General features: G+C 39.3%; 2 protein-coding genes across 2 annotated transcripts; both read right to left on the minus strand.

Moving 5' to 3' along the window:
* Window positions 1–2178: 2178 nt before the first annotated feature.
* On the minus strand, window positions 2179–23111 carry SPMIP4 (sperm microtubule inner protein 4). Its single transcript, XM_066548720.1, is given in 16 exon segments — window positions 2179–2397; window positions 2400–2497; window positions 2500–2560; window positions 2769–2928; window positions 3014–3017; window positions 5224–5292; window positions 7911–8095; window positions 11977–12146; window positions 14163–14189; window positions 14191–14241; window positions 15923–16043; window positions 17259–17320; window positions 17323–17437; window positions 20912–20937; window positions 20939–21065; window positions 23047–23111. Coding segments are annotated over 16 exon segments (1560 nt in total).
* A 9037-nt stretch (window positions 23112–32148) lies between these two features.
* NPVF (neuropeptide VF precursor) lies at window positions 32149–35749 on the minus strand. Its single transcript, XM_066567169.1, has 3 exons — window positions 35587–35749; window positions 33409–33781; window positions 32149–32534 (listed from the first exon to the last, which is right to left on the minus strand). Exons 1-3 carry the CDS (start codon window positions 35722–35724, stop codon window positions 32527–32529), a joined length of 519 nt encoding a protein of 172 aa, XP_066423266.1. The 5' UTR covers window positions 35725–35749; the 3' UTR covers window positions 32149–32526.
* Window positions 35750–72089: the final 36340 nt, after the last annotated feature.

The raw sequence follows: 72089 nt of genomic DNA on the forward strand, positions 1-72089 counted from the left end.
GCATTTATTTTAAAATAATTGCTCCAGGAGGTAATAACCATCTAAAAACCCATTTATGGCTGAGTTGTCTTTAGCAGATCTTTGCAGTAAGTTTCTTCATACCTCACTTTTAAATTTCAGCTGTTATTATGCTGCTTGGTTATTTTTGTACTAAGTCCCCTAGATGCTCTCCTGTACTCTCCTTGTGTCCTAATAAATGCATAAATCAGCTCTGGTTTAACAACTAAAAGTCTCGTTGTTTTTGAAATGTGTGAAGGTGGGATAGAAAATGAGTATCCTCTTCTAACAGACAATAAGGTCTCTGACTCCTGTCATGTCATTTTAGTTGTATCCTTTTGGTAGCCTTGGAGCCCTTTGCACTCTGAATACTTGCCCAGAAAATAGTGCACTGCTGGGGCACTGTGTCCTGGCTAACCTCCTGAGGACCTCACACATGAATAAAGTCATAGGTGATTTGTGCCATGGTTCTTTGCAAGTATCTCTTTTTTGTAAGGGAAAGTTCACTTGATAAGGATTAGCTGGAAGCAAGGTTCTGTTTGAGCCTTGCATTCAGGGTAAGATCCTGCCAGTCTCCTGAACTCTGGTGATTTGCTTGAAGGGAGAGGGGAATATATCTAATTCCTTGATGGGACAGCTTAGAAGAATGCAATGAAAAAATTCTCAATGAAAAGCACAATGGTATTTTGTTCCCTCCTCAGGTTCTCTTTAGGAAACAACTGAATAATTCCTCTTTTATTTGAGAGTTTAAAAAGCCCCTAATGAATGTCTGCATGCTGTTTCTGCTTCTCTAATCCCCACTTGGCAGCAGCTTCTGAAGATATGCATTGAACCAATATGAGCTGTTCCTGAAAAAGCTGCTCCAATATTATGTCCCTGAAATCTAAATAGCGGCATCATAAATCTGTCAGCACACAGAAAATAGCAATTTAAGTGTATTCTTTGCATTCTGAGATAGCTTTCCACAAAAGTTTCCTTTGCTGCTTCCTTATTCTCAAAAATCTTTACAAAATTACTCAAGATATTTAAATCTATTGTATCTGGGGACTGTTTTGTTTAGTTGATTTTTGTTCACACTTCTCAGGAGTCTAGAACAGCTCTGTGACCACAACATGGCAGCAGGACTGTTCTTTCCTTATCTCTTGATCTTAATTTTTTTTATAACCCCCAAGTTAATGCTCATTATTAATCTCTGGCTACTATATTTATCACTTTCAGCCATTTAGGCCTGACTCCTAATAACAGATTACATGTTTTTGGTAGCTTTCCTGCTTCATCCTAAAGGTTCTTCAAATCCCTGGAGGGACTATTAAATCTCATTCTCCCTCTACCAGACTTCCCTTCAGTTTGAATACAGTCTCTGTGGCCTTTCCAGTTCTCTGAAACATTCCTGTCTCAGACAATGAGTGAAAAAAGGAGAGAGAAGTGTGTGAAACACATGCCACAGTAGTCTGACATAGGAATGTGTTCGCGGAGGCCAGTCAGCCTTAGAGCATGGAGACTTTGGGAATGTTCTGTGCACAAAGAGACACCATGGCCCATAAGAATCATGTTTGTCCCCATGTGTGTGCAGCAGTGCTGTCTCTGTTGGCATTTGACCCCCTGCAGAGTAGCACAAGATCCTTTTGACATGGAAGTTTGGTGTTAGGGAGGACCTGCAAAGAGCCTTACTGGGCCTGTAACGCTGGTCCCCAGCTGTTGTTGGCAACTGTGTCATGGCTCCTTTCATAAATGGAAGTAGCCTCTATTCTGATCCTCTTCTTTCAGCCTCTTCTGATCCTCAGCTATTCCTGAAGCTCCCTGCTGTGAACATTAAAAATCATCTTGTCATACCCACCCTAAGTTTATTCCCAGTCAGACTGTAATGCTCATTTATTAATCCATTTGGCCTTTAATGAACCAACTCTTTCCAAACCAGTGTTTATCCCACTAATGTGTTTCTCTAGAGTAGTCATGTTTTCATGGCCTCTAGCTCAAGCTTTTCTAGTGTTCTAAAATGTCCTGGGCTACTCTAATTGCTCTTCTCTTTACTGTTTGAATTTATTATGGTTCCCCTGGGAAAGGCCAGACAATTTGTATTGAAGTTCTTTTTATTTGTTACTCCATTTTTTTAAAAAATGCATCAGTTAAAGAAATAAAAAAATCATTGAAACCATAGCTCTTGTGTCTCTTTCAGTACTGTTATCTGTGAGGATTTTTTCTCTCTCCTTTTACAGAATCATGTACCTGTTTTTGTGCTGCTGTCATAGAGAAGGAATGTTGCAGCTCCATCGGTCCTGTCTGGAGCTGAGGAACTTCACAGCTGGGGATCCATTCAGGCCGTGTTATCTCTCCTTGCCCATCCTCTGGTCTCCATGCAGGCAGACATGTTTCTTGATGGCAAATTCTGTGAAAAAAAAAAATCCACTTTCTTCATGCTTTACAGCCAGTGGTAAGCTTGGCTTACTTAGCCTAACTGGGTTTTTCATTATTGTATGTTGATCCAAATATCTGGGTTGAAGTCTTCGTAGGAAAGTGAACATGCAGATTTTGGAAGGTGTTCAAATTTGGGTCTTCCCGAAAGCTACCACTTCTACAATGCTTTTTTTTGCAACATGTCAGTGATTTTCAGAAGGTTGTGGGGCTTGAATCAAGATAAGGAACTTTCTGGTAGCATGTCTGAGACAGAGTGTCCTGCTTGTGGCTGACATCCCATTTGTGGTCTGTGCTTTCTGTCACTGTGCACTGCTGACCTAGGCTGGCTGCTCTTTTTATTTCACTCAGCATTGTGCCTTAGTAGCTGGTGACAACAGTGGGAATGCAGAGTACAGGTGAAGGCTTCTGAAGGAGTATTGCTTTTGCAGAATTGATTCATGGGGATATTCACCTTGAAGTAAGTATGCAGTGCACCCTTCTGGAGGTGTCACTTTTGACAGACCAGCAGAAGTGTTTCTGTATGAAGAACGTAGCAGGATTTATACTGCCATCTATGTCTCTTGGCAGGGACTGCTTATTTTAGCAGACCATTGACCCTGACTGCCCTGAAAAGGCGCAGTTAGAGGTCACTCAGTTAAGAGAAACAGCCCAGACCTTCACTACTGCCCTGTCATATAGGGAGCTCAGAGTCACTCTTTATGCTTTGGAGAACTAAATATTCTGTTCTACCCTGGTGCATAAGATATAAATGGGTATAGATGTCTTGTGCTTTTTTCTTTCTTCTATAAGCATCTTTCTTCTCATATGAGTGATAGTGTAAATGGTGACTTAAATTAGTGTGTTTTTAACTTCTTTTAGGAACAGTTGCAGGTGGTTTTAGGATGCTCACTTGCATGTGACTTTCTAGCTTTCTCAACCACAGTTTGATCCACTGCTCACATACTGTTAACCTTTATCAATCTGTTACATTGTTTAGGCTTTAGATGCTGGTGCAGAGCCAAAGGAACTGTTCAAACATAAAGTACATTTAAGCCCCATAGCCAAAGAATGAACTTCAGCAGTTACTGTGCTGAACAATCTCTGTGTTTGATATTCAACATATGTATGCTGTAAGTGGATGAGTGTTGTTCAGGTAAATCACCATGGCCCAGGATACGCCTCTGCCAATCACACTTTGGAAGCCAGAGGGCAATAAAACTGCTCAGTTTTGAATTATGTGAGGTGCTGGTCTGGATTTTCATTTCCAGAGACAAACTGTTGAAAATGTTCTTTGAAGTGTTCATTATCATAAAGCAAACCATTTTTTTTTCCTTCATCACATTGGAAAAAAAAAGTTAGACAGCTTTTCCATTTCAGATACAGAGATTCAATTATCAGAAATTTATAAATGCATCAGAAAATGTAAAATGTAAATCAGAAGGGATTTCCTTACCTGGATTTGTTTTAATCCAATAGAAGAAAAGCAGGACAATCTGGGGACTTCTTATCCAGGGCCACTTGGGACTATAACTAAAAAAATGACAGCATCTTACTTAGTTGCCCTGCTTTATTTAAGTCCATGCAGTTTGAATCTGGAAGTGTGTTCTGGGGTAGTCACCCTAGGACAAAGTGCTATAAAGCCAGCAGAGCAGGAATGTGCTCCTTCTGTTTTACCTGCAGAATTGCTTAGTCAGTTACAATTGCTTAGAGTTGCAATCAATCAGAACTGTGTATATAAAGCCATCACAAGTAATGAGGCATTAGCAAAACACAACTCTCCACTTGATTTGCTCTGCTTATATACCACATTATGCTCTGCTTGCATGAGTAGCATTTAATGCAGATAATATCTTTTCACTTTTAAACAGGTCACAGAGAATATAAAAAGTGTTGAAGACAACAAACAAAGAGCTTTTCAATATAGTTTTATAAATCCTTAAGAGTAAATCTTGGCATTAAAATAGAATTTGCCAGTGTTATTTATGCACCCTGGAGGAAGAAAGACAAGTCACTCATGCCAATGGAAGATTATAAATCATAGAAACTCTGCCAAACTTAAACTGCTGTGGTTAGTAAGGAAGCAGTATTCTGCAATGGTAATAAGTCACTTATCAAACACATAATGCAATAAGGACAGTAAATTGGTGAGTTCAGTCAGACTGTCCTGATTGTCCCCATTCACATGACAGCTGCCAACTCATTTTATAGACACTGTTACACATACTGCTCAAGGCTAAAGGTCTTTTGAATTTCTGTTGTGTGTTGGTGCTGACTTAAAAGAGTAAGATAAAAAGTAAGCAGATAATCACAGTAACTTCCCCTTCTGCAAACCCCAAAGAAGCCATTAATCCATTCTGTCAACCTGCTGTGTCAGGACTGATTTAGTATTCCGAACTTTTGCTTCTGCTTTAGAGTGAGCTTTGCCCTGTGCTTAAGTATTGTCAAAGAGAAGGCTTAATTCTGCCAGCTGATTCTGATAATACTCTTGCCAGTATTACTTATGGTGGAAGTGTGAGATTCTTAGTAAATCCAGTATTTATTAGTTCTGTGTCTCCACCTAGTTGTCCAGTCAATCTGCAAACTGCTTTTATATAAGGCAATATATTGGAACTCTTCCTAAACAGAGACTTGCTTTATTGTCACACATTTTTATGGGTTAGGAAAATCAGAAGTAATCCACAATCCCCCTGAAAAACCTCAGAAAATCTACAGCTTATGTGTCCTTTGTTACTAAATGACAAAAAAATCGGTGTCTTTGAGTAATTTAGGTGCTAACAATTTGTGGTCTCACATTGCTATCCCAACTAAATTAATTTAATAAAAGTTGCTTACCTGTGAAGACCTGACTGTATGTTGTGATCTCCAGAGCCCTTTCAGTGTTTTGTAGCATATTGATTATTACTGGAGAAAAGTTATATTTGAGCTCTTTAAAACGGGGTTGGGAACCATTGTCCTTGGTGGATTTGAAAAATATATTTGACCATTTTCTTCAACAAGCTTGGAAAGTTGAAGGACAAGAAGAACAGGTAAAGTATAAATCAAATATGTGTGCTGTATGGGAAGACTATTTTAAATACTTGAAATAACATGTGGTTACACTCCTCTCCCTGAGTTATCAATTTAGCAAATGCTAATAAAATTTAAATCTTGTGGAAAAATATATTTGCTGCACTATTAGTACTCAAGTGGAAGTTTCAACAGGTATGTACTTATGCTGAACTTGGGTCAAATAACTTGGAATCAAGTTCTCATGGTAATCACATATGGCAGGCAGGGAAAGCTTTGTAAGCTTTTTTTGGTAGTAGTCACGATTATAAACTGCCTTAAAATAAACTGCTTGTTATTGTTTCCATTGCCACATCTGTAAACAGTGTGTGCATGGATCAGAATGACAGATGGATCTGCATTTTTAGCTGTAGATGAATGCTCACTATAAAGACAGCTGTGACGGTGGGAGAGGTGCTTTCTGTGAGCTGTTGCTGATGTCTGTTTTGCCTTTGGAAACTGGTCTGATGGATGTGCAAACAGAACTCACTCTTTTGGTACAAAATCAGCAAGATTAGATGATTTTTTATCATCATAAATTAACCCAGTGATAAGTGATAAAGTTTTAGTGGAAGTACTCTACATGATCATCTGCGCCACTAAATCTGGAAATCTAATTGTCTCAGGCAAAGAGGTGGTGACAGGCAGCTGGGAGCTCGATCTTATACCAGAAGAAAGCTGCCTTTGCAGAAGGCCACCTTGCCATTGCCAACTGCAGGAGTTCTGGAATGATTCACACACCAGCAGGGAAGGTTCTTATTTTCTGTGCATGATTTTACAAACAGGAACAGCAGACTCTAAAACTTATTGAATTGTGAAGCTTGTTCTGAACCCCTAATGTCACCATCAGGAATAACTAAGTTTTTCTAGATGTCTTTTAAAAATAAAACTGCAGTGGAATTAGTTCCAACCCTGTTTCTGTCACCACTTTTTCTCTCTCCAGTCTTTCTGCCTCTTGTTTCCTTATTTACCTCACAATGATGCTGCCAGCATTAATTACATAAGAGATATTATGAGTTTTGTAAAGGAGAGATGTGGAAAAGACACAAAGCTTTTAAGTACAATTTTCTGTTGGTAAAAGTCAGTGGGCTGTAGTCTGGGTTATCTGTATTTAACCAGGGATTTCTCCTTCAGCCATGAGAACTGGAGTGTCCCAGTCTCTGAGAAAGTCAAAACATATGGAGGGAACAGCAAATGAAATTAAAGTATTTCCTAAGTGCCTATGGTAACTGTCCCCTTAGCTGATAATTCTGAACCTGTTAAATGTTGCTGGAAATAGATTTTGGTCTCTGGTGATCCTCCTGTTGTGCAAAAATAGGCTTTGTTAATCCACCTCCACACATGATTAGTGTTTCTTAAATTGACCACTGATCAGTGAAAACTGACTAAAAATTACTACTACTAGCATTACATATTCTGTGGAAGGATTTTGGTTTTGGATGGACAAATACTTCACTAAAAATCACTCATGTACCTAATTATATAAATAACAGTACAGCATTGTAGTGACTGAGAATGGCAGCTAATTAATGCAAATTGACCTCCCACTTAACATTATCAGCTTTTACTTTCCTGAAAAGCTTCTTATCCACACCAGTATGTGCTTTTTCTGTTCCAAACCGTTGCAGCCAAACCTTTCCTTACAAGCACTGCCATGGCACACAGACATGCTGGCTTTTTCCTGTCCCAAATTCCCCCTAACCCTGTGCAGTCAGTAGCTGCCAAGTGCTCCTCATCAGTTCACAAAGATGATCTTTGAAGTCTTCTGAAACATAGTTCCTGTCAGTTAAGAACAATAATTTCATGCCCTTTTCCTCTAATATTTGATGTAAAACACTCTCAGGGTAAGATGCTGCAGGGGTTAAAAACAAATACCTCATGATGGCTTACATAATGTTCTGCAAATGGTGAATGTCTAGGGTTTCATCTCAGGCTTCATAAAGGATATGAAGAATTGTTTTTTCTCTCTGGATCTTGTTCTACTACTTGTGTAGTGATAAAATGTTTTAAATCATTCAGCTCTTATTCCATGGGTATTTCTGTTGACCCCAGTGCAGGTGGCAGGCATGACTTTGGCTCAAAAAATGCTACTTTTGGGTCCCACTGATTTTATTTTTTTTTTTTATTTTTCTTTCCCTGTTTTGAACTGTTGAGAATTAGTTGTCTGGCAGAAGATATCAGACACACTAAGTGATCCATGAACTTATGTGGGGAATGGCAGCTGTGCTAATAGCTCTGTTGGCTTCTGAGGCTACAAGGGGGCCACAGATTGCTTTATTCTCAGTGCTGAGACATCCTCCATGAGACTGCAACTAACAGCACATACAGGTGCTGTTAGTTTAAGCCAAGGTGCTTCCCTTGATCACTGGTGTAGTCAGATTCTGTTAAACTTCAGCAGAAAAGAGTCACAGCTGCCATAGTGGTTTTAAGTAAGTTTCAAGAATAAAGGGTAAGCCAGCAGAGTTCTCTCTTACCTCTGGTCTTCCTCAGAACAACCATGTCAAAAGTCTTGCTAGAGATATTGGGATCGAAAGGTTGATGACTGCTTGAATTGATTCCAGTGTCTCAACCCTTAAGTGATGTGAAGTTTGGGAGCATGGTGTACCTAGAAATGTGTGTAGGGTAGGGATAAGAGGGGGAAAATGGCAGGCACAATGATCTTGGGTTCGTTTAAATTTTCAGGAAGAAGGACAGAAAGAAAGAAAATTTCCTTATTTCACATTTCACATTTCACTCAGCTTTGGATTAAATATAACACTTTGCAAGAACGGGGAGAGATGTGAGAATCAAAAAGGTGATATCTTAGTTTTTTAATCCCCTTTTGCTTGCACCCTGCAAGCAAGAATTTCCAATGATGCTGCCCTTCCAGCTTTTTTACATGATCAATCATACTGATTCTCATTTACTTTTATGTGGCTTAAGGGAATTTAAGATTCTTGTACAGCTTCAATTAATAGTAACTGAGTTTGTGCTTGTGTAATCAAAATTTGTCTCTAAGATGACATTTATTTCTGTGAGGAAGGAGGATAAAGCTAAACTGGAGATTTTATGGGATACTGAGAACTGGCATTTCATGGAGTGCCCATGTTCCTGTGGCTGTTCTTTTCAGCTATAAATTTTTAATGATAGGGTAATTTAAGACTTAATAAAATCAGGACAATCATGAAATTGGAGGAAAACTAACGTGGTGGTTTATTCCAGTAAGAAATACCAGCCTGTTAAATGAATCCCTGTTTGGATTCATTTAACTTTAGCACCACTGCATACAGCAGCTTGCTGAGAGCAAACACCTCCCCCCAGCTGCTGTGTAAAGCAAAGTCATGTCTTGTCCAGGAGCCAGATTAATTCAGTTCCTGGAGCTGTGTGTCATGACATAACGAGGTCTTACCAAGCTGGACTTTTCTGAGGCTTCTCTCTCATAAATCTGCTTTATGAGAGAGAAGTTGTGCTTTGTAGTTGCTCTTAGACACTTCACATTAGGTAAAGAGGCCATGAATAACACAGCCAAGAAAACCCAATTAGCCCATAGGCAAGTCAGCAAGATCAGTATTTGTTAGGAGAGTGTGTATGCTAAGTAAACACTGCTAATCTTCTAGACCTAATCTTTGCATGCTTTGTTCAATAGAGAGATTTTTGTGCCTCATAGTGTTGCTGCTGCTTATTGCCAAGGAGCCTGCACTGCGCAATTCTTACTGAGAGAAGAACAACTTGCCCTTTTATTTCATTAAGGAAAGGTAAGATACAGGTGAAATGTACCTAGGCAAAGTGTCTGGTGGTTTGGGAAGCCTATGTTAGGGAAGAAATGTAACAGCTTAGCTGAAGTGACCCACTCTCATTTGCATCTCCCACCCTTTATCTGAATTAGTGCAATCAATATATATTAGGGAAAAAATGTGTAAGCAGTGCAGGCAGTGCTCTTACTGACACCACTCATTACATGAGGAATGTTTTGTGTTGCCAGGTGCCAAAGACTGAAAAGACATCAAGAACACGTGATGTGTGGAATGTCTTTCTGAAACAGAGTGAAGGAAAAAAAATCTATCTCCTTAGACTTTTGTGTAATAAGGTCTATATTAGTTAACAATGGTATGTACTATTAGTACAAAAAAGAAATTAAAAAAAATTCCTTTTATCAGTAATGCAAAACAAAAAACATACCCTCTTTATACTTGCAGAGAAATTACCTCTTCATATCATGCTAATACATTATTTATATTTTACCTTGGAGACTTAATTATTTCAAAGCAAGCAAAAAAACCCACTAACTTTAAAGGGCAAGAATTTAATCACTAAGCCTAGATAAGAGTCTCTTGACAATTTTACCAAGTCAGAAAAATATCTAAGGTTGAAAAAGTAATTATTTGCTTAATAGTTCTTTTTGGTATAATAAAAAATAAAACACATGCTTGAAGTATTACTGGGCTAATCTAAGTAGTTTACGTAGACTCCAGAATTTTGTGTATTTCATAAGAAAGGCTTATCTACCAGAAAGGCTTATCTGACCCCTTGCTTCAAAGGGTCTTTATTGTAAATGGGTAGGAGATGTTGTCAGATGAGAGCCCTTTTTTAAGCTTTATTATTTGTACATTGTCACACAATGTTTCTTAAAAGCTGTATACCAAAACCTGCATATTGCCAAAACCCCTTCTTTTCCTCAATGGGAAGAGTGATGTCCCAGATTCATTTCCAAGCAGGAGATGATGGTAACTTCTTAGGGCTCCTCCACTTGCTCAGCTGGAGGACATAGAATTGTTGGGATGTTAATAGGCCCTGCAGGGATTCCTTCATTTTAGCCTTAGCAGTTCCTACAGGAGCTCTATTCCTCCCATGGCTGGGGTTTGTTCAGTAGCTTGGTTAATGACATAGTTCTGACATGGAGCTGCACCCAAGCTCTCTCCAAGTCATCTGTGACTCAGGGTGCAGCTGGGCCACTCCATCATTGAATTGTAAAAGATAGATGTAAAGATAGATGTTACAGTTACAAAGAGGAAATAAGTCCCTTCACAAAAAAGAGTTTAAATACAGTCGTGTGCTTATTTCTTTCCATACTAACACGGGTGTTTTAAAGATAAATTTCAACTGCCAGATCAATTTTATTCACACATTCTGATACAAGATACACAAGTCATGCACTTCATTGTGAAATCTGTGCTGTGATGCTATGGGACTCACTGCAATCAACATGAGGTGTGATATCTCACAAATTGCTGTGCCAGCACAACTCATGCTTCAGCTGAGCTGAACAAAAGATCTATTTTTAATGTGTGATGCTACAAAGATACCAGGACTTGAAGTGTTGAATTATGGCAACCATTTGTATATTGTTGCATTTATAACAAACTGGGACTCTGATTCAAAGTTCACATCTGTCTTCATAATGGGAAGCCTTTACAGAAATGCCATACTTTATAGAAATGCCATGTAGACCAGCAGTCTCTGAAAGTTTATTCCATAGATAATTCCAGTTGATTTTCCATTTATTTCTACTGTTAGAACTACCAGTGCTGTAGATATGTAGAATACTTCTTAGTATTTCTATTCAATTCACATTCTGTTACAGCTGTATTATTGTAACAGAATGTGAATTGAAAAGAAATACTAAGAAGTGTTTTCAATTTCCGTTTTGTTGTGTTAGAAGTGTTTTCAATTTCCGTTTTGTTGTGTTACAGTGTGACTTGCTACATTTTTCACTGCAATAATTGGACATACTGCTGATACACATACACATAAATAAGGACAGTTAATTTGCTTTGAGCTCTGGCATGGCACAACTACTTAACTACCATTGTGTATCACTTTTCATTTTAACATCTAAACTTAAGACAGCAATAAAATAAGGATGAACGTGCATTTTCATGACTGCCATGATTTAGAGAAGGTTTCTGAGTTCAGGTTGTAACAGCCAGCAAAGTTTTGCATTTTTAAGGGTGGTTGCTTAGAATATTTGCTATATTTTTAAAACTCATACTGTTTAATCAACCTGAAGCCACCCAGAATGGAAGACAGAAGAGAAAGAAGAAAGGTAGAGCCTTTTCTAGAAATGAAGTAAGATATTAGCAATTTTTTAAAATTTGGCACTGTTTTCACTGGAGTTCTATTAGACTTTTGCTGGAGTCTGCTAGTATCACACAAGAAACAGTTGCTCAGTATTATATCATCTGCCCCTTTATGTTCAGTCCACAGAGCATATGGAGTTTGTCTACTGAAAAGAAGTCAAGGCTTGTGGTGGAGGGATTTATGCTTCCAGTTTGGAAAGGCCCGGAAAAAATCCAGGGAGTTGTGCAGATGAACATCATCCTATTTCCCTAGCAATGAGTGGACTATGGGCACTCTTCCATCACTTTTTGATAAAACAGGCATAAATCAAGTTTCACATGAGGGAGAATATCCTTATGGACACTCTGGCTTCTGTGCAGTAGTTCTGCAGCTTCCCTTGTGATGGCAGAGCATTAAGTGGAGAGATGCACTTGTTCAGTGATAGTAATAAGAGACACATTGGAACCTGTGTGACCTTCATGAGGGTCTCCCACTTAGAGCTACTTTCCTACTCTCTGACACATGCTAGGGGTCTCTAAAGATCTCTTTCTTTTCTCAAATGTGGTTTTGGCCTGAAAGGGATGCAGCCCGGGGCGCCTCATGACCTTCACCTTCTTTTCTAGATCAGGCCAGAGAACATTTTGCTTCTCTTTCCTGTTACTTTCCCATGTATTCTGTAAATTATTAAGAGAATCAGATGTATCACTCCTGCCAATTTTCACAGAAAGGAAATTACAACTAGAGAATAAATTGTTTCAAATGTATAAATTGACTTTCTCTACAGCCTTTTATTCTTGCAAAGGGAGGCAACCACTTATCTTGCCTAGCCTTAAATCCTGACCCACAAGGCAAAAAAACAAAAAACAAAAAAACAAAACAAAACAACAAAAAAAACCCACCAAAAAAACCCCAAAACCAGCTACCAACCCAAAAAACTTAACAAAACAGTTTTCATTCATTGTATGCTGTCACTAAACCTACTGGAAGCCTCATTGGTATGGCTTGACTGTGGGAGGACAGCTGCCAATGCTCTATCCTGATATGTGTGTATAACTAAGGCTCTTGACAGTGGCTAAAAGGTGTTTTTCAACACCTTTCCCAACTTTTGTGGTCTTGTTTGATGTGAACCTGAGGACCCATTACACCTATAGAAGTGAGGAGGCAACTACTTTTCTCCAGTACCTTTGACTGGGAGGGCATATGTGTGTGACCCACTGCCAGTGCACTGAGGAAAGCCCATCTGCAGCCAGTCAGTGACTGATTCCAGTGTGCAAAACTGCACAAGGGTAGATAGTGCTCATCTTTAAGGCAAGGGCATTGTTGGCCCATGAAAGTGTAAAGAGTTATTGCAAATCCCTTGTAATTCATTTCCCACAAAAGACAGTAATGGCTCAAAGGAGCCCTCACAGGCTATAAGGTAAATAAACTGAGTGTTATTAGCTCCCAGGTAGGTCTGCCTAGCACCACTCAGAGTGCATTTTTCAGGAAAGGTTCCATGTGGCTGTCACCATTTAATAGTTCCTGATGGCAGGAAGATTATTTGCTCTGAAAGACCTTGGACTATGAATGTGGAAGAGTTTTTGTGTGTGGGTTTTACTTTTTGCTTTAAAGGATATATTCTTTCCTTCAATTTAAAGGTATTTTAAAGACCAAGAAAATAGAATATTATAGGGAAATAAAATGCTTAAACGAGGACAAATGAAAATATTTTCAGAGACCCAGCATATTTCAGGTTAAGATGTGATTGCATAAAAACAGAGAAAAGATTTTAATGATCTGCTGATCAAACATTCAGAGTCCAAGGTTATGTGCTTTTCAGTGTGTACGGGGGCAGAATTTGACCTACTCCTGTAAAATCTCCTTCCTCCTTATATAGCTGACACAAGGGCACAGAGTCACAGCAGTCCCTGGTTGCTTCCTGTTGAGGAAGGAAATCCCTAGAAAGGTGCTGTGATCTCTTCCTCAGCCTGTGTACCTGGATGACCCATTCAGGTGAGCACCTGTCACGAGGAATGCACCTCACAGCCCTGTACAGTTAACTGTGAAATCACCACAGAATTATTCTCAGGTTTCTAATGTACTTATCTATGCTGATGTAAGAGGTTGTTTATTTTCTCTTTTTGAAGAATTTACATCTATGCTTCAAACTGCCTTAATCTAAAAATCCTCATAGTTTGATCAAGTGTTTTGCTGGTGCCATCAAGTGGCAAAATATTGGATTGCAAAAGTCCCACAGCACCCAAATTGACTCAAATATCTCTTAAGCAGCAACAATGAGGAAAATAATCCCTGACAAGCCTCCTCCAAAAATACATATGTATAAATATGTATGAGAAAAATGGACTGAAATACATATGGTGTCATGATTACTTCAGGTACTTCAGTTTGATCTGGATTTTAACAAGTGGAAAGGCTAATATTTTTGAGTATTACTAGTTGATAAATATAGGCAACCTATAAAGCAAACTCAGAGATCCTTGTTGAAGAGCTACTTGAGCTGAAGTGGCACAATCCTGTATTTTGAATTTCTGTGTTTGTTGTCCTCTGCTACTAGCTAATCTCTTTTTACAGAACATGGCCCTTTGATTTCATATCATAGTTGCACTTCATATCATCAGAGTAGAATGAATATTCAGTTTGCTGCTGTATTCTCTAACTTTGCAATCTAGTTAACTAAAAATTTAAAGTACATCATTCATACGCACATCACTTTTTTTTTTTTACCAGCTGAGCGACTTCATAGTATTGTTCAGTAGGAAGGCCTCTGTGCTAAGGAAACACATAAATTTATAAAGCTTATGCTCTATTTCCTTGTAAAAATCCAAATAAATTGGTATGTTTTTGTCTTGATTTCTCAGGGGACTGCTAATATCAAAACTCATTTCCACACTGCCAGTGTGGAAATTATCCTGTGTTTCAAAATCTACATCATGTAGGGCTGGATTTTGATAAGTGCTGAGCACCCATGCCTGACTTTAAAGTTCCTGAGAATGCTGAGAATTTCCCCCTGTGAAAACCTGGCTCTTACAGTTCCTTACCACACACACCTAACATTCAACAGGACTTATGGGAATGCCTCAAATAGGTACAGGCTCCAACTTTTTACCCTAAAATGAGTTATTTCTACACTCTGGGGATCACTTTCAGCTCCTCCTGATGCCAAAGGGCTCACAGAATCCAGCCAGACTTCATGGTGCTTTTCACTGACAAGAATCTGAAAACAGCTCCACACCAAAAAACAAAACCAACAACAGAGAGCAAATGAGAGTATGAAAATGATGGAAATGCAGGTGGAAAGATCAGCCATAATCAGTAAGATTTTCCTGGCATTAGAAAAAGCCTTACATTTTAATTAATTCTCACTGTGGATACTTCTTGAAGTTCTATTTACAAATTTTATTTATATATATATATATATATATATATATATATATACATTCTATTATAAGCATAAGTATATTTAAACTTCTTATACTTTCTCCACTGAAATTTGTGCCAGTACTATCAGAGGCACCAACACGAAAATATTTCATTTGAATCTTGCCCACTTCAGCTTTTTACTCTGTAATTATTTGCACTAGACTAAGCTTTTAATTAATATCTAGCCTGTATCTCTGGTATGTTTGGAGATCAGTGAAACTGATACTATTGGGGTTACTGTAGCTCTGTTGCTTGCCTGTTTTCTGTGTTTTACATAAACTTAGTGTGGAGGAAAGGCTACAGTCCTTGGCCCCTGAGTAGCACCTTCAGTACCTTGAGCAACTCTCCTGCAGTAACATTTTACTGTGAGAACTGTCCAGAAAATAGCAAATGAATGTCATTAACATAAGTTTATGAAGTAGCTTGCTAACCTCTTCTCCCTTTCTGACTACTACACTGGTTTTCTGAGATGGGACAAGTAGTTGCTATGACTCATCTGCTTTCTCATGAGGTACTATGCCTAAGTTAGCCAAAATCTCCTGGCTTGCAGTGTGAGTGTACTGTAGAGAATGTAGAGACATAGACTACATGCCACCTGGGCAATTTCCACCTTGTGGAATAGGGAGGGTTTGTTTCTGGACCTCTTTTTTCCTCCAGAGTGGGATTCACTTTGATTGATTAGGGGCTCTACGCTAGTGTGCCTGGACAACAAATAATCCAAGGGATTGCATATTCAGAAAAGACAAACACAAGAGCAATGAAAATTCTTGTTTCAAGCTCATTAGGCATTCTTGCAGCTGTCCTATCACTGTGGCATCACAGCACTTTGCCATGGTTCTGGGATGGAAGTCCCATCAGCATCATTTAACAAATGCATACCCCCTGGGATGGGGTAACCCTGGTTATAGGAACAGATTGGGTGATGAGAGGCTGGAGAGCAGCTCTGGGGAAAGAGATCTGGTGTTTGGGTTGATGGCAAGCTGAAGATAAGTCAACAGTGTGCCCTGGCAGCCAAAAGGGCCAGCTGTACCCTGGGGTGCATCCAGCCGAGCACAGTGAGCCAGGTGAGGGAAGTGACTGGGAAGTGACTGCTCTGCTCTGCTCTGCACTGGTGCAGCCTCACCTCGAGCATTCTGAGCTGGTTTGGGTGCCTTAGTGGAAGAAGCACATCAAACTGTTAGAGTGAGTCCAGAGGAGGGGACCAAGATGGTGAAAGGTCTCAAGGGCAAGATGTACAAGGAACAGCTGAGGTCACTTGGTTTGCTCAGCTGGGACAAGAGAAGGGGTGACCTCCACAAAGTCTACACCTTCCTCAAGGGACACAGAGGTGCTGATCTCCTCTCTCTGGTGACCAGAAATGATAGGATGTGTGAGAATAGCATGAAGGTCCATCGGGGAAAGTTCAGGATGGATATTTGGAGAAGGTTCTCCACTCTGTGGGTGTCCAGTCACTGCAACAGACACCCCGGGGGAGTAATCTGGCACCAATCTGTCATAGTCCAAGGGGGATCTGGACAGTGCTCTTGGTCATGGTTTAGTGTTACATAGTTGTGTGAGGAGCAGGAAGTTGGACTTGGTGATCCATATGGGTCCCTTCCAAACTGAGATATTCTGTGATCATTTCACGTAAAGGTTAGTTCATGATATCAAAGAGGAGAACAAGGACAGGAAGGCAAGTTTCCAGTTTTTGAGTCATGTTTTAACTCTTTGACATTCTAGTCTGCATCTTCCATTCCTGTTGGAAAAGCTGCAGGACTGAAGGCTATCCTTGGGCTTTTCTGAGTCAGCCTTAAGCAGCGTGCTCTGCTTTCAAAGCTTTCCTGTAAGTCAGTAATGGTCATCTGAATCCTACATGAGTGTCTGAACAACACAGATTTGACATCATCATTTGCCCAGCATTCCCCAACAGCTCCTCAGCTGTTGTTCCTAGACATATCTCTTCTTTTACAACAGCTTTCTGAAAAAGCTGAGCACTGACTTTTCATGCTTATGCCTATGGTATTCGGGGATGCTGTAAATTAGGCCAAAAGTGAAATCTTTAAGTTCAGAAAGGGTGTTTGGGACAACATCCAACAGTTTGTTATAATAAACAGTAAATAGTTATCAAATGATGGGCAAAAAATAAATACAGAAATTGGGAACTTCAAGTGTTTCAGCAAAATATTGTGTAGAGATTTGTGAGTACCAATATATTTCCACATTAATATTTAGGGCATTGTGAAAAAAATAAAAGCTTAAAGTGCCCATGCAGATATTTGTACATCTCAGTCTAAATTGCTGTTCAAGCATTTTGCTGCCTGGTGCTTCTCTTGGTGAAAGCACTTCACTAAAACATTTTGACTGTGAGAAGTATATGTCTAGTCTACATTGGCTGAGGGTCTTTTCCACTACCATAAGGTGTACATCCATTAACAAATGTACATGGAGATCCTTTTCCCTTGCTCAGTTGTCTTCTGGCAGTACATGTAGAGCAAGTCCTCTGTGCTTCCTTTCTGCTCCTCAGGGAAGCTTGCAGCAATGGAGGAATTTCCTGAACTCTTTATATCTGAAAGAAAAAAAACCAAACAAACAAAACCAAAACATCTTTTGATGGCAGCAACAGTGATGGTTACCTGAAGTCTTTTAAACAATGAGTGACTTACTCAGCTTATTCTGGCTAATGCCATTAGGATGAACTGTCACTAGAAGAAGTTAATACAACAGCCATTGGCAATTGTTTAATGAAGGTTGGGTCAAGTCAATGATGTTGTGCTCAGTGAGAGGAAGAAAGAAGGTGATAGATGTGTGCAGCATGTGCATCTTGCAGTGTTACTGAGTATCAGCTGCCAGCACATGCATACCTGCACTCTCAGTAGCATATGGACAGCAAATATATGCAATAGCACAGATGGAAGCTTTAGCATCTAATTCCCACTGATTTCAGAATTTGTAATTTATGCCTTGAAAACTTCCCCTCTCCATCTCTAGAGAGGAGTGAGAAATGTTACTGTTTAGTAGCTGTAGTTTAGACTGAAGGAATGCTGTGTTAGGCACTCACATGGATGTGCTAGAGCCTGAGGATACTCTGCACATTTCCATACATTGGTGTCATTTGACATTGAGCAGTTTGATGTGTATGATGAACCAAAATAAGAATCTGATGTGCCATAGAGTATCAGAAAACTTTTCTGTTTCTCAGTTTCTGCAGGAAGTCAAGCATTCACTTACAAGTTCTGTCTACAATTTTGCCCCCAGTCTGAAAAGTAGTCAGGCAGATGTCGTCACCTGTGTGGCTGTGTTGTTTGTATTCATTAGGCCAGCTCTCACTGGAAACATTAATAAACCATTCCTGGTGGCTGCTCTCTATTGGCTACCAAGCTGCAGAGCAACCACTTTACCTTGGACATAAAAGAGAAGCATTGCATACACAGGTCTGATCATCTAGTCAGTTCAAACAGGACTGTGTTAAACTTAAAATATTTAGAAGTCTCCTTCTCCCAAAGAAACATTTATAGCCCATGTTGATCCAGTGACATTTGAGATCTCAACACACATTAAAAAATGTCTCAGTCCAGAGATTATCAAAAAAGGGCTAAGGTAAACATATTTTTAAAGTGTCTATCATGAACAACCCCTTAAGAGTCTCAGCACTATAGACAATGATTTAATAGAAGCTATTAGGATTTTAAACTTCCACAATAGTAGGTTTATTCTGAATTCTGACAGACAACTTCCAGCTTTCTGGCTCTTTTCTTCTGAGAAAAAACCCACACCACCAACAATATAATGTCCTGGGATCAGAACATCAGTTTCCTAGTGCCTTCTTTATTATTAAAAAGTTGGATTTTTCCCTTCAGGTTTGTTTTGTATGTCATGTGGATGTCAAACCAGAGTGTAAGAATACAGTGTCTTAAATTATGAGCTTGTGAAGGCCTCCAGTAATTGTTTTGATCAGTATGTGAAGCCAACACATCTGAGGGTATGTGCTGCCAACAGCTTCCAGCAGGTCTTGGAAGGAGAGTTCTTATTCATACTGGCATTTTAATTCAGGACTCTACTTTTGACATGAACCTCCCAATGGTCTCCGTTTTGCAGTACCTTGGTCTTGGAGTACATGAACTGGGTTCCTTATGGATGTAATTATCTGAAAGCTGTGTTCCAGAAATATTCCAGGAGGGTTCCACAGCCACAAATGGACCCTTAATCCAAAGTAAAGGTCATCTGAAATTTATTTTTTCAGCACCTCAGATCCTCACTGTTTCACACTACACATCTTCTCCTGTAGTCCACAATACATGCCAAGTGACACAGTCACTGAGCAACATACAGAATTGGAATTAATTGAATTTTTTTTAGCGTGGGATGGTCTGGATTTGTTTTTATTAACAGTTTCCCAATAAACCTATAAATAACTATGCACATAATCTTAGGATATCAACGCTGAATCTGACTATCTGATGATAGGGTAAAATGCATAGGATACCTTCTCTGTATATATATGCAACCTAGCATTATTCAAATATATGTACATGCTTCTGGTTATTCAGGGATAGTCTAGCCATGCAAATATTGGTAGCAAATCTCCATTGCAAGAAAATAATGTAATAAAATTAATGGATGAATTCTTTTTAAAAGTTGAGAACAACTGTTCTATTTATTTATTGATTTATTTATTTGTATTTATGTGACTAAGAAAAAGTGTAACATTTTAAAAACATATGATATTGTAAAACATGCAGCCATCTGTTCAGGTATGAATTGGGGAGTTCATGTGTGTGTTTACAGTAGCAGAAAAATGTAGTTTATGATCTGTGTTACAATACAGATTTTCATGGTCACAGAGAAAAGAATGTTACAACCTTGCTATGTGTATTTAATGTTTGTGTTTCAGAACTGGGTCTAACATAGTTGTCATCTGAAAGGTGCCTTGCTGTTGCATTGATTAATTTTTCCTTTTTCTGGGTATCCTGTGTAGCTAACATGATTCTTTCCTGGATATTCATTAAAATTTAAATCAGGCCTGTAATTCAGTAACCTTCCAAGCCTATTAATAGTTAAAAGAGTGCAGATGGAAATTCACCAAATTCCTGCAATGCAAGGAATACCACAAAAACTTGCCTCAGGGCACATATGTAAGTGGGAGGCATCAAGACACAGTTGGACAGGCATGATAATTCAATAATATCAAAGTATTCTGACTGAAATTCAGATGTCGAATAGGAGACATTACAAATAATGAAAGAATTTATCAAGTGTAGTAAACCAGAAGCCTGACAGAAAGATGGAAACTAGGACCTGATTTTGCTAACAACAGAGATAAAATCTTGTATGAAAGAATGTTGGAGGACTTGAGGCTCACTCTGGAATCCATTATGTATGGAAAAAATACAAATTTAGATTGAAAAAAAAAAGTCATGAGTGCCAAGCAGCATGGAAGTTCAGCTTTCCAGACCTTTAAAATAGCAGGAATTCTGCCACATTCTGCCCCCCAGCTATTAGTATAATTGAACCTGTAAAATACTGTCAAAACACATTGATTCCTGAAACTTCCTGATTACATGCTGATGATTACGAAAGCTAACTGCAAGCTTCCTTTAATTTTAAATTTTAATTTAAATGTTTATTTCAGTAATTCTAGGTCAAACTGTGATCTTGGAAAAAAAAAGGTTTAAAACAGGAGTAGATACCATGATAAATGTTGGTGATTGATTTGTCAAATATGCTCTTTTTTTTCAACTTAGAAATAAATGCAATATATGTGTTCGTTTTATTCTTTATGAAAATCATTTCAGGAGATTTCGAATGCCAAAACCACAGTATAATTTATTTTAGCAGTCACCTTTTCAGCAGTAATGAACATATTTCCTGGGAGACTGACAGACTATTGCACAAAGTAGAAGATACTCTGTTTCATTAAAGCAAAAAGAAAAAATTGTGTCTTGCCAGAAAAACATAACCATGAAAAAATGCTTTCAGTAACAGTAAATTGATATCAAATACTTCTAATGGAATAATTTTCCTTTACAAGTTCTGCTCTTACCTGTCTTTTGAGACGGTCGGACAAGCAAGGAATTTGAAATGGAGTTAGTGCTACATGCAGATTGAATGTTCTTGATAGGACTTCAGATCCCTCATTTTCTTGGTAGTGTTGGGGCAGGTTATGCAGTAGCAGGTTATCATGTTTAATATTTGAACTTTTAGGGGAAGATGCAGGATAAAATACCAAATACCAGAGAATTTGTTACTGCATCTGAATACTAAGGAGAAAACAGATGAGTTCTGCCTAATTCTGGCAAGTGTCTACAGGAAACAGTGGTTGCTTTTACTACTGCTACTGGTTATTTGTACCAGGTTACAAAATAAAACAAACATAAAAACAAAATGAAAATAAGCAGATTAAAGAGGTGTGATACTATTGCTTTGTGTTACTGATGAACAGAAGCTGGAAATAAACTTTCAAGTAAGAGCATAAAGTTTGGACTTGCACAGAAAAGGACTTCTGCACAGAAAGTCTCACTTGGTGAATTCAGTTTCACTGTGAAGTTCCAGTCCCACTCTGAAAAGGACTTTAAATCCATGATACTTTTAATAGAAAATATCTTTTTCCTTAACTGCCATGGTTTTCGTCTCTACATCTGTGCTTAGGGGAAATGATTCAGTCCTCCTTTCACTTGAACAAATTTGTATTTCAACGCTGGTCGATCAGCTGTTTGTGAGGAGAAGAGGTGTACTAAGTCAGTGTAAACCCCTGAACTCTCCAGAACTTCATGCAGGCATTTATATCTAAACAAGGTGCCTCTGCTTTGAGCTGCTCTCTTGTGCATGACAAAAGCACCAGGACTTTTACTTTCTATCAGATGAAGCTTTGGTTCACAGTGAGAAAGAGTCTTCTCCAAAGAGAAGACCAAAAGACAAAAAACCACCATCAGCTTCTTAGACAAAGTAGACAAATAAGCACTACTGCTTCCTTTTCCATCCACCAAGAGCCAGCAGAGCATTCCCTTGTATCTGTGCCTGCTTCTTCTGGGACAGTCCTGGGGAAGCCCTCAGGAGCTGTTTGTTCCATGACAAGCACAGTGTGGAATAATGGCTAGGTAAGTTCACAAAGGGAAGCACTGTATTCACTCTGCTTTCCACACACTGTGACAAGACTCCTTTTGACTAAAAAACAATGGCTCATCATGTGAAGAAGGCTGAGAGGCCTTGGTTTTACATCCTTACATTTTGAGTTGTACTTTTAAGACTTCTGTGTTGCTCTGCACTTAATGATCTGCTAGCTTTTGGATATGGACCTTAAAATGGGAAGAAGAATCTGACAAGAGTCTCAAGGAGAAAGGAGCAATTTATATTCATCAGACTGGTAGGTTTGCTATCCTGACTTTGGCAAAGCTTTGACAGAAAGGATGTTTTAAACAAGTCCTCTTCTTCTCTAGCATATGTCAGTAAAATGCAAAGGATTTTGCTTTGCCTTATTAAAATAGGGAACTAATTTGAAAATATTTGAAATATGTTATTCTTCCAGGATGTCTGGAAGTTTCAGCCATATGTTTTTGAAGGAAAGAAGTTGATGTAGCATATTCAAGTGAAAAAACCTAAGCTAATTCTATCATGCTGGCAGTTTATAGAGTATTGGGTAGGTCTAATATGGTATCTATATGAACACTATGGGAATCTTACATCGATGACTCACATTCAAGTACAACTGGCTTGCAATGAGAAAAATGTTCTGAGTTGTTGATCCATAATCTGCAAGTGGGCAAGAAACAGAAATCAGACTTTCCTTCTAGCAGAACTGCTGTGGTTCTGCTAGAACTTGCAATGCAATGCACTTCTGAGTCCACATTGTTCCGACCCCAGTGGAATTTCCTTTCTATCCAGCTTTATTAGCCTGTCTCAGAAACTTATTTCTGGCTGCCAGAATTACAGATGGAGCCTGTGACTAGCAGATTTTTTGCGCCCTGCCTGTTGCACATAGAGGGAGGTACCACATTTCATGGGTTCTCTTTGCAACTCCATGACAGCAGCTGCCCATTGAGGCAGGGATCTGTGTCATCAATTTTACTTCATCAGTCTCCTAGCATTCAGCCATCATCCATAGCACCAGGTCATGATTTGACTGCACTCAGCTTCAAATCCACATTATGCATACAGACTTAAACCTATCTGCAGTCTTACCCAGCACACCAGCACCAGGACCACTGATTCACCACAATCCACCCTCCCTCATCAAAAGGGTTCATATAGGACATACATATACTGTGTCCCTGCAGCTGCACTAGTCCAAAAGCACCACTCAAATCCTAAAATTTGCCTTCAGCTCCAGAAAATTAGTTCCTTGCACAGCACTTTCAGGCGGCTGGCTCGGGGACCTCAAGTTTGTAGTCACTGACACCTCCCTTTAGGAGCAGGACCCAGATCAAGGGTCAGGACATCCTTAAGAATAGTGCTGCGCTCTCTGGACACAGTCCAATGCATGCAGAGGAGCCCCTACTGTCTGTCCAGCTCTGTTCCCTGGCAAATGGGCCCAATTCCTTGGCAGAAGAATCCAAGGGGATTTTACCTCCGTGACCAAAGTCAAAAGTCCTTATTGATCCAGGGGAAATCACCCACAAAGGAAATCAGAAGTTTCCAGGATGATATCTCTCCAAAGCAGGAGCCCCCATCATACACATTTCAGCCCCAGAGCTTTCAGAAATCCATGATCAAGAGAACAAATTATCCCACTGGGAGGCTTTGCTGAGGAAAAACTCCCAGTGGGAGGAAGTAGGAAGGTATAGGAAAATGATACATGATTATTTTGAGAAATGACACTGAAGTAAAAATTGATTTCTAAATGTAACAAATATTGTGCTTACAGAACCCTAAAGAAATACTATTCCAACACAGGAGACAGTATTTAGAGATCAGCCCCTCTCTTCCCAACCATTATTGTCTGTCTCTTTGGAAGAAAAGCATTAATAGGAAACTGTAGGGCTGAACTCTGAAATAAGCTTACCTTCTTATTCAGTGCACAGTGACTATGCTTTGGTCTGTGTTCTGGCAGTGTTTGACATCACAGCAAGAAGGTGTTGGGAAGCAGCACACAGGATGAGGCAGCTGGTGATGCCAGCAGGGGTTTAACTGTTGAATGGGGTGGAAGGATGTTAGAGCACACCTGGGAGCTGGGATCCCACACACATGTAGGTCATGTGCAGTATTACCTCTCCTGAATAAAGCAATAAATACAGCCACAAACCAAGACAGTTTGTTACAGAAAATTTGATTGGGAAGAATTTAATGAAGTCATGTGGATGTTGGTTCAATTCTTGACAAATTAGCTGAGCCTAGTGGATTTCAAGTAATGCAGGCAGCACAGCAACAAGACTTCCATGAAGTGCCAGTTTTTTATTCCTATTCCTGGAGATACCAATATTCTTTGCTAAGATCTTGTGGGATGTTCACACCATCCTTCAAAACAGTTGGAGCTGGCCACCACTGGTGGAGTTTGGATTCTGGTTAAGTTGGCTTGCTGGATGTTTTTGCCTTCCCGTGTTTGACAGACATGGTGATAGATTTTGATCTGTTTTACTTCCTTCTGCTGACCTTTTCTCTCAGTATGGTTTTTTTTTTTGTTTGGCTTGAATTGGCAGCAAAACAAATGGATGCATTTGAAAAGAGTGGTTTTTTCTGTTGTTTTTTCTCACCAGTGAGAGCAAAACTAGCTGGAGGTCCTACTTTTCTTGGAAAAGCAGTGTGAAAAAAGCTGGAAGCATGTCTTTTGGCAAGTGATAGAACATAAATAGCTTTTCTGAATATGTCTTAAATGCACTATTGTGTTATTAATAACCAGTTGAGCCAGTAATTGGTTTATTATGATTTTGAACCACTGATTTGTTTTTAACCTGGATAACTTGGCCATCATATTAAAGTGAACTGAGCTTTAATGCTTGTGCCATGTGCAAGTGTACAGCTATATCAGTGATTTCCAGAGTTCACAAGTTTAATATATTCTAAAAAAATAATTATTTCAGTATGTCTTTTTCATGCTCTATCTTACTCTAGAGCTGAATCTTTGGAAGGGCTCAGCTGAATATTTTCCTTCATTGCATTAATTACTCAACTGTTGAAAAATGTCTGTTATTTCCTTCCAAAAATATACTATGGAAGAATTAGAGTTGTGATTTTAGGACACAATGGGAATGAGTAACCTCAGCTGTTATTACAGAGGGTGTGCTGACTGGAAGAAAAAGGCTTAGGACATCAGTTCTAGACTCTGAATCTTTACACAAAAAGGTCATCCCCCACGTGTAAATCTGTCAGTACCTTAGTTGTGTGTTTCACTGCCACCTGTATCTCCACATTACTGAATTTCTTTGGCAAAAAACTAATTGGGAGGATGAAGTTCCTTGATACATCTCTGTATAGCTCCCTTACCAGGCTACAGTGGATGTCCTGTGCTGCTGAAGCAAGGGAAAGATGGATATCATAAAATCACAGAATGCTTGAGGTGGGAGGGGACTTCTGATGGTCACCTGGCAAGGCCTAAATCAGGCTGCCTATGACCATGTTTCCAAGGAGGGATCTATCACACCCTCTCTGGGCTCAGCCACCCTCACAGGCTAAGTGCTTCCTTATGTTCAGATGTTTCAGTCTTCTCACTGGGCACAATGAAAAGAGCCTGGCTCCCTCTTCTCCTGCAGCCTCCCTTCAGTGTTTGTATGCATTGATGAGATCCTCCCTGAGCCTTTTCTTCTCCAGGCTGCACCATTCCTGCTCAGCCTTCCATCATATGAGAAATGTTCTAGACCCTTCATTAGCTTAGTGGCCTTTCACAGATCCAAAAAGAGCCAAAGCAAGCTGTTTGTTGAAGTGAGAAATTATACATATTCTTATCCTTAAGCTGGTGTTAAACGGCAAAAGTTATAAAGAATTGATAGGCAGATTAAGACACACTGCAACAAATTATCTCTTCATGCTTTATGTCAAATGCCACTGTAATTTCTTTTTAAAAAAAATTATTTGTTCTAGGAATGGTTATTAAAAGACAGAAAATTGACATGACCAGACTTGTTAAGGTTTAAAGTTCATGAGATAGATTTTGTAAAGCTAATGCTTTAGTTTCCTTTTTCTAACTCCTCCAGGAGTTTGCCGTGCTAATTTACATCCCAGCTTCTATAAGGGAATACACGATTCTCCCCAAAATCAGGCTTTACAAGGAATGTTATTTCTGCCCTCTCGTGGCCACGAACCATTTTGCAGTTTTGCATCGATGAGAATTCCAGACTTGAATCTCATTTCCATAACTGCAAATTGCTCTTACTTTAGAGAAGAGACATATGTTTTGTATCTCCGAGTCAATTTTCCTGTATAAAATGTATTTATGTATATCTTTCATTTGAATATAATAGTTGATTATCAAATTAATTACTTAAAAATCTTCTAGTTTATGTCATAACCCAGAATATGAACCTGTCACTTGCATGTTACAAGAAACAGTCCGAACAATAATTTTTGTAGCACGCATGTAAGAGCATATAATGCAATAGTGATTTAAGAGAAAAGTATCATAGAAAGCAAGAATAGATTATTCACTATCAAATAATACTAACAAATGAGAATATTTTTCTGTTACATCCTGGAAAATGGGGAAAAAACCTCATGACTTTATACATTACCTGCAAACTTTTTTCCTCTGTGCTCCTTTTCAGTCAGCCCAAGTTACTGTATCCTCATCTTGGTGATTTCTAGGTTAACTGAGAAAATCACTATTGCACATATTGTGCTAGTGCAAAACTGTGCATCATCTGCACTTAGCAGCAGAGGGAAATAAGACCCAGAAAGAATTTATCACTAGTTACACATTTGAGATGGGGGTGGGCTCTGAAATCCTCCAGGGCCCCCCCGGATTCATAAAATCATATGTAGTAAAAATGTGTGCAAGAACATATCTGGTAGGAAATGTCTTGAAATACAGAACTTCCAGAAACATGCAGTGGAGGCTGAGCAGACACAGGAAGAACCTTGTGAAAACTGCCTGCTCTTTTCCCCTCCCCTGCTCTTTCCTCAGACTGGCACATCAAGAGCAATTCAGAATCACCTGGGTTCACACTTCTTTCAAGAGTCCACAAGCCATATGTTATCCCAGTATAACTACACTGTAGGCTGCTCTGCAGTACCTCCACTGGTATTTAATTTCTTCCCAGGAATCTTAATTAAACTTCTGACTTTTCTTTCATAGCTGCCAAAAGAAATCAGCTGCTGAATTGGGCTGTACATTTTAGTTTGAAATATGTCTTGAGGGACAGGCAAACCTGTACCTCTCAGAATTTATGATGGTCTCTAAAGGCAAATAGGTACTCAGTCAAAATGGTAACTGCACTCAAAGACAAGCTCAGCACCAAACATGTGCTTTTATGTTTTTCTTGAGCCACTCTCTTCAACAGCAGAGTTCAAAGAAAGTTTGTCTCCATTCTTTTACAAATAAATTTCTTCATATTTGCCATAGAATAAATTCCAAATATTTATTGCCCCAAGATGTGGATGTATTTTAAGTACCTGCAGAGTTAAGCAGCTAAGAGAAGCAGATGATTTTTAAAAGCTTCCCTCTGTTCTCCTTCACTAATTCATCTAAATAAGAAGTGCTTGTCTTGGTTTGGAAAGACAGGTGTCTGCTAAGGAAGGCAGGAGCCTCCTCTGAAATGGAAAATGTAAACCCCCCACCTCTGAATTGCTATAAATTTTAAATTAAGGGACTCTCAGGCAAAAAATATGGGAGCAGGAAATAACAGTTCTTAAATAGGGAAGAAAATAAAAAGATAAAATAAACAATGCAGTACAGTAGAACAACACTGACTGAGTCAGAACACAACCTGACACCCTGTGGGTCAGGGTGTTTGTAGCAGTCCAATTGGAGTTGTGGCTGCAGCCCTCCTGGAGTGTCAGGTGTGGTTCTGCTGGAGCAGAGATCCTGTAGTAAAGGGTGTAGTCTTCCTCTGAAGATCCACTGGAAGAAGAGGCAGCTGTTCCTCTGAGAAATCCAGTGGAGAAGCTGTGCTGGTGTTCCAGAATCTCAAGATTATATCTGGGTAGAATGCTTGGCTCTTCCCTCTGGGCAGTGCATCTCACAAGGGATGCTATAGTTCTTATCAGTCATGCAGTGACATTCAATAGCCTGTTATCAGCAGATGTCTCCCCAGTTTTGGAAGAGATAAGGAAAACTGCCCACTTAACAGAAGACAACTGTCGTACAGATGACAAATAGAATACAATTTGCTTGACAATCCAGGACAGTGCTCCAGGTCTTGGAGCAGAGATCCCCCTGTATCCTGCAGGCCCAGGTGAGGCAGGCTGTCCCCCTACACCCCATGGAGGACCCCATGCCAGGCCAGAAAGATGCTGTTACCCATGTGGGAAGCCTGTGCTAGAGTGGGTTTGCTGGCAGGACTTGTGACCCTGCAGGGGACCCAAACGGGGCAGTCTGTTCCCGAGGGACAGCACCTCATGGCAGGGACTCACTGTGGCACTTTGTGAAGATGTGCAGCCCATGGAAAGGACTCATACTGGAGAAGACCATGGAGGAGTGTCTCCAGGAAGAGGGACTCCACATTGGAGCAGAGGAATAGTGTGAGAAGTCCTCCCCCTGAGGAGGAAGGAATGGCAGAAACATCATTTGGTTTACTGACCCCAATCCCCAATGCCCATTCCCAGCACTGCAGGGAGGCAGAGAATTTGGGAGTGATCTTCCTTGTCTTCATCCATGAGACTTTTGTTATAGTTTTTCTTAACTGTCCAGCTGAAGATGGAAGTGATGCGGTGATTTTGTAGGCTCCTTTTGTCCACCCTGGATCAACCCACCACAAGCATCTCCACAAAGTGTAAATCTGTTTTCAACTGATAACTTTGATATAAAGCTCCTCAGAGATTTATGAAGTACTTTGAACCTCAGTGATGCAAACTGATTTAATGTTTTCTTTCATGTGAGGTGGGGCAGCTTTAGGAACTAAGGGTCAAAACCCAAGCAAAGTTTTGGTTTGCAGCATTCCTAATAGTTGCTTCTGGTTTTGAACCACTTTTCATCTATTACTTGTAACCTGTATATGCCCAAATTTGCAAAGACAGCTACATGGCTCTGGGTGCCCTACAACACTCATATTGCATTGCTGCTTGTCTGTGCATTTGTGCTACAGTATGCAGCATGTGAGGTTTAGCTCCAGTTTCTATTATTCAAACATTTCTTTCAGTGTGGCTGAGGTATCAAATACATGTGAGGAGAAAGGAGATCATGTGATCCAGCCTCCTGTTGAAAGCATGGCCTGAAAAGAAATAATTTTCTCCTGAGGTATTGCTGTGTGAGGCAAAACAGTACTCGGATGCCTCTGAAAATTTGGGATGTAGCGAAATGAATTTTCCTGTGCAAGGTTTTTCTGACCTATGTCTGTCTTAATCACCTGACTCCTTTTTTTAAAACCTGCAAACAATGGAAATACCCTTCTGTTTTTCATTTCACTTTATGCACTATCAGCATGTTGGAGGATGGTAATAAAAGGATGGAATGAACTTTAATAAGTTCTGGGTTTAGAAATCTGTCATAACCATATACTTTTTTTTCAGTATTTCAAGTACAATGGTAGCCTACAGAGATGTCTGAGTTTTCTGAAAACCAATCTAGAATATTTCTTCTACCAGTTAACTCTGGGGATATAAGTGGATAATTTGTATGGCAACTGTAGGAGAAACCCTTTCTTTTTTTTCTAAAATTTTAATTGGATACACTTCTGAGTAAGGCCACAGGACTGACCTTCTGGCTAATCACTGCATAGAATACATTGTGAACAGATATGAAGAGATGAAAAAATGTATTTTGCCCTATTAATTTTTCATCAGATAAAATACACATAAAGATACTGTAAGCCGCTTTTTTCTTTCCTAGTAGCACAAATTTTTCTCATCCAAACTCTGGTCTACAAAAGATCTGAGTGGCACTAGCTGAGGCCCTTCTATGTTATGTCACCAGGAGAGCAGCACAAATGCAAATCAGACATCTATGGCTGTCAAGGTATCTGTGCCAGATGAACTTTTGTGGGTGCACTAATGAAAGCATTTCCAATTCCTGCTAACAGGTGCTCTTAAACTTGGGGAAATTTTTAAAATGTCTTGATAAAAGTTTGGAAATTTCGAGTGGTCTGTCATTACTAAGGATAGCCCAGTTTTCTTATTTAAAAAAATGCAAAAGGCAGTTGCAAAAGCAATTGAAAAGAATCTAAGACTGACAGATTTCAAACACGATTCCAAAGTCTGGTTCTTTCTTAGGGTAAACCAAAGTGTCACTTTACACTCCACTAAATCTGTCTAAATGATATATTGAAATCAACCCCATGATGAGCCTTTGGACTTATAAATTAATCAGTACATTGTCAGCTGTCTTCTCTATAAGCTTAAGTCAGAACCTAAAACAAACCTGGTGTTTTTTGCATGGAGACTTTAATAACGGGCATAAATATTACTTGTACGGCAAGGAAGGCTGGTAGCTCCTGAACCCTTCAAGAATTCATGCCAGGAAGTCCCAATAGTCTGTCAATTGATTTACTTGTGTCCTCTCCTTGCTTTTTCCCAATTCATGAATAATATCTGTATGTGGATAATAAATAATCCAGTGAGTGATAACTAGAGCAATGTATGTTGCCTGTGGTGCCCCTTCTCCTCCTGTTGCACTATCCTGTGATTGTTTTCTTGGCTCATGTGCTCTCAAGCCAAACAGAAATTTTGCACAGCATAGCATAATTCCTACTTTATGTACTTTTCAGCTAGCAGTTCCTGTACTAAGGGAAAATAAATCAATAGCCACCTCCTGTATCCATGCTATGAAGCTTGCCATAAGAGGACAACTTAATTGTACCTGCTGCTGGGCCAGTGTTTGGGCTTCTGCTTTCCTCCCACAGCAGCTATCATTAATGCCAATGGATGTGTACCCTTTCCCTGTTGCTAGGTGATATGTGCCTTAAAAAGGCAGCTTCTATTGCTGCTCAGGGATTCTCACAAATCTTGTTTCCTTTTGGTTCACATGTCGTGCAGTGAGGTTTGCAGGACCAGAAACACAGCTCAAAGCTCAGGGCATTTCCTTCTGCTGCCCATTTGATTGTAAATCACTTAAAGATCCTGGTTTTCCTGACTGAGGAATAAATGGCACCTGATCTGGTGGTAGGCAATGGCAAGACTTCTGCTTCATAGCCTGGATCTTTGACTTTCCCCACACACAATTTGTTGACCAGTGTCCTTCAGCATGGACTTGTCTGCTGTACCCAAGTGTTATACTGCAAAACAGGTCTTTCAACAGCACTTGTTAGGTAAAATGTTTTCTGAGGCTCAGAGAAAAACACGAAGATTGGTTTGGGACACTTACATTCAGAAAGTGTAACCTCGCTGGTTTTTATCTGTTTAGAATTTCCTATCTCTTTGTTATTTCAGGTATGAGTGAGTAGGAGACTAGATATTCTCAGGACTATAGTCTGATTCCTTTGGATTGAATTAGATTCACCAGGTACAGGCTGAATAGTGTTGTGTTTCCTGTAGCCTCATTAATTTTGTGGAGGAATGGCAACTCAGCCTCTGTCCCATCTATTAATTGATCTGATCAATTTGATAGGGTTTTTTTCCAGGTTCTTGTAAAGATATGTGGAATGTAAGGACATCTGGTTACTGTTTTTTCAGCATAAAGACTAAGACAAGAGACAGAAGAAGTAATAAACTCTCAGATATCCAAACCCTGAGTAAGAGGAGGCAACAGGACAGTAGCAAAGAGCAGAACTACCAGACCACTTGATGGGACTCGAACAGAACCACTCAATGCCTTGAGAAGGCAGGCACTGAATGGACACTGTGCATGGACACTGTGTGATCTGATAGCACCTCTTAAACAAGGCTAGACAGCAGAATGAGTGATCTGGTTGCCAGAAACTGAGGAGTCAAAGGGACCTGCAGGTCTGAGAGCCAGGAGCTGGAGACAGATTGTCTGGTTCCAAGCTATTGAATAGACTGAGCATCAAAGGGCTGCTGCTGAAGGCACCCATTTGTATGTGTGATTCTAATGTCAGTTTAAAGCTGGACTAGCTGTGAGCAGAAGAAGAGGTGTAGGAGCCAGCTGCCAGAGAGACAAGTTGCCTTTCATATTTATATCCAAGATGACCCATAAAAACCAGGAAAATCTTTTTCTCAACACTTGATTTTCTTTAGCTGCTCATGACACAAAGGCTATCAGCAGTTTTGATCCTGCTTCTCAATGTTATTATTCACATCATAGGCTTCTTTTTATTTGAACCATGCGCCTTTATTAATTTTATGCTTTTTAAAATTCTGCTTTAAATGCTGTAAATTAAACAGCCATTGTTCTGAAATTCAGTTTTACAGCCAACAGGACATAAGTAGCATAGAAATAAATAGAATTTATACTAGACCACCACGGAAGCAAACTACCACAACAATCACTACAATTATCATTGCCTTATATGTCAAGGGTTTTTGCAAAAAAAAGACATTATGCATACATGAAGGCAGGTTTGCATTTCAATTCACACATTTCCTTTGGATGACCTTTAGTTTTGAAAGCACATTGCAGCTTTTCCAAGTCTTTCAGATTCTGTCTTCATCATTTCATTCCAGTATTAACGTAACTGTTAGAATTCATATCCCTAAAAATACCAGACAAATAAAACAAAAGCTGTTATAATTAGGTGAGACAGTGAGAAAGGAATGAAAGGAATCAAATTAAATGAGAGAGAACCTTGGCTTCTAATATATCTGTTATCATTTCTGGCCTGAACTTCTACTTTATTCATGTGTCAGATGGAGGTCAGGGGTAGCCACCTGAATCTTGGTAACAAGACAAATGGGCAGTTCCAGTATGGCAGCAGTTATGATAAGAAGGACTGTTGTTGAAGAGCTGGTTTAAATTATTCTTAGTAATAGCAGGAAATAGTTTTTCTATGCTGAAAATAATTCTGAGATGTCATAAAAATTTTTCCATGATAATGTGGAATGAAAAATCAAAATCTCAAACATTGTCTCAGTAAGAAAATATGAAAAAAATAGAACTGGATGAGAAAAAATATTTTTCAGAATGCTGCTATTTGTCTTGGAATTTTGTCTTTTTTAACTCTAATTTGCATAAATTTAGAAAATTGAGGAGTAATTTATAGGTAAGTTTGTAATTTTATAGTGCTGAAATGGGATATTTTAATGATTCTGAAACTTCTTCACCAAAGATATGATTTTTCAAAATGAAACGTGATCTAAAAAAGCATCAAATCTAATCCTGTCATATGAACATTTTAAAATTTGGCTGTTTGGCACCTTCTCATTAAAAAAGGTTTTATAAAAAGATTCTCTACTGCTTTTTTACGAGGCTTTTTGATTTGATGAACTGCAATCTTTCTTTTGGCAAATTGAACTCATATTGCAATGCTTAGGAATATTCCTAGAGGAATTCTAGCTGTATTTAATCATTGCTAACCTATGATTTAATATGCATTTTAATATGGGGCTTGAACACTTGTGTAGCATTACCTGGTTCAGATTCCTGAATGTCTCGAGGCAGATTGACAGCCAGTGACTTCCCAAACCTCTGTGGCAAATTTAGAAGTGATTGACTGAAACCTTTAACAAGTGGAGATCTCTCAAGCCTGTGTGATACCCTTGGAGCATGATTAAGTATGTTCTCTCCAAAAGCTCTTCCAAATCTCAGGGGCAAGTTTGAAAATGGTTTAATGCTTCTTTCTTCTGGATAATTTCTTCCAAATCTAAGAGGTAAATTAGCAACTGAATTTGGCATCTTGCTTGCTGTAAAAGGGTTCATTTTGATGATATCTTTTGATCCCCAGTCTTCCATTTCTTCAAAATTGAGACTCCTCTGCTTTTCTTCCAAAATATTATCTGTAATCTAAAGAAAAATAATTTAAAAAAAGATATAATCATTTTATTGGGCATTACTCCAGCTACCAATGACACAAAGTATTCTATTTCATACCTCCTTAGAAAGCTGCTGGGCTCTTATTTTTTTGAATATGTAATGTTTTTTAGATCTATTTGCTAAACTCCATTGTAACATGAGCTCCTTCATATGGATTACTTCATATGCTGACATTGTCCTGCTTACCTTTTCAGAGCTCTGACCACAAGGGCATATTTCCATATCAATGTCAGCAAATGGTTCAGCTCAAATGGTGTCAATCTGACTCTGAGCCCAGGAGTCAGATCCTGTGCAGTCAGTTAAGATAGGACAGCACCTGCTGTCAGGGTCACATTTGCTAGTATCACCACCTGAAATCCTATGGAGTGGAAGATGCTGAACATGTTTTGTGACTTCACACAGACCCAGACTCGTACTCATCTGGTCTGGATGAACAGGAGGATGGACCAAGCTACCTGAAGGTATAGCTCATTTCTTCCTCAGCCCTGGGTGGATGCTTTGGACACAATATCCATCCAGGCTATCAGGCAGGGAAGTGAATGGAAAGCTTTTGGGTCAAGTTCACATCATGCCTGTTCTGGCTTTGCAGCATAGAAGTTGCCCTGAGTTTTAAATGGCTTTGGTCCTCCCTAGCCCACAAGATACATTTGGAGCTCCTGGGCTCCTAATTTTTTGTGCAACCAACACAAAACACACTTTCTGTATCTATGCTGTCATACAGTGAAGAACTGAGCCTAGTGTATTACCTGTGTCATGATGCTGAGGTCAGCTGTTGCCTGAAAAATAGCTTTATCAGTATGACCCTTCTTATAGAGCAGTGTTCCTCCCTTGGCATGTTGAGAACAACTTACTTTTGTGACAAAAATAAGTTTCCAGGACTTAACTGCAAGTATGTAAAAATATGGATTTAAATTTCAGTCAAAGACACAAATGCTCCTAATCATAATTTCACTTCCTTGTCCCTATTTGTCTTTCCTTTGAGCTTCTCCAGTTACTGGCAGAGAACAGGAATGAGCCATTCTAGTTCATACTTCATGGTTAAAACTTTAAATAAACTATCCCTCTCATTGCACCTGCACACTGCTTCTTGAAGAATATAAAAGATAGTGAGCTAAGTCCAGAGGATTTGACTAACATAATTGAATTTGTATTTTGTTTTGAAGGATGTTTATTATACCAATGATGATAAGTCAAAAAGAGGGGTTGGCTCCCATTTCCTAGGGAGCATTTGCAGGGAAAACATGAAAAATAATACAGATGAAGCGTGCAAATCTCATTTGGCACCTATTGAGACATAATAAATGTGCAACCCTGCAAAGAAATTTTTATAGGCAATTTCCAGAGTAAAATTTTAAGGCCATTAAGTATATTAGATTTAAAATGTTCTCTGTTTATCATTATTCTTTGAGTATTACAAGCATGCCTTTATTAATTTTGGATTAATAATCTGTTATATTAGGTACATAAAACACCTGACAGGAATGTTAATTGAGGACTCACTGTGTAAGTAAGAAACTTTTCAGAAAAAGTTGCAGCCTAATCATAAAGCTGTACTGCAAAAAAATTGGAACATGAGTTGATTTACACAATCAACTCATGTGTTTGAGAAAAAGAATTTCTTGAAAATTCTTTTGACAAGCTTTTTTCATACTGCTAGTGCTGTAATGCTGAATGCTGTGGAATGAGTTTAGGACAGCCTGTGCCAAAAAAATCCAGTGTGCTCAAGATCTCACCCGCAGTTCCCCCAAACAGTGTCACAGTAATACAGATCTTACCTCATAATCTTTATCATCACTGTCTTCTCTGCTCTGCAGCCTGGACTTCATTGGTTCATTTAGGCACATACTGTTTGATGTGAGAAAGACCACTGTAGCTAAAGCAAACAGAATAAACTTGGTTGAAATGACTTTCATTTTTCTCAAGTTAAGCTTACTTAGAGAGCTCAGAATCTGTACAGAAAATAAAACTGCCATCTTTTTATATAATCAGAAAACAAAACAAATTTTTTTTCACCATGACATCAGTCTCTAAAGCTCCAATTCCCAGTATTAATTAAGGAAGTAATTTTAATATATTGGAAGAATGTTGGGAATTTCTTTTGTGAAGCTTCTTAGACAACATAACTCCTTGTTAGGGACACGCTGACTTTACAAATATTTTGTTCTGGTGAAGTATGTCTTAATTAGCTAATTTTGAGAGCCACAAGAGTAGAGATGTACAATAGCCACAATGCTCCATCACTAGTAGACAAAATCACCTTGTTTCTTTCTTTTGTATCGGTGTCCTCAGAAGAACTATGAAAGGAAGCTTTCCCCATGTAAGCATTCTTCTGCTTAAACAATCGTTTTGGACCACAGAATGCTTGTTTATACTTATGTACACCTAGAAACATTTGTCCCATTAAAATCAAGTGCTGTGTATTGGAGTTGTTGATCAGATCCTAAGAGATGTTATGCATCAACATCATCTATTGATGTACATAATGCCTATGCTCTAAATTTGACATATTAATTTGCATTCAGAATGGGTTAGGTACATGCTTTTAAAACCCTAACCATAAGGTAAATTTTTAGAAATTCCAAAGGTTATGTTGTATCTATATTTTTCAGGCCAAATTTCCAGCAGTGGTTTTTAATTTGCCACTTAGCTGAACACAGTGAAAGCGCTGGACTGCCCGTGCATGTTCTGTCCCAGAAGGAGATTCAGGATGCAGACTAAACCTACCCTTAAAGCACACATTGAATTGGTTGCTAGAGAGGCTGGTGAACCAGGCTAATATTAGAAAAAAACATATTGTGTTGTTCTTCCATTTGTTATTCCTAAATTCTTGAACTGCTTTAAATTAGTGCTTAAAATCAACCCCATATGGAGGAAATTTGATTGCTTGCATTAAGTGCTCACACTGAAAATTGGACTCTAGGCATGTTACTTTGCAATTCAGCAGCAGAGTTGTAAAATGTCCATTCCATCACAGCACTAGCAATGTAGTCCCAAGAGAACGTTTTTTATGCTGTGGGCAGTATGGATAGTATGGACTGTTTATCTGTTGACAGTGTGTTACTGTCTTTGCTGCACAGTGAAGCTGAAAGATTTGCAGCTAACCTCAGTTTTTAATTTAAAAATGGCTGTTTTGATAAGTGCATGCCTGCAGTCATTTCTACCTTAAATTCTCTGAAACTGAGATCCTGAAAGCCATAAGCAGTCTTCAGGAGGAAATCCCATTGACAGAGCTGGAAGTGAAAAGGGGACAGTTTCTCTTAGATGAACTTCCCCAGATGGAGAGGGGGTCTAAGATTCTGCTCCTTTTTTATGTGACAGAGACCATCAAATTGCTAAAGTAGATGAGTATGGTATCAGTAAGATAATTAGGAGCTCCTGTGAGAAAAGAGTGTATTTTAATGATTTACTGGCTTTTGTATGTCACTTTCCTTTGCTGTTGTACTGTTACATTTACATTTACCTTTTTACATTTACATTTTTGCACTCCTTGTTTCTTTGTGGTGTGCAATCCTTCTGGCCGTGTCTGATAGCAGAAAAGGTTGGGTTCAAAGACCATAGAAGCATAGATGGTTTTGAGTTGGAAGGGACCTTAAAGATCATCTAGTTCCAACCCCCCATGCCATAGTTGAGGGTGCTTTCCCCTAGATCACGTTGCTCTGAGCCCCATCCAAGCTGGCCATCCACTTCCAGGGATGGGACATCCACAATTTTTCTTGGCAACGTGTTCCAGTGTCTCACCACCCTCACAATGAAGAATTTTTTCCCCATATCTAATCCAAATCCACTCTATTTAAGTCTAAAGCTATTTCCCCTTGTCCTTTCACTGCAGGCCCTTGTAAAAAGTCTCTCTCCAGCTTTCTTGTAGGCTCCCTTTAGTACTGAAAGGTGGTTAAGGTCTCCCTGGAGCCTTCCCTTTTCCAGGCTGAACAACCCCAACTCTCTCAGCCTGTCTTCATAGGAAAGGGTCTCCAACTCTCTGATCACCTTCATTGCTCTCCTCTGGACTCACTCCAAGAGGTCCATGTCCATATTATGTCAGTGGCCCAGAGCTGGATGCCATAATTCAGGTGGGATCTCATGAGAGTGGAGTCGGGGGCAGAGTCACCTCCCTCACCTTCTGGCCCCACTTCTTTTGATGCAGCCCAGGTTATGGTTGGCTTTCTGGGCTGCAAGATCCCTTTTCTGGCTCATGTGATGAGAGTAAGCACAGTTCTGTGTCATCTCAAGGGGCAATGGTTCCCCTTGCATTCTCTGAGACTGTTCTACAAGGTGCTTTAGAGTGGGATGTGGTAGATAGGGAGGGAAAAGATACTGTACCAGTAGTGATTCATGAAGAGGGCTTGTACGAGCACACATAAACCATGCATGCAGGGATGTAAGAATCCATGATGATGCATTTGTTCCCAGAGTGCCTTGGTATGAGTCCTTTTCTCAGAGTAGGTGACTTGTCTTCTGTTTTTAAATAATATTCATGGCAGGGAAATAGAATTCTGGGGATACCAAAATTTTGGTATTTGCAAATCTGAGTCAAATTCTTTGGAAAACAGAGGGAATAAAACAGCACTGGAGAAGACCTCTAGAAGGAGCCCATGTCCTCCTAGTGCTCTGGCAGGTCAGGGGCAGGAACTGTCTCTTTTCACCAAGGGCTGAATGTGGATTCCTGTCTCTCTGGAGCCTCATGTCAGGGGGCTTCAATCTGTGGGAGTAGAGAGATTTTCCAAGTTCCTTTACTTTATGGTAACAATAAGGACATACAATAACAATAAAGAACCCAATTCATACTCTAATATCCATCTAATGTGGTCATTTACCACTGGGCCTTCCTTTTATCTAGCTGCTGGTCTATGAACCTCTCTTGATCAATGATCTTGCAATTAACTCTGTGAAAATATATGCCTTCTAAATTAAATAGTATTTGCAAGATCCAAAAGTTCTCTCTTACATTGTTTGGCATGAATACAAATTGTGCTTTCTCTGGGCAGAAAAAGAAAATGTATTCCTGTTGTCCATGCCAAATCAGGCTTTCTTGACATTCAGCTTGTCTCCTATGTATGTTGATTTTCTAATCAACATAAAGTGAGGTATTCAGGTGTTTTGTAGGCCAGGCAGTCAGGGATTTGTGTGTCTTTGTACTTTCTAATGAATTAATTTGCCTTTGATGGCTCTACAGCAGGAACTCCTTGGAAATTTCAAGTCAAGAAATTACAGTGATTGTTCATTACCTTCCTGAGGAAGGACTGGTTAGACCCTACTGCTCAAGTACCAGAATGGATAACGTGAGTGCTCTTCATCAATGTGATCATGACTTCAGCAGCAGCATTAGCTGGCCCAGCTGACTTTCAACTGAGGCAGCTGAGGCATCCTGTCACGATCAATTAAAATTATTTATTGGCCGAGAGAAGACACATTTGTTGGTGATACATTATGTTGTAGAAGTGGGGTGTTTATTCTGTAATTGCTTGTGCTTGATGCACAAAGGGATCAAGGCACATGGAGGGGAAACAGCTCTGGGTGTTGTTGAAAATAATTTTTGAGTTCTTTGCCTCTGGTCCTACGCTTGTTTTTCTTTCCATCTTACATCACTAGTCAGCCAAGCTATTCAGAGGATTTTAACATAACTGGACTTCTGTTTTTAAAATTCCCCAGTTCAATAGGAATGAGCAGTGCCATCTACATGTGAAACAAGCCTCACAGGCAGTGACAATTTAAGTGTACCCATTGGTGTATACTAGAGACTAGGGCAAGGTAGTGTTTGCTTCTTGTTTTCCCTTCATTTTAAGTAGGTAGGCACATTTTGGCACATAAGTAAGAGCATTTTGGCTTAGTGGTATAAGAGTAATGTGGATCTGATCTGTGACAAGTTGATGGATATCTACTTTAAAAAATTGACATTAATATATAATTAGTAGTAATGGCAAAAGTAGCTCAATTTCATAAGCAACTCCATGCACAGTTATTTGATTCCAGTGAAAGAACAAGTTTTAATATTGCTCTTTTTTCATATGAGAATATACTTATAAATTCTTATCCATTATTAACAGCATATTGTGTGAAAATTGCATGTTATTTGACTCATGACACCAATAAGCATCTGTGCATTTCCATAATGATAAATCATTCATAATGTATTCATTTTGCCATTATATATTATATGACCTATTCTATGGCTCATTTTGAAGTAAGAAGATTTAAAAATTTGCAACTCTTATCATTGGCAAGCAATTCTGTTCATTTTTCACCTGTTCCTGTGGCATGCAGGGGGTTGTGTTTGCTTTGCTGTGCTGTGCTTCAGTTCTGGTGTACAATGCAAGGAGTATTTGCCTGGAATATGTATGACCCTAAGTAGATAGATATACCTCCACTCCACTCAGTACCCTGGCTCTGTATGCAGATGTAGGCCTGGTGTCCCCCTCATACTGATAATAAATGTTTCAGTGATCAGGGGAGCCAGTGAAGCTTGCTTTCCCATAGGTTATTGATTGAATATTAAATGACAGTGGGTAATCTCTGAGGTCCAGGAAGGATTAACCTTACTGTAGGATGTCCCTGTGAGCAATGTCTCTATCCTCTCTTGCTGTGCCTGTTATTTCAGAGAGATTTTTCCCTGCCAAATTTGACTGAACTTGACTGCTAGACTTGAAAGTTATCAAAGGTGACTGACAGACACACACTTATGCACTGAGAAACAGACTTGCCACATTTCGTTAGAAAACCAGAACCAAATCAGGAATGGCTCTGCTGAAATACAACAGGTATAAAGCCTCAACATCTGCAAATTTACTGTGGACACAGTGATAATTTTGATCATTATTAATGAGGCATCTTCTGGGGTTTGGCAGAATAGGAGAACCTACTCTACTGTGAAAGGAGAACTTACTCCACAGTGAAAGCCCCATTCTTTGTGTACTGTAGCTTGGTATGGAAAAATAACATTCATAAAACAGCCCTCTCTGATTTGCAGAATCAGACCTTCAGTTTTAAACCACATTTTCCCGTACCTGAGCTTTCCTGTTAGTTGGGTGGTAGTAAACTAAGGACAAATGCATAAAAATATAAAGGTACAAGTAATCTCATTTTTAGGTTAACTCCTATGAATTAATCACCACTGTTAGAAGATATTTCCTCCCCTTGATTCCCTGCATACAGACTATAGATGTGTAATTTTACATTTATTTTTTTTTCCTTGAGCTTTTGGAGCAGCAGGACAGCATGAGAGACAACGAGAGGCTTGAGCCTTTATGGTAACAAGCTGAAAACAACTTTGTCTTCTTGGTAAATAAGGTGTGAACAATAATTCCAGATTAGACAGGTTCTTCAATTATACATTTGTGTTAGTAATAAAATAAACATGTTTTCAATACATTTGAGACATAAATATCTTCCTTTTTACTAACTACGCTGCAGAGTGTAATACCATACTTACCAATCTACTGTAGCTTGTAGCACTCTTGCCCATTCTTGTCTATTAAAAATTTAACTCTTTTACCATACATTATTAAAAGTGCTTTGGTTGGCTGCAAATCAAGAAGGACTTCATAAAGTCTTACAAGAACAAGAAATCTGATTAAATATAGAGTCCACAGGCAGCAATGGAAAGTGCATGAGAAAAAATGCAACATTAAATTATGCCTTAAAAACTCCTTCAGGACTTTAAAAAATCATTAGTAGATTTTATTCAAGTTAACAATTAACCAAGGGCCTCCTAATAGATTCATTATTCCATGTTTTCCCTTCACTTTTTCAGTTTGGAACTTGTGCTAGTTATAGATACAAATACCTTCATTCCTTGTTCTCCCCTTTTTCAGTTTTTTTTCTCAGAAATATTATTCTCTTTGAATAGTTCCCCTGTGTCTTGTATATAAACATAGGAGTTTGAAGATTAAATTATGTATTAGCTGAATTGGGGGTTGCAGGGACTGATTTTCACTCTAGGGAAAAACATAAACAATTTAGGAGAGGAAAGGTATTAAGGTAGAACACCTGTGTTTTGTGGAGTAAGAAAAAGACTACAAGCACTTTACTGACAAAGCTGGAGAAGCAGGTCCAGCTTATTTGAGCAAGCCTCCTGCCAGGGCCACCTCCCAGGCAGAGGGTCAGGAGCTTCTCAGCTGCTTGAAATAGGGCTGGGGAAGGGAGGTACCAACTTGATAGAAAAGAGGCAAGATTAACAGTGCAGACAGTGGCCCAAATATTGCCAGTTTTGTGCAGCTTTCTTTGGCACTTTTACTGGATATTGCTGGACAGTTTGGCTGCTTTAGCACTGAAATTCTTATGCCCCTGTGAAACAAAGAAGAAAGTGACTTTTCTCCCCTACTTTCTCTCCCTCTTAGTCTTTTTTTTTAATTGTGCTTCCCTCTTCATCTGAAATGCAGAGGACAGATTCTTGTGAAGATCTGATCCTTATGGTGTGACTCAGAAAGTTTCTGGGGGAAGGCTGGGAATGGTAAGGTGCAAGCCAGTACTGGATGTTCTAGCACTCATCTGTGATACATCAGGGCAGTTGAATAAGGAAAGCCCTTGAAGAAATAAATAAGGGGAAAAAAAAGCACTGAGAGGACAAATCTAGAACCTGAATACAGGATGGCATGTGCCATTTTCAAATAAAAGGATCTAGAGGAAAACACCAGGATTACTCAGGTTTAATTGATGTGCTAGTTTGGGGCCCATGTGTACTGAAACAGCTGTGTTCAACCTCACTCTGCTTTGAAGGAGAACGCTTTAAAACTGTTACACTGGGGTGTCTAATTTATTATATAATCTGATGAGTTGGAAGAGACCCATCAGGATCACTGAGTCCAGCTCCTGGCCCTGTGGAGGACACACTAAGACTCACACCATGAGTCTGAGAGCATTGTCTAAACCTTTGTGAGTAAAAACCATTTATTGGTCCTTCTAGAGTTATCAGTGAGGTCCAGCATTTCTGGGATGGGCTGACAATGGCCTGGAACTGTCACTCTTAAATTCTTGACATATCAGCTTGGGCGTCAGGAGCTTTTAATAGAATGCTGTTCCTCAAAATCCTTATCAAATGCCAAGTCAGTTCATTTGATACTCAGTGCCCTGAACCTTGCACTGATTTTCTAAAAAGACAAAACCAAGGAGTTTTAGTCCTAAAAGCAAAAGTTCTGGTGGTGATTGCTGCATTGTAAGAGAAGTGCTTAAGAGAAATGAGAGCTATGTGTGGTGCCAGGGCAGCAAAAGTATCAGAGGCAGAAAGCACAGGAGGAGAAGAGCAAATCTGGACGGTCTGTGCAGGATGTCGACCTAAAGCTTAGTTCCTGGCTCTTGAGTATAAGAACTAAGTAAATTTTGAGTTATAGGGCTATAATTCCATTGCTGCATTGTGGTGACTGTATAAGGCCACTTGAGCTCTGCTCTTATAGTTTATGATTTCACCACAATCCCCTGGTGGAATTACAGGCCTGTAATTTTTTACAGTAGAGAGCTGCTTATTTTCCTGTTTATGACAGTACATCATTGGAGAACTTGGTAATGGTCACCTAGTCCTAGCATATAGTCCCTTATACTCTTGCATTTGTTTTTGAAGCAAAAATTAAAATTGTTCCTTAGGAGCAGGCTGACAGGCTGGGCACAGAGGAAGGAAGCTCATTTTCTACCTCTTTATCTCTTTAAAGATTGTTTAATTTAACAACTATTTGTCTGGATGCAGGAGAACATAATGACTACGAATTTCACGTCTCTGTGTGACAAACAGCTGTAAGACTCCTGCATATTTTTCTTTCTCTTTCTTGCCCTCCTGCTGTATATTAATTTCTCAATTAAAGCTCATCCCACCAGCCCCTTGCACAGGATGTGACCATAATGGAGGGCTGAGGGGAGGTCAGTGTGGATCACCACAGGTGGATGCCAGGACTGAGGAAGAAACAGTTCTTGGGCTTGATCCCACCCTAGCACCATGCCATGGATTTTGGTCCAGAGCAGATGGACATAACTGCTAATTTGATTAGCTGTGAGTGTGGAAGAGAGGCAGTCACAGCAAAAGGGGATGGGCACAGTAGGCAGGTAATTGAAGGGTCATATGCTTGTCTGCTGTAGCATCACAGCCATATTCTGCTCCACAGGTAATGGTGCCAATTACTTAGTGCACATAAATGAATAGAAGCATTTAACAATCAGCACAGTTGGCCAATCAAGCCATTGTACCCTGAGTACTGAGAGAAGGCACCACAAATATGGCAACAGTTCTGGGGAGCTGCTTAGGAGGGCTAAGTGTTTGAATAGAGAGGTAGGGGATACCCAGAAGCTTTTGATTTTGATGGAAGTACTGACCTTGGCATTTAGAAAAACTCAGTGTCTCTATTAACATCTTTCAGTACAACTTTCAGTGATTCTCTGGCATGTCAAAAAGCATGTGTGTGGCCAAAAGGAACCAAACCTGTCTCCACACGCAGACTAAGGGGTGTATAATAGACATGTCTGCAGGACTGCAATTTCAGATGAATATGAATTTTTGAAAAGGTGTTCCATTACAAATACTGAATTACCACTAATTCTAATCTAGAAAATTAGCATTGTAGTGTCATAGGATCAGTTACACGTGGAGACTTCTTTGTTTCTTTTTGTTGTAAACAACAAAGTGCTGGATGTGACACATGATAATCATTCTTTTTCTTGAGTCTGGGATGTGAAGAAGTATACCAAAAAATCTATTTTGATATCTGCTTTGCCAAGACCCCTAAGATTGGACATTTGCTTTGGGAAAAAGCTGACACATCCACCTCCTTGCCACAGAATCTACTGATTCAGAACATAAGCTGTTATTTTTAGGGCATATTTTAATTAAACTATAGATAAAAAACCCTAAGATACCTAGACATTAAGAAGTGGATTGCAGCTGGTGCCCTCCAAGCACTGGTCAGTGCAATATATGCTGCAATTTCAGGTGAGGCATTTTTAGTAAGCTTTTAATACAGTCTATCATAGGTTAGTCTATGGTAGTTCCTACAACAGCTCAGAATTTTCTATATTTTGTTTATTTGTATACATTTATTATCGGTATAATATCTAAATTAGGCTCTTACACAGTTTGTCCACCTTCTTCCATTGGGCACGCACTGCTGTGTGCAAATAGAGGGAAAGGCCAAAGGATTTATTCAGTAGTGTTTCCATTTAACCACATGGGGGCATGAGATATTTATTTAAGAGAGCTTTTTAGGCATATAACTGGGAAATATGAGGAAAGGAAGCCTGCCTGGTAAACTGGAATCAAAATTGTCACTTGCTTTTTCAGATCTTTGCTTTCCATCAAAATACCTAACAAACTGTTATTGCAAATGACATTAACCTAAAATATAGTAGCAAACAAAAATATAGCATGGACAGGAAAGAATATCAAAACAGATTTTAAATATCCCCATTAGTCAAGCTGGCCTCTAAATATATTTTTATGATGCTATTCTGGGGCCTCTGTGAGCAAAATCTGAAATCTTCCATGTAACACTGCATATCTGACTTAAATAGCCTCAATATTCATATTAAATGAGAAGGAGGCTGCTCTGAAATATAGCAACTTACATCTGGAGTAAATCCATTTCATTAATTGCCTAGATGACATTAATTTTTGTCATTCACTTGCAAGATGAGTACTGTGCTCTATACATTACAGCCCAGATCCAGCAAAGCTCATGAAATCACAGCTAATGATGTTAAGTGCTTGGATAGTTCTCCTTGAGCACATGCCTTAAGCTGAATATGTATTGACATGCATTCCAGCACAGAAGAAGTAGCACAATCAAACCTTTAATTAGTTTTAAAATGGAATTCAAAATGCAATGCAATTCTTTGCACTTTACATTGAAAAAAAAATGCATGCTTTGAGACTCTCTTGGGACAGACATGACTAAACCTATTTATCCACTTTGGTTTCTGAAGGCAATGAATGCTTATTGTTTTCTGCTGCTTTTCTCCCCTAAATTTATAAATTTATTTTGCTCAGTCAACTGGCTTGTTTACAGCAGAATATTTATATGTCTAATTCCAAGACTGTGTTTTAATGGATTTTTTTAATTTAGAAAATTCACACATTTTATTGGTATTTAAAAGGCTGGAATATTTTTGCTTCTGCTCTTGTAGTCTTAAATCAAAGCAAAAATGAGCAGCAGTAACACTGTATAAGCAAGTGCTCACAGTACCTGAAAGCTTGTTTCTTTTCAAAACAAGTAGAAAATCAGGATTTTGTTCTGCACATTTCTGATGCAGATATTTAATTCTCACACAGGTCAAAGGAGCCATAAATCTAGGTCTTGTATTTTTGAGCCATTTTGTGCTTTCCATTCTGCAGTATTCAGCATGTGCCTTTGACATATTGATGTCTGTCTAAAACAAGATTGCTGCACACAGGTGAATTCCAAGTCTGAGAGGAGAGAGGAGAGAAACTGAGAAAAGGACCCTGAATTCAATTCATACTTCACCAAAACTTGGAGTACTTATTTTCCTTAGCTTTGTATAAACCCATCTTTGTGGAAAATATATTTCTACAGAAAGTCTAAATATTGTCCAGAGTCAGAAGACAGAGGCAAAACTATTTCTAATGATAATGTAGGTTGTACAGCACAGCAGAATTTATTCTAGCAGACTACAGCTGTTGGGTACCTTTTCCTAAGCTATAAAACCTCCTTATGTCAATGTCTGGGCTTGGATCCATTCCGTTTGCTCCAGCAGTTTAATCTTGACATCTTGCATTTTTAAGTGCTCTGTAGAAGCTTGCCTAAAAATCCTTCCCAGAAACTGCTGAAATAACTTGATCTTGCTGATCCACTTGTATATCAAAGGAGCTCTCATGTCTCTTGGCTGTGTTCTCAGAGTTAAAACACAAGCACATGAGAGGAACTGTGACAAGCAGAGGATGAGTCCACATTGCACCCGTACCCTGGCAAAATGTGACACTGACTGACACTAACTGTGCCCTTTCTGTCCCCAAACCAGCCCATAGTAGGTTTGACTGCATTTCTTTTATGTTCCCTAAAATGTCTGCTCCTTGCTAGCAATGCAGCACTTGTGTGTATTAATCTCTAAAGCTATCAGCTCATCTCTGCTCTAAAATGAATGAGGCAATGAACGTGGTGTCAGATGCTGTTTTCCAGTAAGCTTTTCTGCTCCACTAATGCATCAAATATATTTAAATTTACTATTCACATAACTTTTTATGGAACACTATTAAGCCAATTTGGTTGATAACCACTGTAACCTTTTTAGTAAGTTACAGCACAGTGAGGTCACTATTCCTGGATGTGGTTTGCTGTATCATGCACTATGCGCTGATGCCATGATGTCCTTGTATGAAGCAGGAGAGCACAGTTAGTTGGTTTTGTTTGTGGGTTTTTTTGTTAAAGATTGCTTGTTTTTAAATCGAGAACTGATTAGAGAGAATGATTTAATACTGCTTTTCCTCAAAAGCAACATAGTCTTGGGAAATGATCAAACAGTCCCTCTAAGCTGGTTACCACCTTCCTGACTTCAAGTTGTTTTTAAATGAAACATCTGACACATTTTCCAGCTGGGATGTCATTTTGTTCTTCTTGACAAAGCAATTCAAAATTCACTGAAAAACAAGCTGAATGGATGAGGGATTTTTTTTTTCCCACAGACATCTGTAGCTTTCTTTCAAAGCTGATGTGATCTTTCATCTGGACAAGAAAGGCTTTGATCCAAAGTCTAAGATCCCCATATCTCCCAGTTAATTGGTGTTAGTGAGGTAGGTTTGACAGTCTTTAACACAATCTGTGGAATTCTTTACTGTGTTAAGACCTGTCTATTGTGGCTCAGTCAGCTCAAAGACATCGGCTTTCTCTTGTTTGACTTCTGTCCCACTGGAGATGGCTACAGGTTTTATGTGCTTTCATTATTTTCTCTTGTTAAAACCACTGAATGCCAACAAAGCAAAACACTTGTGAAACTGAACAAAAACAATGTCTTACAGACATTCCTGTAACCTTTGGTTTTCACACAAACTCACAGATAAGAGAGGAGGAGAGGGGGATCACATTAAAAATTGAGCTCTTCAATTATAGATAACTTGCTTGCTTTTTGGGGTGATCATGTCTGTAATATATTTGTTATTTGATCATCCTGTAATATATTTATTGATTGAAATAATAGAAGCAAGCATCATAGCATTTTAGTGTGATTACTTTAAACAAAATCTGTGCCCTTCCTTCATGTTAGGACACAGCAGAATAAAGAAAATCTTATCTTTACCATTGTGCAGCATTTGGCATTGAGGGTAATAACTTGGCAAAGAGCTCTTACTGTATGGGACTTTTTCACACGCTCCTGTGTTAATGTGGATTTTACACAGTCAATGGACACAGCCTCACAGCCACACTGTTATTGGAATTAGAGAGGAGACAGGAAAGAAATGCATACAATTTAATTTCCTTTTCTGGTTCAGGGGCACTACAAAAACTCCTGTCACTTCTCCCTCAGGGTGCACTGCAACTCCATGTTCCTATACTGAGACTACAAGAAATATTACAACCAAAAAAAAAGGAACAGTAATAATTACAATAACAGACCATTAATATTATACCTAAAGAGCACTTAAAATATCCTGGGTAGATAGTCCAGCTTTCTACAGATGAAAAACTCTATGCTTTGTAATCCATCCTTTTTCCAGTGGAGCTTTTCCTCTCAGACAGTCTAACAATTAAAATTATCCAGTTAAACTTCATGTTTGAAAAAATATGTACCCAAAAATGTGTCAATTTTTTTCCCTACCACAACTATTAATCTCATAAATTATATTATGCTTTTGCTTAGACCCTGCTCAATTCTTTACCTTTGCAACTATAACAAAGCTACAACTTCACCAGAAAATGCAACTTCTTCCCTTGTCTGTGAGATGGTGGGAGTGAACATCCCTCATGAAAAATCATTGGTGAAAAATATTCTTAAGTAGGTGACTCAATCAGATACTATCAAAACATGCAGCTCTCATATTCCTCTGGGCACTGACAATTTGCCAGCTATTCTCCAAGGTGCAGCAAGCAATGTAATAGAGAACAATTCCCATTTAAGTATCATGCTGAGCTGTTGCAGCATTGTTTTGGGTGCAGACAAACCAAAAGCTATTGACCACAGCAATGCTGAAAAGTCTCTGACTCCAAATTACCTCAGCATTCCAGAAGTACATTTTGGAAAGATTGGAGGGTCTTTGTGGAGTGTTTCTTATTTGTTAAGCTAGAGGGTAAGCTTACTCAGGTCCTGATACCTGATAATAAGAGCATAATATGAATTTCAATATTGAAAATATTAAAGATGAAAGTAGAGATTCCTCATCCACCAGTCATAAAAAGCACAAAGCAAAAATCATTATTAGCTGATATGTTTGAGAAACTATGCGACAGCTATGACCTTGCAGCTGTTATTGATCTTGGCAGTTAGAGGTTTAATATTGATTAGAAACTGATATACCACTGACATGCACATATCCATTTCTTTCTGAATATATGTCTCATCTTTTTTCTTCAGGTTCATCTCTAGAGCAAAGATCTCAGAGTTCAATGAACTACTCAATAGTAGCTTCTGCATCCCACAGTTATTTTTTTTAGTGCAGACTATTTCTAAAAGTTGATAGGAAAGCAGTGCCTTTGAACTACAATGAATGTGGATATCTGCAGAGGATAAGGCTTGATCTTAAGTAGGAAGCTCAGGTTTGCAGGAAAAAATGGAAGAAAAATGAAATGAGGCTGTAAAAAAATATTTTTACATTGATGAAAAAAATCCAACTCACCGTTGTAAATAGGAATAGAAGGCAGCATATAAATGGAGACACAGACTTATGATTGGTTTTTCAAATCAGGGCCAGGACAGAAAAGTGTTAAAAGAGCTGGTCCTGTGCTCGGTGAAGAAGAGATATTTCAGGATAAAAGCTCTTTTCACAAGTGATGCTGACATGCCCACACTGTAACTGTCTGTGACAAATGTGTCAGTGGTCAATGAGATTGTTCAGATGTGGATGACTTGCAGGTTTTGAGGAGAAGGGAAGAGACAAATAGATCTAATCTCTCCTTAGATGAGCAGGTCACTTGGTCTATGCTGGGATCCATGACCCTGTGTGTGCTGTACCTCAAAAGGCTTGGCCTGCCATAGCCTGATCTGTTGTCCACACCAGCAGCTTCTGCCTCCTGTGGGATGGAGCACCCGGTCTCTGTATGTGAGATTTGCAGCCTTCAAACAGCCATGCCCATGCTGCTCCAAGGGCTTCCTGATTTTTTGAAGCAGCCACAAACTGCCATTTTTAGAAGTCATGGCTGCAAATGAAGGACACAAGAATCATTCCTCCAGTCTTAAAGCTGTGAGAGGCTGCTCTAGAGTCTGAAGAGAAAACATACATACCAAGTGCGTTAAGCAGCCACTGTAGGGGTTGCCACTCATTTTGGACTGGGGATTTTTGTTTGTTTGATTGTGTTTAAGGGGTGCAATAATTTCTTTTTAGCACAGTAGTGTGTAACTTTTCCATTGGATGACTTCTTTAGGAAAGTGTGACAGATGTAGTGATTATTCTCTGGTGTGCTGAGACAAGTGCCTGGCTGTTTCCATATCACTAACGAAATCTGAAACCAATGAGATATTTGGACCAGTTGTTAAGTTACATACATAAAATCTCCTACATGAGCTTAGGGTTTTTCACATGTTTAAGCACCTAGGCTTGATTCAAAGGGACTGATGGAATAACCAGGCTTTATGCATTAGACATGAAAGGCATTTGAATAAATTCCAGTTCAGCATTTACATCTGGCATTTTCAAGATTTACTCTTATCTCACTTCCTTTCAAGAAAATTGGGATTGTGCTTTACCCAGCTTTTCAAGCATTTCCAGATAAATACCTTCAGAGAAAAGAAATCTGGCTGAAGAATGTACTTGCTTCCTTTACTTATTCACAATTTCGGCAACAAACCCAGTCAGCTTTTTATTTTTAACCTCTTCAGCGCTGAATGTGTCAGAAAGTTCAATCACAGCCCAAAGAGTTCCATATACTTCTTGTTAACATTTTGGATTGGCATAGATATAATCTCATTAGGGTATCCTTGGAGAATGACACACGGAGGGAAGTAGCTTCTATTGTTTACTTGTACTATATGTTGGGATAATCTGTGAAGCCCTAGTGGAGTTGTAACTCTGAACATGCTGATCAGAAGCATTAAGGAAATTAACATAAAGCTCTATTAATGGCTTAAGGGAATCTGACTAAACAAACAAGGCCACACTGAGCAATAAATGTGAGTCTCAGACTGCATGACTTTCCTCGTAACTGCTCTAATTAATTGCTACAAAAGATTAATTTTATAATACAGCATGCATATCAAAGGGAATAACTTCGTGATTTAAGTGTTACGTGTCTCCCTGGGAGATTCAGGTTCAGTTCTTCATGCAGCTGTTGTCAGCCTTCCAAAATATAATAGCTAAAATGAATTTCTTGGATTTTACTGCAGGAGCTTCTATGGAATGGAGACCTCAGACCTTCTTCCGCTCAAGTCAGTGGCAGGTTGCTATTAATTTCAGTGGAAGCAGAAGCAGGTACACAAATATTAAAACCAAATTCTGCTTTGAAACGTGTTTACCCTTTTTCATAAATTTAAAACCATGTTATCACACACAAAATATCCCTGCCAAAACCCTGCTTTCCAGTAGTGGTTCAGCTAAACGTGGTGACGTGAGCTTTGTACAGCTCCTTTTCAAGCTGGATGCATAATTAGCTGAAATTGATTGCATTGGTTTCTGAATCACGATGTGGCAGAATTGTGATTTAGTGTGTTTGGAAATGCAGCAGAGCTAGGCTATAAAATTTCCTGTGAAATATGTTAGAGGGGATGACTGTAATAGACTGCCTTTGCATGACCTCTTCTTCGGTCAGTAGTTAAATTCTGCCTTGTCCAGAAAAAAGTGAGGTGGAGTTCCTTGGAAGAGTTTGAACCCAGTATGTGCTTTCTTTTTGGTCTGAAGCAAGGACATCCATGACACTTTTTTATATGCTGCTCTAATGCTGTATATTAACCTGTGTATAGAAGCCCATACTGGAAATTTCAGGTTAGAAGACAGAGAAGTTGTCTAAGAGCTCAGGCACACAGGACAGGACTCATACCAGATAAAACTGTTTTCTTCCAGTCTAGTTATCTTTCTGAGGTGGTTGCCTTTATGAGCCAGAGAGAAAAATATGCACTTTTCAAGTGCAATTCCTCTGACTTCAAGACTTGCATTTTAGAAGGTGGATGGCACTCAGACTGTCTGACTAACTCTAATTTTGGTTCTATGAATCCCAGCTGCAACCAATCTGTTGCTTGAAATAGCTGCCAGTGTTGTTTTTCAGTGCCACAACTGAGCTTGTGGTATCTATATGAATGGTTTAAGTGACGGCAAATGTAAGACAACATGGCTTTGATTAGCCCCAGTGAAGAGGGTGAAGCCAAGTCACAGAATTTTATATTTGCATGGCCATGCACATAGGAAGTGTGCTGATAGCTCAGCTGATGTGTGATACCCCAACTGTACATCTGAGCCCAAGGGGTCATCAGCCAGGCTTGTTAATCACCTCAGTGAAGAACTGTCAAGCAGAACAATGGCCCTCTACTTGTAGATCTTGGCTGAAGCTGTTATTTGATGGTTGGCCTGATCTTTCCTCTCCAAAAACTTGTGAATGGAATCCAATAATTATTCTTGGTTTATTTTGACAAGTGTTTTCATTGCTTCCCCCTCACTTAATATTTATCTACATGAGCCAAGTTGGAGGCTTATGTTTTAAAGAAAATGAATGGTGAAATAAGATTCTGCGTACAGAATAAGCAGCCTAACTCGGTGACCTGATTTTTAAAAATGTCAATTGCCCAGAAAAGACTTCCAGACGTAGAGACCATTAAAAAAATCTTAGCTTTGTAACTGTTATTACAGTTATTATTTATGGTATGTATTGCAGTAGTACTCTGGCAGCACACAAAGACCCATTGTGTGAGGCACTGTACGACCACAGAGACCAAAGTTACACAGATTAAAATTCCAACTGCCTGTTCCATGGTGGAAAAAAACTCAGAATGTGCACACCTCCCTCAGCCACCTCCTCCTTGGAAAATGTCTGTCAGCTATTCAAATGCTCTACTTGTTAAATGAATCAGTCAGCCAGTAGCCCTTGCAGGGCAGAAGAGGAGCCAGGAAGATTTGTCCTGTACACCCCATAATTTCTGAGACCCCTCTGGACACTGGTTAAGGGCACTCTCTGCTGCTCTCCATCCCTGGGCACGTCACAGTCACTCAGTATGAGCCCAGCCAGTTTTCTCCATGCAGCACTAATGGCTTTGGCAAAAGTGACAGGTCCCCTTATTTGTGGCTGTTTCTGTGCCTTTCACGCCCGATCAAAAATGTTTACAAAGGTGCAGTCAGGGAATGAAGGAGAGAGGAGCAGAAGAAAAGAAATCCAATTTTGTTTGGAAACACTTTCAGAGCTTAATTAGTAAAGAGGGGGGGTGGGAAGGGGGGCTGAACAGGTGGTGTATTATTCTGCCAGGGATCTTCAAAAGCGAGGGAGCGCATATTGTTAGTTTTCTGCAGAATGAAAAATGAGAAGGTTGGCAGTACCTGGGTACCTAAGTGCAGGTGAACTGCTGAAGTAAGGTCAGAGTTATGCACACATAGGCACTCAAAAAATCTGCATAGAAAAAAATTCCTTTTTACCCAGGAGGGGACAGATCCCAGCTCCGCGTTGGAGATTTACATGGATTCATATTCATTACATTAGCAGTAGCCACATTTAGCAGTGATTCCCAAAGGAGCAGGAAAATGATGGCCTCGAAGAAAGCTGCCACATTTCAAACTCTCCAGCTGTGCCTTGCCACCATTGCTGCATTCCACTGCCAAATGCAGTAATTTATGAATTTGTCTTTTTTATCTGAAAAAAATGTTAATTTACAGAATGAAGAGAAGAATAGGAAAGCGCTAACATGCCTGGAAAAGAAATGTCTGTATTTTCCTTTAACTGCTTTATAACTATTTCTCTGATGCTGTAAATGTTATTTGTGTTCATAAGGTCATTATTATTTTGCATTAGATGCTTGAAAGAAAGCAGGGGTGCCAGCAGATAGAGCATTCCAGCTTACAAAAGAGTCATTCTAAAGACATGGTAGCCCAGCAAGACTACCGCAGAGTTTGAAAACATAGAGAATGAATTATGAACAGTAATTATTTTTTGCTTTGTCTATATAAGTACTGAGCATGGTCCGTAAAAGTATAATAGATATTGCAGTTGTTTCAAAAAAGCTATTTTATGTTGCATTGGATGGAATTACGTACATGTATATCTGTTCTGGTAGGGCAGACTAGGACTTACATTTTTTTATTATTGAATTATTAGTAAAGTAAAGCAAAGTCTTAGTCATTTGTCTGACACCAAAAAGAAAAGAATATTCTTCCTAATTAAATATATGTCTCTCCCTTAGCATTGTTGCTGAGAGCATCAAGCAGAGCTGTCTACAGGACCGCTGAAAGAGTTTGCAGGCAGAAAAATATGTGCATAATAGTCTTACTTGTGGGTTGATTCTATTTTGCAGTGTTTCAGTTTTCAGTCTAAGGGAATTAAATTGCACTCTATAAATTTTTGGATTTTGTGGAGTATCTTAAGGCAGGAGGTCCAAAGTATGGCTTTCTGTAAAAGTTTCTGTACCTTGAGTGACACTTTGGTAGAGGTGGAGCTTGGTAGAGTCCAGGAGCAGCTTGGCAAAGGCTTTCTTATACTGCAGTTTAACAAGTTCAGCACTAGCACTGAGACCCAGGATAGAACCTTTCTAATTCAGAGTTTTGCTACTGTGGTGTTAAAAGGAATGAAGATCCTGTTCAAGTGAGAGTAGTTCACATCCAGGGATATCTGCCAGCAGATCAGCAGGTAGAGCTGTATTAAAATCTTTATGTGCTCCTTTGTGAAACCAGGCATTTATAATGTTGACTAATTATGGTGCCTTCCCTCTGGTGCTCAATTATTCCCCATTTTATGGGCTACTTAATGAAGCAAAATTCTTCATTAGTTTTTGAAATGTCTTTAAAATCTAATGCTAGGGGCTGTCTTCTCAAAATGATGCCTGCCTGGACCAAAGTCTCCTGCTCTGTTGATAAAATGGAGGCAAAGGCACTGACAGAAGGAAATAATCAGCTCAAGACTCCAGGAAGGAAAGGTACACTTTTTACCTGGCTGGTGAAAATAAACTGAATGGGGTGAAAAAATACCTCTTAATAGCGACTCAGCCCATCTTGCTCTGCACTAAAGTAAGGCAAGATTAACAGCCCAAGAGAAGACAGGACCCCTCCAGAGGGCTCTATCCTGACACCCTGTAGGTGAGGAGAGCCAGCATGCTGTGCCAGCTGTGTGCTGCCTGCGGCACAGCAATCAGGAGGCAGCTATGAGCAAGGTCCTCAAGTGCCCCTGAGAGCAGGCAGGAAGTGTTTTGCTGTGAGTCAGGAGGAAGGCTGGCACTGTGGCCCATCTCATGGGGCTTAGGCAACACTGAATTCTCTGAATATCTCTAGATATCTCCTAGGTTCCCTGGCCAGCAAAGAAAGGAACAAAGCAGAAGTGGTTTTGTCTCCTGCCTCAAAAGGTCATTCTGATACATCATTGATCCTTCTCATTGAACATGGTTCCCTTTATTTCACTTCAGGGGTTCACCTGTTCACTTTGTATTATTCCTTTTCCTCACTCCCATACTGAAAATAACAATCTCCTGGGCTTTCAAGTTTGTTTGCTGCTAGTGTTTAGGAGCTGTGAATCAAAGTCCTCTTTCACTTATAAGCCTTTCATAATGCCTCTGATTTTGGTCATGGTATGTAGGATTTACGCCCATGTAAATGAAATCAGTACATGACCCATGACAGGGCCTCCTTAGCAGTCTTTTTTTTAGACTGTGTAAATTAATTTTTCTTGAGTTTCCTCTCAGGATAGCATAAATTATGAGACAAAAACCTATAATTCACTGCTAGGCAAGCAGCAGTTACTCCCCCTCTACCACTTTCCTGCCAAAATGATGGGAGAATAGCTGGTGATCTCAGCTTGTATTTGCATGGCGTGAACAAGAACAAGACAGAAAAGAACAAGACAGAAAAGATGCTTGTTCAGGTGTCAGGAAGGCATGTACCCATTGTTGCCATTGCCTTGCTTCCAATGTGGGAAATTCATTGGAGAGCAGAGGCAACTGTCTGTGCCCTCTTGCTTCTTGGTTCCCCTTAATATGCAAAGGAGAGGATATTATTGCCACATAGAAATTGTGTGCTGATGAATGCACAAAGTATTATACTGGATGTTCCTGGTTGCTGAAATTGCATCATCAAGGTTTCTTTTTTCTTTCCTCTTCTTTGATTCAAGAGCTCACTATGTAAATATTAACTATGGCTATCAAGAGGCAGAGGAGAGTTTCAAGAGACCTGGCAATTTGACGTCAGCCCTTAAAATTATGATAATATTTCTTCTTGCACTGTGTTCTAAAGGTTATGCCCTGCACTTGGCCCACACAGAGACTGCAGCCTCATGGAAGCCCTAAGAACTGCAAGGCTCACATCCTTCCACTCTGAGGGCTACATCTGCAGATATTGAGGTGGCTGTAACTGCCTCTGACAGCTCACCAGCCATGCACCAGCCACCAGGCACCCCCTCAGAAGAGCTGGGGGGGCTCAGGTGTCAAAGAGCAGAGCATGAGAGACAAGAAGCCCTGCAAACCCCCCATTCCACAGCAGGAATATCCCTGCATAGGCTGCTGAATCAGGTGGTGAAGGTGAAGAAGGAGGTGACTGTGTTGGCTGACACACTGCCTGTTGTACTGAAGTCAGACCAACCCAGCTCACTGGAGATGCTCCTGGCTTCTAGCACAGATCCAGTAATTCCTTGCATTATGCAGGTGGGGATTACAGCAGCTTGGATTTTTCAGTTGTTTTGGTGACTGCTCAGTTTCATTTCTATTTGCTAATGTATCATCATCCTTCTGAAATACTCTTAACCTTCTTTATAGACTTCCCAATGTGAAAGTATTATTATAAGCCCACTCATATTTAGCAACAACTGAAGTTTTTCATCTTGAGATTCATCCCTTACTCTCTGCTGAACTGTGAGAGTGAGTTACTACCTTGTAAGTGACTCACAGGTATTTATTATTCTGTGTATAAAGGTCAGGTTTTAATGTTCTGACTGATATATGGACATGGCTCAAGATCAGGCAGTCTTGAATGATAGGTCCTAAATTATGATCCCGTGGAAGAGGAAAGAAATAAGAAATCACAACTTTTGTTAAACAAGCCTAAAAAAACACTTGCACATATTTGAGCTGGTGGTGGAAACCTGCCAATTTCAGAGGCTGGTTTGCTAAGCCATAGTTTTGTGGCTCATGGAACCCAGCTCAGAGAACTGAGAGGAAATTTTTAAAGGCCAGATTCATGTCTATCTATGCTTGCTTTCTGCTAGTCTGTCAAAGTGGAAATATTCAGAATTAATAGATAGCAGAGCTGATAGCAGACTGTGAGAGGATAATCCCCAAATACCCTTCTGAGAGTGTCTTGACACTCTCACATCTGCTGGGGACCTCTAGGTGACCTTGCCTACACCTATGCAACAGAGCTGTCCTCAGGCATCTTGCTTCCCTGTGCATGTGCATAGCCTTTAGGCCTTCTTCTGTTGAGTGGATCAAAAACTAAGGTACCTTTGTGGGTCCTCCTCCAAATGCTCATACCCTGTGATACAATTTTCAAAAATTCAGATCTTGGGCTCCAGTTCAGAAGGATGTGTAGGTCACAGAAGGGCAGCAGTGTCACTTCTCTGCTTTCTGCCTTCCTGCAGGGAGGCAGAACAGTGGTTACAAGAAGTGCACTAGAAGTTGCAAACTGGTTCAAAGATGCCTTCTTATCTGTTGTCTTGAGCTCTTCTAAGACATGGTTTCTTGTAGTGGAAAATTTAGCCACATGCCTTATATTTTTAAAATGTTTTACACAGGTAGTGTACTCACCCTCAAATGACACTTCAAATATAAATAAAAAAATGTATGTGGTTTTATATCTGGTACAGCTGAAATTCTGCTATTCTATTAATCTGTTTTTCATGTTGGTGACAAGAGTTCAAGCCTTGCTCATGAAGTAGCAGTTTTGGCTGTCAGCACCAACATGCCCTGACTTTATTTAGACATTGAACATCTAAGAGATATCCCTTACGTATAGCTGTTGTGGGTTTGGCTATCTGAAAGAAAATATGGAATTAGAGGAGAATGTAATCCATGAACTCTTTTAACCTTCATTTCTCTGTAGCTTCATGTCTTTTACTACCTGAGAACAGGAATTTTATGTGGTTATTTATGCCAAGGCTGTGATAAACGAAGTGCAGAAATGCATAATGAAACTAAGATTGGTAAAAATCTTATTGAATTTGGGAGCTGGGACTTAAATGGGAAACTGAGTGGCAATGATTTTAGTGATGTCCAACTCTTTACGTAGATTTCTGCTACTGCACTTTCTCTGTCCTGTCAGTAGCAATGGGGTTATTCTGCGTTCATGCAGCCATGAGGGAGAATAGAATTTCATGCAACTCTGACTACTTTTGGGAAAGTATGCTCCTTAGAAAAATAATAATAGGATAATTAAATGTGGGATCAGAGTTTGACTGGAATAGTCAAACCTGTTATTCTTATTAATAGAAAAAATCCTAGTTGCACTGTCATGCAGATGGAAATATGACTTCCTTTTAAAGTGGGTAAGGAAATTACAGTAATGAGTTTGGTTATTTAGACAGGGAAATGTTAGCTGCTTGTAGAAAATGGGGGCTTCCTGCCCCTTTCATTTTGGATGTGTTCTACAGATGTGGCCCTTGTTGTTTTTAGTCTCAAGTATAATTATTTAGATTTGATTTATGGTTATGATACTTCTGAGATAGTGAAGAAATCAGAAGTGAAAATCCTTAAAAAGTAATTTCTTACTAGTTCTTAAGCAAAAGAAAAACATTTTTATGAAAACCCTGGCAATTAGGTACACCATAGGAATTATTTTTTTCAGTTTTGCCTTAGTTATCTTTCTATGCCTTAGTTATCTTTCTATATCTATGACTGCTGTATACATGAGTTCCAAATCAGTGTCTTCATCTTAATAGTAATTTCTTATATCTTATCACTGTCTAGCTGACTTAGGTTATATTCTTCGTTTCAACTAAGTGAATAATTTATTTTGTTGTGCACCCAGTTTACAAAAAATACGACTATTTCTCCCAAATCAGTCTGAGAATTCAAAATAATAAAGTGTTTAAAATAGCCACCAAGCATCAAAATCAGACTATATTTGATGAAAACAAAACAATGAGCACTGCTGTGTCCCAACATTTTGATTTTGCCTTTAAATCAGATTGCATCTGATTTTTTTTTCTGTTTCCATTGCATGGCATCTTGTAAGTCTTACTCAGCATTTCATCAGGGCTGTGGTGTAGATTTCTATGAGTGAGGTCAGACCTGTCATTATATACTGGGGGCATCTGAATCCTTTGATGCCCATGAGTAGGTAGAAGGGTTACCCAGGAAAGATAATTTAGCAAAGGTATCCAGCCTTCACAGAGAAGAAAGAACGTGGAAAACTCAAATGAGAGCTCTGATCCAGCACTGTAGCAATCATCTGAGCCCCCATTAATTTCACAGAACCATAGAATGGCCAGGGTTGGAAGGGACCTTAAAGATCTTCTCATTCCAGCCTCCCTGCCATAGGCAGGGACACCTTGCACTAGACCAGGTTGCTCAGGGCTCCATCCAACTTGTCCTGGAACACTTCCAGGGATGGGACATTCACAGTTTCTCTGTGAACCTGGCAACCTGTGCCAGTCCTTCACCACCCTCACAGTAAGGAATTTTTTCCTGATACTTAGTCTTAACCTACTATCCCTCAGCTTGAATCCATTCCTCCTTGTCCTGTCGCTATGTGCTCTTGTAAATAGCCTCTGTCCATTTTTCTTGTAAGTGCCCTTCAGATACTGGGAGGCCAAAATTAGGGCACCCTGAACCCTTCTCTTTTAAACTGATCCAAAATATTTTCTTTTGATTTGAAAAAAACCCAAACCCAACATCATTCCATGCAAACTGCCTTTGCCAAACTATGAACTTTGCTTGCATTTTTTTCCTATCAAAATGTTGTTGAAATATTAAAATAAATTTGGGCATGATTTTTATGTTCTCATGAACAGATAAAACTCTAATTCACTTCTAATAACAATGTTATGGCTCTGGATCTGAAGATCCTGGTTTAAAAAAAATTGTAATCCTTTTATCTACACTGGCAGCTGTATTTAATGCACAAAACTTAATGAACATGTGCACTCTGCCTGGATTTGTTGGAGGTCAGAGAGGCCTGAGTAGCTGAGATTTCTGTGCTTGTGAGTGGTGTCATGCAGCAGGGCCAAGTGCAGCAGGGCTTTGCCAGGGCTGGCCTGGCTGGTGGCTCCACGGCCTTGGGCCAGCTTTGCCCTTTATCCAACCTGAGCAGATCTCACATCAGAGAAGGTCTTCACAGGCACAGGGCACCGAGGGCTGGAAAATGTCCTTCTGCCTCCCCTGCCAGCCCTAGCCCAGTTGCAGAACCTGACTCATTGTTTATTCATTGGCATCAAGACTGCCTCTGCAGTGTGACATGCATAATGGAGACAGCCTTGAAAGTAAATAGCTTTCTGCACTTGCTAGTATACCTAGGCAACATCATTAGATCATGTTGATAGAATTTATTCATTGCAATCTATTATGCAAAACACAGAAATGTTTGGGTCAAATGGATATAAAGGGGTTTGGAATCATCAGAAACATATTCTCTCGTCAGTACTATTTACAGAACAGATAACTACTTAAAAATCCCAAGATCTCACTTTCAAAATTAATTGCAATTTTTTTTTTCTATATCACCAAGCTTCCAGAAGCCCTTTTTAGTTCCATACATCTCAGGTTTTAAGGACTTTGGAAATAAAATCTCAAACCTCAGCTGTGCTCTCATTTTATTAGAGTGATATAGTGATAATCTCACAAGGATCCTAATAAGTACATGAGGAAGAAAGAATCATCCAAATGGGAGATGTGAAAGTGTTCTAGCCCAGTGCTATTACATAGGTCTTTTACTTTTTTTCTGCCTGTTCCATAATAGGATATTTGCAAATTCTTCTCTCAGCAGGTTTTGAACATGAACTTGCATTATTGTTCTTACAAAATAATAAACAGCTTTGGGCTATAAAATCTCTCAAATTGTTTTCCACAGAAGGGATTTGCATGCTGACTCATTCCTACTATATTTATCACCTATCGCCAAACCACTCCAACTGCAGGATTTCTAATAAAGCTATGGAAATTACATGCATTGCAATGGGACATGAATACATTTACATTTGTAGTATTTTACCATTTCAAAATTTATGGCAGATTACCTTGTTTGTGCATGTCTGGACTTTAATGGTTATTTTTTATAGCAGAAAATAGTAGTTTACGGTGGTATTCCCACTAGAAGGTTTTTATGAATCTACCATATGGAGTATTACATAAAACTAAACTTGTATCAGCAGTGGTTTTATGTAAAGTAAGACAGTGAACATTATCAAGAATTAGTGATTACAGAAAATGTCGGAAAACTTGAAATTTTATGAATGTGGGGTGGTTTGGTTTTTTGTTGTTTTCTTTCTTTCTTTCTTTCTTTCTTTCTTTCTTTCTTTCTTTCTTTCTTTCTTTCTTTCTTTCTTTCTAATATATTTTAAAATATATTTAAAATTATTACTATATTATTATTTATTAATAAATTATGATAATTCTATTTTAAAAATATTAATATTAATTAACAGTCCTATTAATAACAGTCCAAATCCCTGCTTCTTCATGCAGAGGAAATATTAATTGTCTGCAGCAAATCCTGGGCAACTCAAAGCAACCAATATATACTGTTGCTGACCATCTCTCCCTGCTACCTCCCCTTAAGGTGCCCTTCATGTAGTTAGGCACATGAGGTATGTGGTAATTTATGCAGGAGACTACAGAAATCCATAAAGTCATCCCATTTTTCCAAACATCTCTGTCAGTTCATGTATTTCAACCACAGCTACTTTCTTCAGTGTTGATGGTAGAAAACAGTTTTTTTCCTGTTTCTTCCAACTAAAGGAGGAAAAACTTCTGCTAGCAAAAGCTGCATCCAGGAAAAGTATCACAATTCCATAGGAGCACACAGAGATTAGCAAGGCTATTCTCATGGAAATATGTGTTTGCATAAGTATTGACATCAGGAGATGCTACACAGCTTTGTCAAAGAGGACCTCATGGATTTGGGAGCCATTTGGCCAGGAAGAAGAAATGTACCATGAAAAGTAGGCAGCCAGTCACACCGAGAGAGCAGCAGATGGTGCATCCGTGAAGCAATTGTCACTGCCAGGAGCCTGGCATGTTCTGCAGGCTGGAATGTATCTGCCTCATTAATGGAGCAAGCACTTGGGCAGGGAATGTCTATGGAAATCCATATATGGTTGGAAGTACAAGCTGTGAGGTTTGTATCTGAGATGTAAAGAAAGAGAATGGGAAGGAGAGACAGCTGTAGGTATCCAATCCTGCTTCTTTTACTGGTCCCAATCCTGGCAGAAACTCCTGGGCAGCACAAAGCAGGTTTTGATTCCAAGGCACAGTGCATTAGAGATGGTGACCCAGGTAACCATTGCTTTTCTACACTTTCCCAATTCCTGTATGGCAACTTCCTCACTACATCAAATTTGTTTAGGAATGAGAGCATAAGGCCAACTTTGCTCATTTTGGGGACATAAAGGCAACTGTGCATTTTCTAGCAGCAAAAAAGGGCTAAATCTTAAAGGATGGTCCAGCCCTTAGGACTTGATAACCATATCTGTAGAATAGCACTAAAACCATATGGGTGTGCTGTATATCTTTAGGGTAATCTGTGTGATCTGTAAAAAATTTTCTATTCTTCATCATTTTCCTGCAGAAATCCTTCTTGCTTGAGACCATCTTGAAATCAGAGAGGCTGATACATATCTATCGACATATCCTGGGTAGGTGTCAAGGCTATATCTGGAACATTTCAAGGTCACATTGGGCCATTTTATAATCTTGTCTGACATTCTTAAAAGCCTGGTGCCTTTGTGGCTCAGAAATTTTGCTGTTCATGCCCATGGAAAGGATGTTGCATGAAAGAATTCACTCAGTCCTTTGCTCTAGGAGAAATCCTCAACTGTGTTATGGGCTCAGGGACCCAGGAGAGTGTGCTACTATCCCTGCTCCCAGCAGCTAAGGAGCTGCCTCTTGGCCTCTCTACTGATTTGAATCACACCCTCTCTGCTTTTTCATTAGCTGATGTATCATAGTCTTACAGCTGTCTTCTCTCGATCTAAATTGCACACTAATACTGTACATTATTGATTAAATGAGTCCACAAATGTCTTTTTAATACTGTATGGGTTGATCAGTCTTCTCAGCTAATGTGCAGCACCTCCAGTGGGCTTTAAAATCTGGTGAAGCAGCTTTTAACCAGATCTTACTGGGAAAGAAAAAACTGCCTGGGACACTGTGCTCACACGCAGGCTGAAGTATTTGTTTTGGCAGTGGGGAATTAGTAATGATTTCACTTACTATGCTAAAAAGCTCCCTGTGTTCACAGAGTCTTATTTTGATAATCACAACTGCTGATCTCAGTCTTTGCAACTAAAGTAATTCACAGGAGACTGTTATTATACATGCCAGTGGCATGGCTGCACTGTAACAGTTGAGCTAGTTGGGCAACTAATTTGGCTTTTTGTGTGACATTTTTGGAGGAAAGGTTTCAAAGTTTTCTTAGCCTTTTTTCAGCTTTTCAAAAATTTTATACACACAGGACTGTGATAACTACATTGCCCATGTTTGACATTTGATAGTAAAAATAGTAGTATTCTGTTTCAAGTGATTGCATTACATAAACAGCATTCAGGAATGATTCTAGTTTCTACCTTCACTAGTTAATTATTGTAATTTTCCTTTTCCTTCCATTTCTTGAATTTAAATTCCTCTTTATCACCCTTCACAATCCATTCTACAGGCAAGTATTACTCCTTTTATTACACAGTAGGAGAAGCATGTTTGTGGTTTTGGGTAGGTGTCATGTATATCTGGTTTCGTAGTATTATAGAAAATTGGGCTGAAAGAGCCTGGAGATACCACCTAAATCCACACCATTCTATTTTAAACAGGGAGACAAAAATGAGGTTTTCTATGCCCATATTTGCTGAAATACTAACTTTACCTCAGATCTGTGTGCTTAAGGCATTGCACAAATAAAACAGAGCTTTAATGCAATGGAGGAAGTCTTGTAGGGGTATTTGTGCTTTCTGTGTACACTTCTCATGAGGGGTTTTGCCATATGGGTGTAGTCAAAATCATCCCAAAATATTTACCCTCCTTTGTCATTATTCAGATGGACATCTGCATTACTACCAAAAAACCCCCAAACCTCTATGCAAATTGGTCAGTATGGGTACGTTTAGTCTGTACAAAGTTTTGAAAGGCAGACAAGTGGTTTCAATTCTTAAAAGGTAACTGTGCTGCGAAGTGGCAGCTGCCCAGTGAACGGTGGCTGAGCCTCTTGGTGTCCTTCTTTGGGACACTGGACACAGCTTTGTGGTGTTAAAAAAACAATAGAGAAATAAACAGTGAGAAAAAGAATCCTCAAAACAGAGCAGCAAATCCAGGTTAAATGCAAAGGTAGCAGCTAGACTGAAGAGATTGGAGAAGGCACAGCAGAGGAATAATAGTGAAAAGATGGTTGGCTCCTGACCTGACTCCTGGATGAGGGTCATCTCCAGAATCCATGCAAGTCTTAAAAAATGGAAAATTTTACTTACACCTCAGTAAAGTAGCTTCTCCCAGGGAATCAAACATTTAGCTCCTTGTCGGATCCTTTGAGCCATACATTAGCAATGAAAGAATGATATTGCCACTATCGTCCTGATGATTCAGCAAGGAGCAAAACATGATAGCCTTTCTAACAAGGCTGTTATTCAGATATATCACTCAGCCTCCCCACTCCAACTGCTTAGTGGTTCAGAGTGTTAATGCTCTGCATATTGTGCTTAATAGAATTTTAAATTATTTTGATTAAAGTGTCAAGGGATGAGGATTTAAGATTGATCAAAACTACTTGCTTGTGCTGTGGCAGTTGTTAACCAGCCACTTTCAGAACATTATTGCACAGGCTTAAGTGATGTAACATTCAAACATGAGAAATATGAGGAAGTACTTCTCCTAAGTTCATACTGGGGAACAAGAGGGCAAAGAGTATACATATTTCAGAAACACTGACTGACTTGGGGTCCCAGTTCTTCATTAATGGAAGATGATAGGACCTTTACCACTGCCTTCAATTTAATGTAATTCAACCATGGATTCACAATAGCAAAAATCCAGTATGGAAAGCCTTCACTTCTTTGAGCAGACATTGTAAGCTTTAAAATATTTTTCTTCATTCAATAATGAAGAAAATAAACAGTGGAGGCTTGTCTGGCTCTGAGGTCAGGTTTCTGAAAGTAGAGTCAGTCAGAACAAAGTTCTTGCTTTGAAGCTCACCTAGTGGGGGGCAGAGAGCTTAAGTGATGATTGTTTAATTATGATGGCAAAGAAAGATTAGGATGTTCCCATCACATAGTAGGTTTCAGCTAAAACAAAGTATTTCAGCATGTGTATAACCACTAGTATGCAAATAAATCCACTGAAGATAATGTAAGGAGAACATCTTGCAATTCTTAAATGTGTACATGTGCCTCGGACATCCTCTGAGTGGAACCTTAGAGTACAGGGTTCCCAAATCATTGTCTCAGCTCGTGTGTTTGTTAATATTTTGACATGAATCAGAGTTCAGTGGCCTAGCTATGCCATGAAACCATCATCTATTGCAGTCCTCTTCAAGGTGATGCAGTGTTCTTCTCTGCTTATAAAATAAAGAATAACACCCTATCCAGCTCTGGCTTAGCATTTCACTAAAAGATAATTGCTCAAAAATCTCAGTAGACTTTGCACCCACATCTGTAAATGACCATATGGTGCTTTATGGAAGTCTATCCTGAGCCAGACGGGTTGGTATGCTCTAGCTGCCCCTGTCCCTTCAATAATGCAAAGCAGTCATAAACCCACCTTAAGTGGCTGCTTAAGTCAGGTTTACAGCAACTGAGTGACTGCCCTGCTGAAGCCACCTCTTGCACTACATGTAGGTTGTTCAGACAAGCACTTTATTGAAATGACAAGCTTGATGTGAAATAGTGTTGTCTTCTACCTGGTGAAACCTAAAGAATAATAACACGTGAAGCTGCTACTGATTAGAATTATTTTGATAGAAACAAATGTTTTGATTGCTGTCCTGTTCAGCAATTAAGTGTGAATTATAATAACAGTTAAAGACCATTTACCTAAAATGGTTTAGTGGTGGAGTCAGCAGTGCTAGGCTAAAGGTGGGACTTGATCTTAAAGGTTTCTTCCTATATAAATAATTCTATGATTCTAGGATTCTGTGAAAATTGGATTAATTTAGCTCAAAGATAAGCAGACTATTTGCTGTTCGCAAAATCTCAGAGTAAATCTCAAAGTAAAATGAGAGAGATAGCTGATGCTATGAAAAGAGTTTAATAGTTTAAGCTAAAAAAATATAGAAGATCCAGAAGCTGAAAATAAAAATGTATGGTAAAAGTCCATACTGACAGCTCTTGATTTGTGTGAGTGGGCACATCTGTGCTCTGTTACACAACATAGAGAGAGCAGGAAAAGAGCATTCAAAGTACAGTTGTGTTCTCCTATAGTCCCTTTCACAGCAGTTGCTCAAAGCATTCTTTCAGACAAACAACAGATGCAAGTATTTTGTATCAATCCACAAAAAAATACCTACCTATTTTTGCATAATGCAAAATCTCTGCTTATGTACCCTCCCTCCAGCCATTAAACAGAGTCTGGTGGGCTGAAGGCATCTGATGCATGAGTTTCATCCTGTTTCCAGCGGGGACGTCCAGAACTGCAGCCATTTAACAGACAAATGAATATACAGAGCCATTAAAACACATTAAATACTCCTGCATGTGTTTAACTGCAAGTATATGACTAATCTTTTTGACTCCAGAGGCAGCAAGGCATACATCTTAAGCAGGTACTTAAGAATTTTGTTGAATGGAGCTCAGAGAACATTAGTTCCTGTGCTGGAGTGTTTGCTGGAGTAATTGCCAAGGATTATGCTGCAGAGGGGCAGGAGAGCAGGGCTGCAGGCACAGGGTCCCTCCTTGTGCACCTCACTGCACTCACCACCTAGCAGTGTGTCCTCCAAGGACTGTTTGGACCATGTACAGGCACCTGTAGGACAGACCCTAGAGAAAATTTATGATGAGTCCTGTCACTTGTCAAAGTTGACCTTACACTGGCAATGAGAAAAGCTTGTCGAAATGGAAATAAGGGAGAAAAAAAAAAAAAGAATTCAGATTTGGGGGACTCTGGAGGTAGAAGCAACACTGAAGTTATTGGGCTGTACTTCACAGCTAGGAGCAGCTTCCACCCCTGTACAAAAGTCAGGGTGCAGCAAGCACCAGGTCAGGGCTAAGCTGGCACTGCCAGATCAGTACACATCTTGTGGCTGCTTCTATTGAATGAACTCAAAGAATTTGTAAAACAGAGCAGATCTGCAAGAATTGGGTTGAGTCAATGAAGGCATTGCCCATCATTCATGGTCCTTGCATCCTGGCCTAACCAGGGAGCTAATGATGCAAAGGCAGAGCAAAGTTAGTTTTCTGGAGAAAAGTTACGCCATAATTTACAGAGTAACCTTTACTTAGTGAGGGAAAGGATTTTTCATAGATACAAAAAGCAAGGACTTGAATCTCATTGGGAAACTTTCCATTTCTTTTACCTCTGTCTCCATTTAAATGAAATAGGGAGGCCCATTTGCAGCCAACAAAATTAGCTAAAAGCTACTCACATAAAGACAGAGATTTCATTGAAATCAAATCCATATATTATCTCACAGGAACAGTTGTCCAGAGTTAATTTCCAGGTTAATAGGCTATTATTGCCATTTTCAAATAAAGCAATTAAAAGTAATATTCTTATATTACTGATAAGGAGGATCACACTCCATTGGATTGTCAGCTTATTTTGTTCAATGTTCTTCATCAAAAAGTATCTAGTAGAAATTACTCTAGGCCAAAATGGAACAAGACTGCCTAGAGGAAAAAAATAACTCTCTGAAGTAAAAGGAAGATTTTTTTAAAATTAAATTTTGAAGCAATGAACTCTATTCCTTAACTTGTGAGATGTGTAGAAAGTATTTTCTGTATAAATGTTCTTTCATCAGTTTTTCTGAATTGAAAAGCAGAGGTAAAACAAGATGATAATTATATATCAGATATGTTTTCCTGTGGATGTTGAATGCTTTCCATGGATCATGTGTAATATGGTAACCATAATCTCTTCCACAAAAGCGTTTTGTGCAAACTCCCAGAATATTCCCAGTTCTTTTCTGTGAGAAGATCTTTACCATATAGGCAAAAATCTGCTCAAGGAGAAGAAATATAATTTCTCATGGGGAATTATCATACACGTGAATGAGAAAACATTACTTTTCCTTTCTAAATTGGCATGACTGTAGGTATGTCCTGGTCCAATTAGAAACTGTCTTTTTTAGATTATCATCATGTCAGCCTGCACTTGTGAAACCAATTTTGATGGATCTGGGGCAAATTTAGAATCAAAGGAGAGAGCTAACCTCAGAATTTAAAAGGAGACCTTCATTTTTCACAGAGTTCATTTTTTGTCTATTTGAAGAAGACAAAGTGCTAAGCAAAGCCCCCATATTCATGCTGCTTTGGTGGATAAATTCCTGGGTATTTTGCAATGGCAAAAATAACCCATTCAGCTATTTTGAGGGTTTTACTGGACTAGAGCAATGCAAAGTTTCTGACTTGACATTCTTTCTGTCTGATGAAGTCTCCAATTTTGCTATCTCTCTAGGATGACTGGTCTAGCATTAGAGCTTATAGTTGTCACTGTCCTGGAAAGGTTTTACTGAGCAGGGTGAGTTGATTTCTGCAGTTGGTCATCAGTCATGGGCCATGCAGGGAATCCTGACCTGGGAATGTGCCTCATGGTGATGAGAACCTGATGTTTCTGTGTCCTCATGGATCTACAGCACAAATTTGGAGTACAGCAAGAGGGAGTCAGTTCTTGACATTCCTCTTCACAGGCCTCCAGACAGCCTTTGGATTTATGGGACATATTGCTTCAACATCCCCCATGTCAGTAAACCTTTTCATCCCTGAGAAAACACCTGTGGTTTATGTTTAATCCTTAAGACCTGTGAAAGTTTTGACACGTGCCTTAATAATGCTTCACTTTGAAAGGTATAAAAAATGACCTTGCAGTGCAGCCTTCCCAGTCACTGGCATGTATTCACCAAGTGGGGCAACATAAATAAGAAAGTGGCAAAGGTCTCTCTTGATTTCAGTCATTCTAGGATATGACATTCTTGATAAAATGAACCCTCTGGGATCCAATTCAAAGACTCAGATGTGAAATGCACCTGTCTTTTGAGAATTCTGAGTCCAGCCCAAGCTGAACCAAATTAATTGAAAAGCCAGACTAAGCACTGCTGATTTAAAGCACATGCTGTGTTGCTCAGTGGTTTGGGGGAGGGACACAAGAGAGGGAACTTCCTAGTCCCAGGGAAGTTGTGTTTGAAGGGCACAGGATACTTCGGGTTTGTGCTGTTCACAAGTAGTGACATTCCTTCATCCCCAAAGGCCAGCTCAAGGCCTGTGCTCTCCTCAGCTCTCACATCAAACTTGCTTTCACAGTGTAAATTGTAGGTTTGCCTTCAGAAAGGGCTTTGCCAGAGGGACAGGATGGTGCTGAGAAGGACGTAAGCTGTCTTCTGCTCCATACAGAGCTTCAAGAGCACATGAGAAACACAAAGTAATGCTTCTCACCGTCAGCAAGTGACACTTTGCCTTTCAGATTGAAGTTTTTAATTAAAATGGGAATTTCTGGACTGAATATTGGCAGCCACAGGACTGCTGAAATGTGACATCATTTATGACTCCAGCAGTAAGGAGTTCACTGTCCATGATCATAAAGCAGATTCCAGCCTTGATTTGATATCGATTTAACAGTCAGCATAAGTTTGCCCTTTAATATTAAACAAAATATGTCAGATCAAAGCATTAACAGTATTCTTCCTGGAGGTTTCTCCATGGATATTACCTCCAGCTCTTCCAAGCAGAGATGTCTGGCAGAGAGCAAGCTTCAGACCTCTGTCCTGTAACACCACTTTTCTGGAGCAATGTTCCTGCTATCCTCCACTGCCCCTGCACAGTGTCATTCCCTCACCACTCTTTTTCTCCCCAACACAGACTAAGGCCATTTCTGCTACAAATCTTCTGTTACAGTAATTGCCAAAGACTGAAAAATCCAGTCTTCATTTCTTTCTGCAGACACTCTGCAGCTCTGTGCTCAGCCCTTCCTTCCCAGCCATCCCTGTTCTAATGGCTTCTGTCCATTCTTGCAAATCTCATTTATTTTCTGGCTTCTTTTTGACATGAGTGATACAATATGTGACCTCTGTCATGTGTCCTGATTTGTCTGTCTCCTGCCCCCATGTTTCTGATATTCATTAAGACGATATTCACTTTTCCAGCTCTGCTTTGTCCCTTAGTGAGGTACACTCAGAGACTCACATCAATGTCTTTTTAAATTGAATTTTCTTATTGCCATATCTGAATTTAATCTCCAGTATATTCCTTCTTGGCTTTAGCTGCACTTCTTCTACCATCCTTTGTCCCTTTGTTTGAAAAAGGAACCAAAATAATGCAGTAATATTTGAGTTCTGAGATATCAGGAGGAACCTGGTCTATTTGGAAAAAAAAGTCAGTCCCATGAGAACTCCAGAATAACACTTTAAACAGCTGTCCTGACATCAAGTGACATCAGTTTTGACAACTTACTGCCATTGTGAGCTAAAATATCCTGATAGCAGTATGTAAGTTTTTCTCTCAATACCCCCTCCAAGCCAAAATCCTTACTTAGCATTAAAGATAGAGGCAACACTGATCTGACAGAGAGCCTGAATAGCCCTTCCTAGACTGTTCTCTGAGAGACTATTCTGGGAGGGGTGAGGAGGAAAGGGTCATTTCTTTTAATTGTAAGGATGTGGCAGTTGGGAAAATTTGTATTCATCCTGTATTGCGCAGCTGTTGGGATGGGAAGACTCATGGGATATGTGATACACTTTGAATGGTTTTTATTTTAGTTTTTCATTAAATATCAGGGCTGCTGAAAATACAAGATAATATTGTGATAGATCTATAATATAAATGGAAGCAAACAGATGCATTAGCAACCTGCTTGTGTACTTAAACGTATCTTGCCCTTGCATATGTCTATCCTTGCTAGCATTTCCTTCTGTTTACCACAGTGAACTGGGATTAATTTGATCAGACATTTTAAATCTGGGCTTAGTCAGTAATGCTGGCTTTCTGAACACAAAAAGTAGTTTTCTCTGAATCAACATGCTGAAGGCTTATGGATGATAGATGTGTAAATTCCATTTTGGTCCTCTGCTTATTCTCCTTATGAAGTCATAGGTGGAAGCAGCTGTTTTGTGATATTTTCCTGCCACTTATATAGCAGATCTTGGAAGTGAAGCTGAGGTTACATAAAAGCTCTGTGAAAATTGGATTGGTTTTTAGTGTTCATGGAGGAAATCATGGAAGTAGAAATCACACAATATGATCAGAGACAGACAGGAACTACTAATTTGTAAAATTATTTCTACATTGGTTCTCTTTCTGTTAAGACTAAAGAAAAATCCTTTGGTGATTGTAGCACAGGGGTTTCAACCCTAGAAGTCAGAGTGTTTGCTGCCTGTAGCTTAAGACCTTTGCCTCCTCGCCATTTTGGCAGCATTTTCTCATGCACTTGTTCATGACACTTGCTCATGTCCAGTCCACAGTCACTGCTGTCGAGCCTGGATGCCAAGAAAGGCAAAATTCATTCACACGTTTCCACCGAGACAAAGTTTAAATCCAGTTAGATGAATCAGGTTTCTCATTTTAGACCCTGATGCTCTGAAGTGATACCTAACCCATATCCACTGCAAAAAATCAGGCATCATTTGATTGTTCCACATCAACTATGTATTCCCCAACTGGTTAAGAAGTTTAATTTTACCCTCTGATTACCCAAAAGTAATCTGCCCAAAAGCACTGATATTTCCATCTACTTGGACTGATGACAGCCCATGATTTACATG

This window comes from Molothrus aeneus, chromosome 1 (assembly GCF_037042795.1).
Source record: "Molothrus aeneus isolate 106 chromosome 1, BPBGC_Maene_1.0, whole genome shotgun sequence".
In the NCBI taxonomy this organism is placed as follows: Eukaryota; Metazoa; Chordata; class Aves; order Passeriformes; family Icteridae; genus Molothrus; species Molothrus aeneus.

Excerpts from the sequence above, each read along its gene's own strand:
- NPVF (XM_066567169.1), bottom strand. The coding sequence starts at position 35,724 with ATGAAAGTCATTTCAACCAAGTTTATTCTGTTTGCTTTAGCTACAGTG. Across the intron at positions 33,782-35,586 it reads GTGATGATAAAGATTATGAG|ATTACAGATAATATTTTGGA; the intron begins GTAAGATCTGTA and ends ATTTTTCTTTAG.